This window comes from Silene latifolia, chromosome 7 (genome assembly GCF_048544455.1).
Source record: "Silene latifolia isolate original U9 population chromosome 7, ASM4854445v1, whole genome shotgun sequence".
NCBI classification, from domain to species: domain Eukaryota; kingdom Viridiplantae; phylum Streptophyta; class Magnoliopsida; order Caryophyllales; family Caryophyllaceae; genus Silene; species Silene latifolia.
In genome coordinates, this window is record NC_133532.1 from 98,628,123 (window position 1) to 98,696,026 (window position 67,904).

The window sequence follows — 67,904 nt, forward strand, 5'->3', positions numbered from 1 at the left end:
TCATATTAACTTAGGCATCGGTAAAGCCGAATACAACCCTTATCAATATAACTCGGTGGATTATCACTTTAATCGATTCTACTTTTAGAACTCTTGGTCGATAAAATTACATTAATATTTATCTTTAGCCCGAAACACATCCGACAACCGTCGAGAATACTTTCGTTGAGTTCAACCCAAATTTCGAATAAATGTATCCATGATCCAAATTTACATCAACTTGGGCATCGGTAAAGCCGAAAACAACCCTCATCTTTATAAATTCGGTGGGTAGAAATTTATCACCCACTTCCCCTACGTAACAAGGTTTGTACCCCGGTAAAGCCGAGTGCACTCCCTCACGAAATAGGTTTTCATGGTTTCTAATTTTTGGTAAGGCTAAGTCTCAATTGTTTATTTTTAGCGAGAGGTCGTGTCAATTTATTATCTATCACGTTTTAAGTGAACTAAAGAGGTGATTTACGATAATTATAATTGACACGATCGATAAACTCGATGAAAATGATAATGCATGTTTTAGTTATGGCGATTTAGCGATGCATGCAACATATAAATAAAATGCAAAGCATAATAAAAATCCTAGTATGGCCTTCCTAAAATAGTAAATCTAATTTAACTATTACAAATTTGGAAACCAACTCCTTTGGTCCCTAGAACTTCGGTCTTGGCACGTATATCAAGGCAACACCGTCTTTAATGGATCGCCTTCTCGAGTGACACCGTCTTCAAGGAACTACGGAATAAATAAATTACATAACAAATTACATAATTTCCTATTATACATTTGTAATTAAAATAAAAATAAATATATTAAATTACAAAACAGTGATACGAGATCACAATAAATTACAACCGAATCAATATTCCCATACATTTCGGGTAATATCAATTAAAACTAAGGCCATACTAAGTAAAATTACATAATTCAAAAATTACATAAAATTAAAATATGACAATCATAAATAAAATGCAGCATTATAATATGTATGAACATGCCCAATTTTATGCTAAATCGCCTTTAAGGAGCCAATATCGTATATTAATCGGTTTTTACGGATTTGCGTGATTTAACCCTTTAAAATCACAATAATTACATAAAATCATATTTATGTACAAGTTAATTACCCTAACCATCTTAGGACTCAAAATTATTCTCCACTAACACTTGACAATAATTAACTTATATTTCTTAATATTGTTCATAAATGGACTCAAAATTACAATATTATGACATAAACTTCAAATAAATCATAAAAATTTCAAATAAGTTTGAAATATGAAATTTAAACTCTTGAAATTTGAAATTTAAACTCATGAAAATTTCATAATGTTCAAAACTTAGGTTTAAAATATCGAAATTTATCGAGAAAAACAATGTTGCGGTTTATCCGATTTATCAATTATTACCATAAAAATATGAGAAAAATTATTTTTATCAACTTTTCAATTTTAGATCTGAAATAAATGATAAAATGCAACATGTGACGTTTTTCCTTAGTCATGAAGTATGTTTTAGCAATTTATACTAATTAAAGTCACTATTTATGTGATTTTTCATCAAAAAATCATAAATCATGCATAAAGACTTCATTATAGCGAATTATTTTACACACATTTTGTAAAATTGCATGAGACAATATACTAAATTTCTATGACCAGATTCGAAATATAACTAATATTAACCTATTTTTCCATTTAAATTCGATTTTATCTTAAAAAATCCATATTTCGAGCATAAAAACGCATAAAATTATGAAACATTACAGGTAATCAAAATATAATATATGTGAAAACATATCCAAAAACCACTGGAAAAATCGAAGTTTAGCTAATTTTAGTCCAAAAATGACATTTTTATCATAAAATCACATTTTAATGCCATTATTACATTTTAGGACCAGAAACTTTAACATGCATAATTGATTTCGTGATATATCATAATAAACACAAATTTATAAGTTTTATTTGTTAATCGTATAACTCGGAAAAACTATAACCGATTTGCATGCAAACAACCTAAGGCTCATGATACCGCTTGTTAGAAATTATTAATCTCATTAATTTAACATATTCATATATGTTAAAATTTATTTAGTCATAAAATAAATTGTTGATCTTATGCATGCAAACAAAATAAGAAGAGATATGAAAATCGATTTCTCACCATCTAAATTTCGGTCATTTATGGGCACCAACAAGATCTCCTTCTTGTTAGTTCTTGAGCTTTCCAATAATGGATGAACATTCATGACTTCAAAATAGAAGCCCTCCAATAAGTAGCACCCAAGACTATCCCAAAATCCCACAAAATAATATGTACTAGATATTTGTAATGTGGTTTACCTTAAAATCGGTTACTAACACTCATATACTACTACTAGTATTATTAGTGATTGATTTGAACAAATTTGATTCATAAAACTTGATTTTATGAAGAACAAGAGAGAGAAGTTCATTGTTTATCATAAAACATGAGAAGAATGAAAAATTGAGAAAATCTCTCAATTTTCTATGCCAAAAACCGGTGGGTTAGAGGGCTATAGGACCCCATTTTCTTTTTCCTTTTTGTCTTTACAAGACAAATTGTTTAAGCCTTTGTCCATAGTCATGTCACTATCAAGTGTCATAGACAAATGAATAAGACAAATGAATAAGTCAAAACTTCTAAAATGCCCATCAATATTTCGGTTGATATGTTGTAAAATGGAGTCCATTTTATTTTTGTCAATTGCACAATTGTATGTCATGTGACATGTGACAAGTCTTATGTCATGTTTTAATTTAAAATGCAAAATTAACAAATTAAATATCATTTACAAATTAAATAAATCACATTTAACAAATTGACTAGTAATTCAAAATTACTTTCACATAAAATGGTCATTTAATTATTAGTTAGTATAATTCACAACATCTTGTAATTATAACTAACTTATCATTCTCATCTCGCGTGTTTCGCAAACACCGATTAATTTTAGTAATATAACTTCTTAAATTACTAAATAAAATCTCATTTAATCACATTATAATAAGATGTCATTTTCTCTCTTATGATGATAATTTGTTCAATTTTAAGGAATTAATTAATCTGTATCGACATACAATTAATTAACCCTTTTCAATTAAGGGAATCGTCCTTTAGGTGTGACCTCAAGGGATCAACTGATCACCACCGTCGCACGACAATAATGTCAAACTCTAGCCAGCCAATCATTACCGATATGTATGGACGAGTTGACTATATATGTAATGTATCCTCGCTTTCGTATTCTTGATATGAGATTTAAATATGTGATCAATATGATCGACAATTGTGATCGCATTATTGTCGGGGACACTTACTCCAACAAGTAAGGCCTAAGCCTCCATATTCTTTCCCCCTGCACAACACATTCCAAGCAATCAAAGGAGCCTTATTGTGGGTTTCTCCCCCCTCCCAAAAGATATTCCTACAAAGGGCTTTGATTCAGTTAAGAACTCGTACAGGAAGGACAAAAATTTAAGACCAATACTTGTGTAATGTAGCCAGGACTGCCTTCACCAAGACCAATCTTCCTGATTAAGAGATTTGCCTTTTGTTCCACCCTCTTATCCTGTGAACCATTCTGTCAACTAACACGTGACATTCAATCTTAGATAGTGTTTTATGAGATATCTTCACTCCCAAGTACTTGAAAGGTAAGGCACCTTTTTTAAAGCCAGTCTGTTCCAGAATAACTGTTTCAGTAGCAGTGTCAATGCCATTCAAGATGATATCTGATTTCTCACTACTAATTTGTAATCCAGAGGCACCAGAAAAGCAATGAAATACTTTCATCAAGGTAAACACTGACTTCAAGTCTCCTCTACAAAAGAGCAACAGGTCATCAACAAACATGAGATGTGTAAGCTTGATGCCTCTGCATATAGGGTGATTCTTAAAGCCAGGGAAATCAATAGCCTTAACCAACAACCTACTTAAGTACTCTATACACATAATGAATAGTAGAGGGGAGAGGATGTCTCGTTGTCTGAGCCCTCTTTTACCATGGAAAAAACCATGAGGTTGACCATTTAGCACAATTGAGAAGGAAATTGTAGTTACACATTACATAACCCAGTCGATGAATTTGTTTGGGAAGTTCAGACTTATCAGAATCTGCCTCACAAACCTCCATTCAATGAAGTCATAAGCTTTCCTCAGATTCACCTTCATCATACATCTAGGTGAAACATTTTACCTGGTGTAAAGTCTCACAAGATCCTAACTGATTAAAATATTCCCCATGATACTCCTACCTTTGATAAATGCAGATTGGGAAGGATTGATGAGGTAGGATAAAACCTCAGATAATCTCTTGCATAGAATCTTAGATATCAACTTGTACACGGTGTTGCAACAAGCCAATGGTATAATTCTTTGACTGATATAGGATTCTCAATCTTGGGAATCAAGACCAAGTTGGTGTAGTTGATTTGCTTCAGTAAACGTCTACATTGGAAGAAATCCTTTATTGCCCTACAAATATCCCCTTGAATGATGTCCCAGCTAGTCTTAAAGAAGCAACTATAGTACCCATCAGATCCAGGGCTCTTCTCATCAGGAATAAAAAACATAGCATGTTTTATTTCTTCATTAGTAGGCACCTGACACAGCCTCTCCCAATCTGCATTAAGTACCTTCATACCTTTGTCAGCTTGATGTGACTCATAATTTCACACATTTAGTCCCCGGACTAGCCTCGTTCCTATGCTTTCTTGCATTCATTAGGGTCGTTTCTTATCTTTAGCTCCCTACTTTGCATATTCTTTGAGGTTTTGTGTCCTTGGTAGGAGAGGAATGCTAGCCTTGCATATATGGAGCAAAACGAAGCTAAATGGATCGTATCTGACGACCAAGCAACAAAGAGGAAACTCATACTAAAGGCCTAACTCAATAAAACAAGTATTTGGGCAATGATGAAGGACCCCCAAGGCTTCTCAATGATCCCCACGGATCATGAGGCAGTCATTGAAGAAGAAGCCAAACTGACCCTTGAAACGGGCGTCCCGAGCTCGTCCCGAGCGTCCTGAAGAGTAAGACGGGCGTCCCAAGACTCAGCCCGAGTATCCCACAAGCAGGATGGGCATTTTCCCTTATAGAATGGGCTTCCAACATGGGCAGGTCGAGCGTCTCTATGGAGGACTTGCAAGTCGTTAATCTTCAGTTTAGGGATTGAATCGTCATTTAAGCCCTTAGTTACCCTAATACTTGTACTTAGTATAAATACTCCATTGTATTAGGAGATTATTATCAAGATTTTAACCAAGTTCATTACCAAGTTTTCATCAAGTTTTATTAATGTTAATCAAGTTCTATTACACAATTAAATCTTAATCACATCTTAATCTTTCCTTAATTATTCAAGTGTTCTTAGATTTAGTTGGGTAATTTGAAGACTATTTGGGTTTAATGGAGAATTGACAACTCTTCATCATTCATCAAATTTTCATCTATTATTCTTTTTTTTATATTGGATCATCCTAAGTTGGTATAATTCCTTTTACCCTTCGTTTAATACTTGTTTATTGTTTTACTCATCCACCGTGTTTAGACTTGTTAATGTGATTGACACCTTTATTAGCATGTTTTCCATGATCATGAGTGAGTAGTCTCCTATGTAGGGTTAATGGGGGATTAGGGGAGTTAATCATGGGGTAGATCTATACTTCATAATTTCATATGATTGCTTGCTTGTTGTAGTTTCAACTTATGCACATGTTATGCTTAATGAAATGCTTGATTGACAACCTAGCATGAAACTCTTATCCATTCAACAAGACTTGTAAGACATAAACCAACTGAAGGCTTGTTAGACCATGTATATAGTTGAATGGATAAGAGTTAATTCGACTTATAGGAGTTGTAAAGTCTTGTCCGACTCGGCTCCGAGACCCAAAACTTCCAGGAATTGTAAGATATAAACTAACTCGATTCCACTACAACAATAAATTGCTTGCATCTATGAAACTTGTTTATTTGATCTCACCACGATTCCCTTATGAACCCATGATATCCTAGTGCCTTAATCAATTGTTTACAACCTCATTTGTTTGCTTTGCTTTACTTTTATTTGTTTACATTTCCTTTGTTAAGTAGTTTAGATTGCAAACCTCAAACTCAACCCAAATTGTGACACCCAAGACATAGCTTTCTACAACCGATAAATCAATACAATACCCGTCCCTTGGGATCCGACCTTTACTTACCACTCTACTAAGAGTAGTTTTTTGAGATTATAAATAGTGTTTGATAGGGAGAATAGACGACGTTCCAACCCTCATCAAAATGGCGCCGCTGCCGGGGACGGTGTTCAATTGAATTGTTATCATTTGTTGTTTTTAGTTGTCTCTTTATTAACCTTAGGGAACTCAAACTCCTCAAGGTAATTTTAATTGTTTTCTAGTTGTTTGATTTTTGCATGTCTAGGAGATCACTAGGCGAACCTTTGCCTATTGATCCCGAGATTGAAAGAACTCTGACGAATATTAGAAGAATTGTTAAGGAACTTCAACAATTGTGGGTATTGGAGAACTTGTGGACATTGGTATTGTCCAATCGGATAGTGTTGAGTTTACCAACCCTTTTGCAAGACAAGGAGCAGAAAACCCAATTCCAAACCAACCACAAAATCAACCTACAATGCCTAAATTTTCATCTCATTCCGTATCAACCGAGGAGAACCTACCAAATGGTACTCCAACACCCCACCTTCTTACAATCAATCCAATGACCAAACTTTTGATATTCAAAAAGCGGTCCTTCAAATGCAAAAGAGCCAACAAGAATGTTTCACTCAAATGCAATGAGATAGGCAAGCTAAAGACACTACCATCAACAATATCTTAGCTCATACCAAGATGTTGGAGACACAAATGTCCCAATTGGCCTCTTCAAGTTCCCAAAGACAAAAAGGACAATTACCTCCTCAAGGTAATCCTCCTACAAGACATGAAACTATCAATGCCATCCACTTGAGGAGTTGTACACGATATGAGGTGTTAGGAAACTAGATCTATATGCATAACATATTCATATATGTTTTTGTTAATTTAGTCATAAAATTAAATGGTGATCTTATGCATGCAAACAATAAAAATAATAAGGAAGAAATTTTTATTCTTACATTGAGAATTTCGGTTTATATGGGCACAAGAGAGTTCTCCTACTCTCTTGTTCTTGAGCTCTCCTTGATGGATGAACAAGGATTCAAGAAGAGAATCCCTCCCAAAAGTATTATACCCAAGACAACAACTTAATAAAATTAATACTATTATTACTAGAACAATATTAATTTTGTATAAAAATTGACCCAAAAATATTTGATTTTGGTCTCTTAAAACCGGTTAAGAGAGAAGGAAGAGGAAGGTTTTTATCTTTCCAAAAGTTCTTATTTTTGATGGATGATAGAATGAATTTTTCACTAGTTAACATTATAGTGAATATAAGGTAAATAATAGAGCAAAACTCTTGTCTTTGCTCCATCAAAAACCGGGTAAAGGGGGGAAGAGAAGGGACCAATGCATGCACTAGTTGTTCTTCACAATAATCACTAGGTTGCATGGCTAGAAAATTAGGGAAATCATTATGCTTACCACTCACACAATAAACATAATATTTCCTTAATCCTCCCATTATTTTCGGCTAACATGGATAAAATGGACTCCATTTTATCTTTGTCAAATTGCCAATTTGTCATATGTCACATGTCACATGTCACATAAAATTGTTATGTATTTTTAACATATTAAAAATCAACGTATTAACAAAAATACGTCATATACAAAAATCGACTTAGTAATTCATAATTACTTGTACCAAAATATTTTACCAATTTATAAATCACAACATCTTGTATTTATAATAATTAATTCATTCAAAAGCAATTGTTTCCTTAAACAATAATTTCATATAAGTAATGAAACAATTCAATTACTTAGACCATATCTTATTTAATCAATTTCAATAAGACACGTAAGTATTACTTCCAAAATCGTCCGTCAATTTTAAGTAATTTAATTGACCGGTATCGTCATACGTTCAATTAAATGATCATTAAGTGTGTTATCCTTTAGGTATGACCTAAGGGGATCAACTGATCACCACCGTCTCACGACAGTAATGTCAAACTCTAGTCAGCCAATAATTACCGATATGTGTGGACCAGTTGATAGTAAAATATAACTTCCCAATTGTATTCTTTATAATGAGACTTAAACATGTGATCATCATGATCAACAGTTGTGATCGCATTATTGTCGGAGGACACATTTTCCAACAATCTCCCACTTGTCCTCGACAAGTGTGCGTCACCAATTCTCTTGTCTTATTACTATCTCCCACTCAATGCAAGGTGTCTTTCAGGTCGTACTTGCAAGTGATCATATCGAGAATGGTTTCTTCGATCTGGAGAACAATTGATTGACTGGATTTATCCACCATGGATACATTCCGAGCGTGGCCACGCATTTCCAGTTCATTACTCCTCGAGTGGCCCTGAGATATTGTTATAACCCTGACTAGGGGTGGACAATTCCTATCGCACTCATTCCCTTCGACTAGCCACAACCATCATAACCCAAAATGTGCCCATTTGACCCCATTTACGAAGGTCGTAGTAACACAAATCAAAGTTAATCTGAAACTGTGCCATCTTAGGCGAATAGTCTTTAGTCAAAAGAATCGGCTCATTTGAATACTATAGTAGCTCTCGCCACGACCAGGCTATATAAATTTGCCAGAACTCTATAAGCGGTCATAAGGCCCGACATAATGTTCCTAACAGTCTGCCTATGTGATCGACTAGTCATTCTCATATGACTCTATGGCACTTGGACTTGACATCAATCGCATCACATTCTAGTCACTTCAAGACGTCACCTCATGTAAGTGACTATGGGCGAATACAATGCTAATCCGTGTTCACTTTAACGGGGTTCAATTGTCTCTACAACCCGTTTGGATATAACAATGTATAAGGTGAGTTAATAATAACTCAAACGACAAATGTCGACATCACACTCGGGTAGTCAATACCATATTACAACCTTGTGATGTATATCGTAAGTGTGTAAACACTTGTTTGATTGCAATAGAAGTTTAACATATCATGTGTCCATGTGTTCAAACTTCTTATAATCGCATTTTCCTTTACGTTCATGTTATCTATCATAGCATGAACCTTACCAAGTACACATCTAGGTTCCCAACCTCGGTTTCGGCTCTTTATCTTGAAAGAACTTTCTTATCGATTATCACATAACAAAACGAGTTTGTGGTGAATGATATAACTTGTACTGATCAAGTACGCTACCCACACACAATGCACTAGGTATATGTTTTGTAGAATCTTGCAACAATTGTCAAGATGATTAGCCTAACACTTCTCACAAGTCCTAACATATTAGGAAAAATAGTTTTGAGTAACTTCTTATTCAACTGAGTATCTTTCCAAACTTCCTATTTCTCCTTTTAGCTTGAAAAGTTTAGGATTTTCATAAATCCTTACGCGTGTTTGGATTCCTTTAATATGTGCAACCTCTTGACACATAACAAAGTCTTTCGTCCAACACTAAAAACGCTCATCGGATTCTCCTCGAGAATTCATGACGTTTCTTCTATGGCTTACCAATGAGTCATCATGTTCTTATGCATATGATTCATTTTGAACATGTGCATGATTATTCTAATGGCGGAAACATTAGTAACTAATAATCATGAGATCAACCATCTTTAGGTTCAAGGAACGACCATGACTGCTAATGGCAATTCCGTTTTCATTTACATGAATAACCTACGTTTCTCGTTGATTCGATGTGCATGTCTCAATACTTATCCAACATCTCATGATGTGATTGGATTCATCATAGTCCATTTTCATCCAGAATTGAAAACTCAAATACTCCTTTGTGAAGGAAGGTATTAGCTCGTCATTCTTCAATGAGTGATGAGTTATAAACTTTTACAAGATGATTGCTTCCACTAAATCCCATGTCTTCACATGATAATTTCCAACTCCCACTCAATTCCACATGATCCGCAATTGACTACTCAATTGAGATATTTCAAGAATCGAAATTTATTGCTTTGCTAAGTTATTGAGATAAAACCATATATGTTCCCATCATATCCTTTCAAAATACTTATTTTGAAGTGGTGTCATCTTAACCTTATGGAAAGAGATTTTAATCTCTAACTCATTCATATCATAATGATGCGTAGCAATGTCATTGTTTAAATATAAATAATATCTAATACACGTCCTTCAAAATACCCTTTTCGGAAGGAGGTTTAACCATTTCATTTTCATAATGAGGTTAAGTAATGACATTTGTGTGGTTAATACTTAACTTAGCTATTGAGGATATCGGTATATCAATCCTTGCAACCTCTAGTCATAAATCTTGTTTATTTTCTAGGATGTTACTTTGATTCATTTAGGCTCTTAAGTAAATATCAAAGTTGAAACTATTGGTCAAAATTTATCATAAACTAGTCAAAACTCTCGTTAAGACTTTACATTAGTCATTTTTCTTCCAAAACTTTCTTTTAGTCTCCTCGTGTAGTTATCTTGAGAAAATATTCCTTTGATTACTTCACTTGGTCTCTTTTGTCATGTAGTTTTATTCGAGACCATAGATCTCATCTCTTGGACAAATCATTCTTCCTTGCGTAGATCTCGTATACACAAGTACACAAATTTATCTTGGTGTTGTGTCCTCATTTTCTCCCACTCTATCTTTAGAATAAATACACTAGAGATTCAAAGATAGCTTATGGGACACAAATAATGATTTGAAGTATAAGAAGGACTATCTCATAGGTTTGACTAATAGTTTTAGATTTTGTAAGTGTACTTGGTGATTGACATTCCTTTAAGAGAGTTCATAAACTCAATGACACTTTGTAAATGATCATACACAAGCCTTAAGCATGTGGACATATAATGAATCTCATCATTATAATTGTCTATTAGATCACTTTAAGTGAATAATCATATGTTTCTATGAGCAAGCATGTAAAGACGAATTTTAGAACAAGGATAAAACGATAAAACGGGTGACTTGGGTTGCAAACCAAGCCACCATTATCCAAAATACAACCAATTATCCAAAATACATTTCCATGTCGAACATGGAAATTAAAAGGTTCTAAAATCTAAAACATAATTAAAATAAGACAATAAAAAGAAAAGCTTCATGGAAGCTATTCCTAGCTTCTCGATGGTTTCTCAAGCTTGCTTTTCTTTTCCTTTGTCCTTGCTTGGTGGAGGCCCTATTTACAATAAAAAGGGGATACATTATCACAACTTTGTATCACAATACCATAGTTGAAATAGAAACATAAAAGAAAGGATAGTCATTTACCCTTTGGAGTAATCTTTCCCGGCCTTAATATCACCAAGGTATTTGGAATAATTTCTTTTCCAATGTCCAACACCATTAAAATAATGGCATTTATCAAGAGGACCCTTCTTGATTTTTGAAGTGCTAGCTTCATAAGTCTTAGCTTTGGTGAAAGTGGGAGCTTGTTTCTTGCCCTTCCTCCCATTCTTCTTGAACTTCCCCTTGCTTTTGGTGCTAATGTTAAGCACATCCTTGGGTGGGTTCACATTTAACCCCATGTCCCTTTCGGCTTGCACAAGTAACTTGTGCAATTCTTCAAGAGACACATCCTTGTCTTGCATGTTAAAATTCACCGGAATTGAACATATGCCTTGACTTTGGATAAGGAGTGTAGAATCCTATCTACAATGAGTTCTTTGGGGATTTCAACCTTTTGAATTTTCAAGGTCTCGACTAACTCCATTAATTTGAGCACATGAGGGCTAACCTTTTGGCCCTCTTTGAAGTCGAGATCAAAGAATGCCACGGCCGCCTCATATTGGACAATCCGCGGAGTTTGTGAAAACATTGTCACAAGCTTGGAGTAAATCTCATTAGTGGTGCCCATCTTAAAGGCTCTCCTTTGGAGATCCGCCTCCATCGCAAAGATCAACACGTTTTTCATTGCGGCGAACTCCTTATGGTAAGCCTCATATGCTTCCCTAGTTGCGGCGGTCGACCTAGTGGTAGGTTCGGGTGGAGAGGCCTCGGTAAGGTAACGGAGCTTGTCGTCACCTTGGGCAGCTAGTTTGAGTTGGGCATCCCAATCGGAGAAATTTGACCCATTCTTTTCAAGTTTACATCGATCCATAAAGGATCGGAGCCATGAAGTGTTAGTGAGAGGCGTGGCGTTGGTGTTTGGATTTGCCATTTGTTATGAGAAATAAGAGCGGTCTATAAAACAAAATATAGAAGGAATAAAACATATGTCGTTTTAATAATAATACTCGTAAAAATAATTTAAACAAGTTTTATAGCATTTATCTAGTGACCTCTACCCAACTTAGATAAATGATTCCAAGACCCAAATTCATATCAACTTAGGCACGGGATAGCCGATGAAACCCTTATCAATATAACTCGGTGGATTAACGCTTAATCGATTCTACTTTTAGAATTCTTGGTCGATAAAATTACTCTAATGTTTATCTATAGCCCGGAACACATGCGACTACGGTCATGAATACTTCCGTTGAGGTCAATCCAAATTTCGAATAAATGTGTCCATGATCCAAATTCACATTAACTTGGGCACGGGATGGCCGATGAAACCCTCATCAACACGAATTCGGTGGATAGACATTTATCACCCACGTTAATGTGAATTTGGTAAGGCTATGTCTCAATTGTTTATTTTAGCGAGAGGTCATTTCAATTTATTATCTATCACGTTTTAAGTTAACTAAAGCGGTGAACTACGATAATTGTAATTGACACGGTCGATAAACTCGATAAAAGATGATGCATGTTTTAGTTATGACGATTTAGCGATGCATGCGACATATAATAAAATGCAAAACATAAAATAAATCCTAGTATGGCCTTCCTAAAATAGAAAACTATTTAACTATTACATATTCGGAAACCAACTCCATTGGTCCCTTGAACTTCGGTTGAGGCACGCATCTCGAGGTAACACCGTCTTTATGTATCGCCTTCTTGAATGACACCGTTTTCAAGGAACTCCGGAATAAATAAATTACATAATTTCCTATTATACATTTGTAATTAAAATAAAATAAATCTATTAAATTACAAAACGGTGATACGAGATCACAATAAATTACAACCAAATCGATATTCCCATACATTTCGGGTAATATCAATTAAAAACAAAGGCCATACTAAGTAAAATTACATAAAATAAAATTACATAAAATAAAATTATGACAATCATAAATAAAATGCAGCATTATAATATGTATGAACATGCCCAATTTTATGCTAAATCGCCTTTAAGTAGCTAATATCGTATATTACACGGTTTTTACGGATTTGCGTGATTCAACGTTTTAAAATCACAATAAAATACATGAATTCATATTTATGCATAAGTTAATTACCCTAACCTCTTAGGACTCAAAATTAGTCTCCACTAACTATTTGACCATAATTAACTCATATTTCTAAAATTGTTCATTAATGGACCTAAAATTACAATAATAAGCTATAATCTTCAAATAAATCACAAAATTCCAAATAAATTTGAAATTTGAAATTTAAAACTTGTGAACATTCTGGAAAAATACCATGACACTCATAATGTTCAAAAACTTAGGTTAAAATTTCGTAAAATTATCGGAAAAACTATGTTGCGGTTTAACGGATTTATCAATAAAATCCTAAAAACATGAGAAAAATTATATTCATCAATTTTTCAATTTTAGATCTGAAAAAGATAATAAAATGGAACATGTGACGTTTTTCCTTAGTCATTGAGTATGTTTTAGGAATTATTCACTAATTAAGTCACTATTTATGCTATTTTTCTTCAAAAATCATAAATCATGCAAAAAACCTTCAATATAGCCTATTATTTTACACACATCTTGTAAAATTTCATGTGACAACATACCAAATTTCTATGATCAGTTTCGAAATTTATCTCATATTAACCTATTTTTCATCTAAATCCGATTTTAAACATGAAAAATCCATTTTTCGAGCATAAGAACTCCAAAAATTATGAAAATTTACAGGTCATCTCAAAATAATACATGTGATAACATATCCAAAAATCACTGCAAAATTCGAAGTTTAGCTAATTTTAGTCCGAAAATGACATTTTAATCATAAAATCACATTTTAATGTCATTATTGTATAATATGAACAATAAAAATCCATAAAATAACCAAAATATCCTAAAAACATTTTAGGACCAGAAACTTTAACATGCATAAATTATTTTCGTGATATATCATAATAACACAAATTTACAAGTTTTATATGTTATTCGTATAACTCGGAAAAACTATAACCGATTTGCATGCAAACAACCAAGGCTCTTGATACCACTTGTTAGGAAACTAGATCTATATGCATAACATATTCATATATGTTTTTGTTAATTTAGTCATAAAATTAAATGGTGATCTTATGCATGCAAACAATAAAAATAATAAGGAAGAAATTTTTATTCTTACATTGAGAATTTCGGTTTATATGGGCACAAGAGAGTTCTCCTACTCTCTTGTTCTTGAGCTCTCCTTGATGGATGAACAAGGATTCAAGAAGAGAATCCCTCCCAAAAGTATTATACCCAAGACAACAACTTAATAAAATTAATACTATTATTACTAGAACAATATTAATTTTGTATAAAAATTGACCCAAAAATATTTGATTTTGGTCTCTTAAAACCGGTTAAGAGATAAGGAAGAGGAAGGTTTTTATCTTTCTAAAAGTTCTTATTTTAGATGGATGATAGAATGAATTTTTCACTAGTTAACATTATAGTGAATATAAGGTAAATAATAGAGCAAAACTCTTTGCTTTGCTCCATCAAAAACCGGGTAAAGGGGGGAAGAGAAGGGACCAATACATGCACTAGTTGTTCTTCACAATAATCACTAGGTTGCATGACTAGAAAATTAGGGAAATCATTATGCTTACCACTCACACAATAAACATAATATTTCCTTAATCCTCCCATTATTTTCGGCTAACATGGATAAAATGGACTCCATTTTATCTTTGTCAATTTGTCAATTTGTCATATGTCACATGTCACATGTCACATGACACATAAAATTGTTATGTATTTCTAACATATTAAAAATCAACGTATTAACAAAAATACGTCATATACAAAAATCGACTTAGTAATTCATAATTACTTGTACCAAAATATTTTACCAATTTATAAATCACAACATCTTGTATTTATAATAATTAATTCATTCAAAAGGAATTGTTTCCTTAAAATAATTTCATCTAAGTAATGAAACAATTCAATTACTTAGACCGTATCTTATTTAATCAATTTCAATAAGACACGTAAATATTACTTCCAAAATCGTCCGTCAATTTTAAGTAATTTAATTGACCCGTAGCGTCATACGATCAATTAAATGATAAATTAAGTGTGTTATCCTTTAGGTATAACCTAAGGGGATCAACTGATCACCACCGTCTCACGACAGTAATGTCAAACTCTAGTCAGCCAATCATTACCGATATGTGTGGACAAGTTGACAGTAAAATATTACTTCCCAATTGTATTCTTTATAATGAGACTTAAACATGTGATCATCATGATCAACAGTTGTGATCGCATTATTGTCGAAGGACACATTTTCCAACATGAGGGACCTAAGGAGGAAAATGAAGAGGAGGATGTTGAATAAAGTGCCAAGACAAGAGATGTGATGGAACCATTTAGGAGAATTCCTAAGGTAGTGGAACCAACTACCAATGAATCATCAAAGAAGAGAAGGCCAAAGAAGCTGAGAAAGAGCCAATTGTGATTAGAGTCCTATTTCCAAGTCGCCAAGCCAAGCCCAAGCTTGATGAGAAACTTGGAAAGTTCATGGAGATTGTGAAGAACCTTGAGGTTTCCATCTCATTCACAGAATTGATCAACCATGTGTCAGCCTATGCAAAATACACGAAAGATATCCTTACCAAGAAGAAGTCCATAAGGAAATTGGAGACCATCGCATTCACAAAGATAAGTAGTGCCATACTTCTAGGGAATTCCCCACCTAAGGTCAAAGATCCGGGAAGCTTCTCCATTCCATGTACCATTGGTGACATCACTATCAACAAAGCACTATGTGATATAGGTGCAAGTGTGAGTGTCATGCCATATTCAGTGTATGAAAGGCTAGGAGTGGGAGAACTCAAGTGCACTAATATGTGCCCGTAAGAATTGGAAAGTTTTTCGTACCGGTGGACTTTGTTATTGTTGATATGGAGGAAGATTCCAATATTCCAATCATTCTAGGAAGACCATTCCTACACACCGCCGGAGCGGTGATTGATGTAAAGCACGGGATGCTTACACTTGAAGTGGATGATGAAACAATCACCTTTAATCTTAATAAGACACTGAGAGCTCCCAGCTTGTTTGAACCATGCTTTATGGTTAATCACTATAGCCGAGAAAATGATAAGAAGAAAATGGAATCCCCATTCAAGGGTCAAGTGAAAGATGGAAATTCTAGCAAGGAGGGCAAAGAAACACCGCCCAATTGGAAGAAAAAAGTTGATGATATTGAAGTGGCTCTATTTGGAGAGCATGAAATTTTTTACAACAAGAACGAGAGCTTGCAAAGCTCACCCCTCATGACAAGTATGAATGAAGGCCTCCTTGGCCATGAAAAGAAGAGTTTCTCTTGCCAACTCATGATCCTTCCAACATGGGGAAAGAAGCAAATGAAGTATATGGTCTATGGGATGACGAGTTTAAAGGACTTGTTAATCCTTACATTGGAAATGCTATGACCCTAGACCAAGGCTTTGTAAATCTTTTTCACCTTAACATTCACTCGGACTACTACATTTATAAAGACAACAATGCGCCAAGGTTTATGCAAGACCTTTATCATGACAATGAACAAGCCTTTGATTACTTATACAAGGCGTTGAGCAACATCAACAACGCCCTTGCTTTACCCCCTTGAGACCTCTCAAAAGAAGGAGAGTTTGGTGGAGTCCTCCCTAAACCACCATTTGTAAATATTCTAACCTCTTAACTTACGTTTCATTTTAACTTGTACAATACTTAATTTTTGCATTGCATTTTGTATGCTTTGTTGTGGAATTTGTGTGACATGAGAGAAAGTGAGGGAGGGATTCTAATGTGTTTTGAAATGTGTAGTGTTTGATGATCAAGTGTGGGGAAGCAATTGCCTAGGCTATCCAAGCCTTTGTAGTGCACCCCATGATGGAAGAATAGGAGATGAAGAAGCAAATATTGCAGGAAAGGGATCCCCACGGGCAGACCGGAGCTCGTGGGGTCTGGAGCAGGAGCAAAAAAAAATGAGCTGCAGCAGAATTCGCTTGAGCTAGCTTCAGGACGGGCATCCCAGCACTCAGCATGCTCGAGCCGAGCATCTGGTCGAGCGTTCTCAAAGCCTAAACAAAAATCCTGAAACAAAAACCACCCGTCCCCAAAGGAGGTCGAGCGTCCCCTACCTTCTATATGACTAAAACACGGGATTCTTCAACCTTCATCCCTCATTTGTATTCTTCCCTAAACACAAACACAACACATTCCTTCACTACAACAATCAAACCCATCATCCAAAAATACAAATTACTCAACCAAATTCATCCAAATTAATTTAAACTTGCTCCAAAACAAAACAAATTACTCCTTTGTCAACAAAAAGACCTTCAAACATCAAAATCTTCACAAAATCAACCAAAATTTCTAGGGTTAGAGTGAAATCCGAAAACTCCAAATTGATTGAAAATTTGATTGAAGTTGGAAGATAAGAAGAGCATTCAAGCATAATCAAGGTTTGTTGACACAAATTTGACGGAGAAAACAACAATTGCAAGGACAAAGGGCAACACCAAAGCACCGATTTCCCAAACTCTCTCCAAAAGACAAAAGGTTCAAGCATCTGAAGTTTTAGTGATGGTTGAGCAACCAAGGGTACAAGCAAGGGAAGTCGTTGAGGTCGTTGAAGAAGTTACTACCACTATACCGGAGATTGAGAAACTTAAGTATTATCCGGAGGTAACTATTATTTCTAATGAGCATAGAACCGCTTTTGAATCCCTTGCTAAGAAGAAAATTATCGCCACTACGTTTGTATGCCAAGACACTTTGGGAAAATTAGGGGTACTTGACAAAACAAGAGCATTTTTCGAGTCCATGGGATTGTTTACCTTGTTTGAAATGGATGAACTGACTTACCCTTCCCTCACCTTAGAGTTCATTAGCTCTTTGAAGGAGTATAATGTTGGAGTAGTGTCCTCCACAATAGTGCATCTACATAATAAATCTCGTAAAAGGAATATCAGGGATATAATATATTATTTGTCAACTGATTAACGTAAATCGGTAACGCTCGGCTGACTAGAGTTTGACGTTACTGTCGTATGACGGCGGTGATCAGTTGATGCCTCTCGGTCACACCTATAGGATGATGCTCAAAATGGAATAATTAATTATTTGTATATGGATACAATTTAATTAATTTATTGTATAATATTGACTTATAATTAGTCAAGTGATTTTGTTATTTGATGACGAGTTATGAACTCGGGCCAAAAGTATTTATTATTTAATCATACAATAATTAATTAGTAAATGTTATATAATAATTAAGTAATTAATAGTTAATTAGCTAAAGTATTACGATATGTGTGTATAGTTTGAGGCGGAGGTAATTAGCTAATTAAACTTACAAGAGGTTGTAAAATTAGTTAATAGAGTTTTATGAGACACATTTTATATTGATAAAATGGTCTAATAATACTTGAAAGTTGGGTTAAATTATTTGTTAATTTATATTATTTAAGTGTTAAATAATTAAATTAATATTTAATTATATAAGATAAATAAAATATACAACTTATAAACATTTGTGGGACAAATGTCGGAAATCAAAATGGACCTGGAAGTCCATTGAGTGCCGCCTAAAATGCATGATGATTGTCATCATGTGGGTTGGCAAATCCCACAAACATTTGTATGTCATTTCTTTACATTTTACACCCTATATATACCTCATCTTACACACTTTTGCATGGTTGATATTTAAGGAAAACAAAAGGCCATCAAGGCACTTCTTGGCCGGGTCAAATGAGAAGAAAAAAGACCAAAATTTTTCATCTTCTTTATCAAGTCATATGATCAAAAGTTGATCAAACATCATCAAATAAAATCATAAATAATAATATACATCAACTAATATTATTATTGTAATAATATTCTACATATTATACAAGAATATCCTAATATTACCTAGTTAGTAAATTAGGATATCTTTGAGCTAATTTTGGGTGCATCTTAGAGGAGATCACCTACTTTGGTGATTTGGGGTTTGGAGGATCATCCATCACAATTTTTAGCTCTAAGAACAACAAAGGTAGGAGACCTCTTGTGCCCAATTTCCTATTAACAATGTAAGGAAAATTTGTCTTTTTCATTTTTAAGCCATCTTTTAAGTTTGCATGTAACTAGATCATTAAGACTAAAGTAACAAGTAATTTAGTAACTAATTAGAGGTGTCTAATTAGGGGTCTAGTACCTTCATATAAGGTGGAGACTCGGAAATATGTTGAATCTCGGCTTGAGAACAAGAGTAGGAGGATGATTAAGGGTGATTTCGGAAAGGTTTTTCAAATTGGTGACCTTTGGAGTTCCACAAGAAGCCCCACAAGTTTGATGCCAAGCCTCTTTGGAAGGCAATTTCCAGGAGGGAGTTGACTACATTTAGAGAATAAAACTTGTATATCCATCAGCCGGGTATACGTTATTGGCATAGGTCCATTTCCAACACCTTGATTGCTAGGAAAGAAGCTACCCACATGACCGAACTCGACCTCACCTACTTGGATTCCAAGATGAATGCCCATGGGAAATCAAAGAATGAATATAATATCCTTCAATTGTTCATTGAGAGATGGTTGGACTTCAAGGAAGCAAAAGAAAAAGCGGCTTTCATTGTGAATGGAGACTTGATAACGAGATTGCCTAAGCACTTTAACCCGGCATTCAATGAAAACAACACATACAAACCGGTTAATGTTGGCAACCTCCTTTACATGAACACTTTGATCCACAAGTTCTGTAATACCCGGCCTTTGTGGGACCCTACTCAGACCTTGGGACGCGTGAGAGGAGGTTTAGACCGATAAGAGAGCACTCGGAAATAAAGGATAGCCTTACACTAGACCTGAGCCTAGATCGTGTGGTGTTGTAGCGGATCAAGTGGGTTTACTCGGTCGAGTGAAAGGTACAATCGACCGAGTGCGTCCACTCGACCGAGTGCGTCCACTCGACCGAGTGCGTCCACTCGACCGAGTGGAGTGTTACTCGGCCGAGTGAGTTCACTTGACCGAGTGGACTCGGTACACGGTCGAGTGCCACTGTTTTCAGAACACGGGATTTAATCCCTTTCTCCCCTAACCCTAAAATCATTTTCACCTTCCTTCTTATCTCTCCAAACTCCCTCACCTCTCTCAAAAACCCTCACAAACACCTTCCACTTGGGATTCAATCTTGGATTAGAAGATCTACCACCTTCCTCTTCATCTCCTTCACCTAGTAAGTAAAGATCTCTCCTTTTCTAGTCTTTAAACCCTAACCTTTGGGAAAATTCGTCATGGGTAATTAATTAGTGATTAGTATGTGTATTTGGGGTAATTAAGGGGTAGTAGTAAGGGGTTTTGTAGTGTATATTAGTATAGGATGTATTGTGATAGTTATTATGTGATTTTTATAGGATGAGACGATTCCTTGAGACAATTTCGGTCCGGATTCGAGTAGCTTGAGGAGATTGCTAAAAGGTAGGTTAAACCTACTCGGTTTTAATAATGTTGATGTTGTAGTTAGCTTTGCATAATTAGGACATTTGTATTATAACATATTTAGTGGTAATTGCATCATTAAGAGGATGATTATGATATGTTGGTTGTGGTTCATATATTGGTCATTATCATAAGTTGGAGGATTTGTTGTTGTTATCGTTGTTTTGTGGTCGTTGTTGATTTGGAGATGTAAGACGGTTGGGAGACTGTCTTACGCTTAAGTCGCCTCTTGGAGCTTCCCACTTCAAAAGGGATGTGCACATTAATGGCTTGAGTTACGGAAGGACTCGTCTGGTTGAGACACAGCATCTGGCAGGGAATCCGGTTGGCTTCCGGATCCGGTACGTCTGGGCGTGTCCCGGTACCTGTTTGTGGTTGTTGGTATGTCTGGGCGTGTCCCGGTACGCGTGTGGTTGTCGGTATTCCTGGGCTTGTCCCGGTACTGTAGTGGTGGTGGTTTGATAGTATCTCATTCACATTAGTAGTCGTGTTGCATGTTCACACTTGAGTCGTGTCATCTTTTGTTTGTCTACTGAAAGTGACGTTTGTTGTGTCTGTGCTTTGTCACTTATCTATCTTTGGGTATCCAACGTTGATCCATATGATGTCCTTTAGTCATATGTGGAGCAGGTTAGACACATGTTGTTTGGATAGTACGCGGGAAACGGGACGAGCTTGATGAGTCACGAGATGTATATAGTTAGTTAGATGAGTATAGTGTTAGGTTCATATACCTATTATTAGACTCCTCTAATAGTGAACTAATTATCTTGTTAATTATATATTCTTTAGATCTAGTACATGCATAACAAAATAAAAGATTTATAAGAAAACAATGTCCCTTACATTGCTAATTTCGGTTTTATGGGCACAAGTAAGGTCTCCTACCTTCACTTGTTCTTGAGCTATGATGAGTATTAGGATGATCCTCCAAAGACCTCAAGTATAGAAGTCACTCCTCTTGATTGCACCCAAGATTATCCCTTATCCCCACTAAATAATATTTGTTAGATATTTGTTTAGTAGTTTACCTTAAAATTGATTACTAATACTCATATATTACACTAATAATATTAGTAATCTAAAAATGAACAATTTGTGAAGATTCTAAGATATTTTAGAGAGTTGTGAGAGTTGTAGAGATTTTTCATGCATAAATCAAATGATAGTAGTGTTGTTTTTTTTTTGGTGGAATGTTAGTCATATTATATCATAGTCCAAAAAAAGGACACCAATACACCATTGAGAGCACTGTTTACATCAACAACTTACAATAAAATTAAAACATAGTAAACAGCACTCAACAAATTCCTACACCATGACACCAATTCCTATCAGCTAGAGCCATTGGCCCCTGAAACACCCCCAATACACGACTCTTACAATCAGCTTGAATCTGTTGGATAAGCCTGCCAGGCTGCGTGACATATCCATCCAGTCTACAAACATTTCTACAATGCCAAATACCATATATCAAACCTGCCACAGCTGCTATGATCACCTGTCTAGCAAGAAGAGAAATTTTCTTCAGATGTAGCAACTTTTCACAACTGCAGAGCTCTGTAACATTAACCCCTAACCAGTTTGCCAATATTTGATAACAGCTCTGAGCATAAACACAGCCACTAAATAAATGCTCATGAGTCTCAGGTGCCATACCACAGATAAAGCACTCAGTAGGTACTGCCACCCCCATTTTAGTCAATCTATCAAGCGTGAGTAGCCTCTGTTGCTGCTGCAACCAGTTAGTGAAGCACCATTTTGGAATATTGAATCTGTTCTAGACAAATTTGTACCAACCTACTTTCACTGCAGTACACTGCATTAGCCATTTATACCCATCAGAAATTGTATATGCTTCATTGGTACCTCTCCGCTTTCCATTCACATAGCCATTCTTCATAGTATGTTTAACCTCACATATCTTCCTCCACGCCCAGGAACTATAAGAGGAAGGTTCATAATCTAACCAATTAGCACCTTTCAAGTAAATGGCATCAATCCATCTAATCCATAAATGGTCTTGCTTAGAGGTAATCCACTAGACCAGTTTACCAATGGCCGCAACATTCCAAATTTTGCTATCAATAAGACCCAAGCCACCAGTTTCCTTGCTCTGACAGAGTACATTCCAAGCCACCAATGGTGCCTTAGAGTATTTGTCACTGCCTTCCCACAAAAAGTTCCTGCACAGAGCCTTAATTCTATCCATAACACCAACAGGAAGAACAAAAATTTGGGACCAATAGTTATGAATGGTGGATAGAGCAGATTTCACAAGGACAAGTCTACCAGCATATGAAATCTTTCTACTATTCCATCCCCTTATCCTGCTAATCATCCTATCTACCAGGACATTACAATCCATTTTAGTCAATCTCTTATGAGAAATTTTGACCCCCAAGTACTTGAAAGGTAGATCTCCCTTCTTAAAACCAGTCCCCTGAAGAATCTTGTCAACTGTAGCAATGCTCATACCATTACTATAGAAATCAGACTTTTCTGAGTTAATGTGCAATCCAGAAGCAGAAGAGAATCTCTTAAATAGCTCCATAATAATGCAGATAGATTTAACCTCCCCTTTACAAAACAAAAGAAGATCATCTACAAACATCAGATGAGTCAACCTAAGCTTTTTACAGAGGGGATGAAAGTGAAAACCAGGAATCCAGCTGCCCATCTCCAACAACCTGCTCAAATACTCCATACAAAGGGTAAAGAGCAAAGGTGACATTGGATCACCTTGCCTCAAACCCCTACAACCTGGAAAATATCCATGTATTTGGCCATTCAGACTGATGGAATAGGAGGTCGTACTAACACATTGCATAATGAGTTTGATGAGATGAGGAGGGAAATGCATAGCATCTAACATTTGTTCCACAAAAATCCACTCAATTGAGTCATAGGCCTTCCTTAGATTTACCTTCATCAAGCACCTAGGAGAGACACTCTTCCTGGTATAAAGCCTAAAAAGGTCCTGGCTTATAAGAATATTGCCCAAAATACTTCTCCCTTTAATAAAAGCACATTGGGCAGGATTGATTATCTGAGGTAGGCACCCACTAATTCTAGTACATATGATCTTAGAGATGACCTTATATAAAGTGTTGCAGCATGCAATGGGTCTAAACTCCTTGACAGATCTAGGGTTATCCACTTTAGGAATTAAGGTATGCACAATACTATTTAGTTGCTTTAGCATCATACCAGTTGTGAAGAAGTCCTTAACAGCAAGGCACATATCATCTTTAACAGTAGACCAACTAGCCTTGAAAAAACAGCTAGTATAACCATCAGGCCCCGGAGTTTTGTCATCTGGGATATCAAATAAAGCAAGTCTGATCTCCTCCTCAGTAGGTATCTTGCATAACCCATCCCAATCTCCTTCACTAATAACCTTTCCTTGAGTGACAACATTTTTATAGAAGCAAGAAGTCTGAGCTTTGGCCCCCAACAAGGACTTGTAATAGTCTACAAAAGCCTGTAGAATATCATTAGGATCCCTACATTCCACTCCATCCATATTCTCTATTTGCAAGACCTTATTATGAATCTGCCTCTGTTTAATAGCTTGATGAAACATGTGGGTATTTGCATCCCCATCATGGACCCAAGCAAACTTAGCCTTCTGCCTAAGATAAGCAGTCCTAGCATCATCAAGCAAGTGATAGGACTCCCTGATCTGTTTCTCCTTATCCATCAACTGAGTATTAGTGATATCACCCTGCAACTGTTGTTGACAGTCCAGCAAGAGATTATATGCCACATCTGCATTTCTTTCAATGTCAGAAAATAAGTCTCTGTTAAGCTTTTTGAGAGAGGGTTTAAGAAGCTTCAGTTTCCTGACCATTCTGAACATAGGGGTACCCTGGATCTGCATCTGCCAATGCTGAGTCACAAGGGTCCCAAAATCCTCCACCTTGGTCCACATATTAAAGAATTTAAAAGGTTTCTTAGTCCCAGAGCTTCTATCACCACAAGACACAATGCAAGGACAGTGATCAAACTCTCCTTCAGGCTGGTAATGAGCAAACCAGTCAGACCAATCCTTCAACCAATCACCATTCACCAAAACCCTATCAATTCTACTGAACACCCTAGTAGCACTAGCTTGTTTGTTATTCCATGTGAAAAAAGCACCTGTGGTTTTCATATCCTGAAGACCACAATTATTCACAGCAGAAAGAAAGGGAGCCATCTCATTATCTTTAACCAGCTTCCCCAACCTCTCATTAGAAAAAAAGCACATTGTTAAAATCCCCTAAGACTAACCAGGGACCTGTCACACACAGCCTTATTAAGTCATTCCAAAGAAGTAACCTATCTTCAAGCTTATTAAAGGCATAAACAAAAGTAGAAGTAAAGGTGACACCAGATTGCAACACCTTCACCTTAGCATGGATATACTGAGATGCCATCTCTAACACCTCAAGATCAACTTTCCTACCCTTCCAAAGAATCCAAATTCGACCCCCAGGATGCATACTTGTATTTGTAACATACTTCCACCCATAGCAAACATTATTAGTAACTTTATTTAGAGATCCAGGTTTCACTCTGGTCTCAAGGAGTCCAAATAGATCTACATCATTATGATGCAGAAACCATTTGATATTTTTCTGTTTAGGAACACTATTCAGACCCCTCACATTCCATACTCCTAGTCTAATCATTAGGGGATATAATCTCCCCTTCACCCCCTCCTTTATCAACCATTTCATTAGTTTTCTCAGCTTCAGCCAGCTCAGTATTAAAGGTAGTATTGAACTCAGTATCCTGTCCTGAAACCACCCTAGTCTCATGCCTAGTCAGTTTAGTTATCACTCTGGCAGGAGTGTAGATAGGACCATGACTAGGAGCCGGGGTGACTACAAGAGTAGCTACCACCACAGGATTAGGCTTCTCCTTCACCAAAAGAGGATACTCTTTAAGATCCACAGGAGCTGCAGTACCCACTGTCTTTGGTTTCCAGACTTGCTTCATAGGCTGAGCCACAGCAGGTCTCCTAGTATCTAGGGCCTTCCTTCTGCAATTCTGAGTGTTATGTCCAATACCTTTACATTTCTGACATGTAATAGGCAACCAATCATATTCAACAGCTACATGCACTTCAGAGCCTACTTCATCCTCAAAAATGATCTGGTTAGGGAAATTCTGATCTATTTCAACTTCCACCATCAATCTAGCAAAACCCAGCAGAGATTTCTCCAATGTAAGATCATCAATTCTGATAAACCTACCCACTAATGTAATACCCCGTATTTTATATAATATAATTAATTAAACGGATATTATTATATATAAATATTATATATATTATTTTACTAATTATGTCGGGATAATAGTTGAGTCGAGTTAATTGTTTAGTCGTGTTGATATCGTAAAAGCGAGTTGTTGCTTAAGTTATTTGAGACGGGTTTATATGGTATTCGAGACGTGAGCTAAACCTTTTACCCTCGACCCATTTGGGTTTACCCAATATCATGTTTAACCCAATTAACCCAACACCCAACATCTTTCTCTAACCTAAGTTTTAACCTAATTTTACCCTAGCAACACCTCAACCCGCCTCCCTCCTTCACCAACACCAAAACATCTGATTTCGAGCATAGAGAGGGAGAGAGAGTGGCCGTGGGTGTTGTCAGCGAAGCAAGGAAGAGATAGGGACTGTTGTCGACGGCCGTGGGTGGCCCTGGTGGCGGTTGTGGTGGCGGAAACAGGTAAGAGTCAACCCCTTTCCTCTGTTTTCGGTTTTTACGTCGAGTTGTTTGTGGTTGTTTCGTGTCTTATAGGGGTGTTGATGGTGGTTGTTACCAGGGTAAGGGAGTAGGGTGGTTGGTGACGAGTGTTGTGGTGGTGGTTAGGGTGGTTATGGGTGGTGGTTGTGGCTGTGCAAGGCGGCATCGACATGGGGGTAGCAATCGGGTTTAAGCAGCGGTTTTAAGGTGTTTTAGATGGTTAGCCTTGGGGTGGTGCCACCGTCGACTAGGGGGAGGTCGACAAGGTGGTGCTAGGTGGTCGGTGTTCGTGGGCTGACGGCGAACAGAGGCATGGTGGTTTGGCAGGGGTTAAGTAACAGTTGCGGTGGTGGGAGTCGTGGAAGCGGTGGCATTTGTTTGGGGGAGGCTCGGTGATGAACCACGATCGTTGCCGCCCTGGTTCGACTCGGCGGCAATGACCAGTGGTGGTGGTCGTTGGTGGTGGGGTTGAAGTGGGTGTTGGGGCTGGTGGTCGACAAGGCCTTGTGGTGGCCGGTGGTGGTGCGTGGGTGAGAGTGAAGGGGTACTATTTGTTTTGGTTGTTGAATCGGGTTTTTATTAATTTGAATCGTTATAATTCGTAATGGGTCGCATTCATAATTTATTTAATTAATTCCCGAGTGTATTAAAATAATTAAAGACGGGTTTAAGTTGGGTTGTGAGTTGTTTTATGTTTGAGTCGGGTTTTCTTAAAACGTTTAATTCGTTCAATATTTTATTTATCATGTTAGTTATTTAATTTAATTCCCGAGTCTCCTAAATAATTAATTAATGTAATTCCCGAATTATTTAATATAATTAGAAATGGATTTTGAGTCGGGTTTGTTAGAAGAGAAAAGTTTCTATATCGGGAAAGTTTCTATTTTTGGTAAATTTCTATTTTGGGAACGAGAATAGTTAAGTAATCAATTATCATTTATTTACCTTTCAGAGGGCGAATTGTTGTGGAAATATTACTGAGCACCCGACTATTTGACTGCAGATCTGAGGTAGGGAAATACACTTGACTTACCGGTATTGGTAAATTGTGTTGAGTTGTTGTGTTACATGTGACCGAGCTGTGATCAATGACTTGTGCGTGGTTGTAATTTATGTTATGATTCATACACTGGAGTGTGGTTGACTGAACTGTTCGTGTTGATTATGTTATTTCATTATTTTGATAACTGGCATGATTTCATTCATTGGTATACATATCATGTTGCATTGATTACTGTTGAGCATTTCATCTGCATTGGAGTTGGAGGATGGTGTGGTGGTGACGATGATGAGATATGAGGTGATGTTGTGATAAGGCCCAGTGGTTCTGCGGGACTTGCCCTGGTGTCCTCCTGCTGGCGGGCGGATCGACTACGGTCGATATATATAGTTGGGGATCGGTATGGTTTGGCGTCGTGCGGGGTTGTGTGTGATGAGTTGAGATGGAGATGGAGGTGACGGAGTATCATGCATATCATATTTACTGTTTTATTGTTTTCCCTACTCAACCTCGTGGTTGACCCTGTGTATTCGTGAACACCTGTGATGAACCGTTTTATGGGGAGCAGACTTGACAGGTTTATATGAGATAGGACGGGAGCTGGATGGGCGTGAGACACTGGATCAGAGGACATAGTAGTTAGGTCATTATTTAGAAGACTTCCACTTCCATTTATGTAGTTCTTTATAGTTGTTGTAAAAGAAGTTGTAATAATTAAGTTAAAGTATTTGTATAAGTTGCCTTGGAGTTTAATTTGTTATTCACTACCTCGGGGAAACCGAGATGGTAAACGATTCGGTTTATTAGGGAATGTCTTGCCAAAGGCTCCTTCATAAATCGGGGTGTTACAAAGTGGTATCAGAGCGAACGATCCTCGGGCCTAAACCAATGAACCTAATGAACGTAGGATTTGTCTAAATAAAATGAACCCCGGGAATAAAGCGCTAGGAGCTCACAGTGCGGTTAAGAAGGCGCCCTTAATGCGTGCTCTTTTGCCCTCTCAGTTTTGAACCAGGCAACCCAAGAGAAAACGAGTGAATGGGGTAGTTAGGAGGAAAACCTTGGATATAAGCGAGTTGATGTATACCTTGAGACCTAGTGCTGAAATTATGATATTTATCTGGATGGATGTGAATGACGTGTTGATAGTGCTATTATGTCTGGTAATATGTGGTTATGTGATCCCAAAGCCATGCTAGTATAGTATCGTGATAGTAATGAGAGACACCATTGAATTGCTTGTTTCTAGTCGTAGCAATTGTGATTGGATGTAAGGGGTAGGTCGGGAGGCGAAGGGACTTCTATGGGATAGATGTTTACGTAAATACAAAAGGGTGAGATTTAAGTTAGGATGAGTTAGTATCGATAGTATGGTTGTAAGAGCTTGGAACATGGAAAATGAATGATTTAGTGTTGGAATCCGTTTTGTTTGACTTTACTCTGTAATTGATCTTGCTGTCATTTCCTTCCTGTTAATTTCCTACGGATGAAAATTTTATGAGAAATAGCCTCGTGAGTTAGTGTTCTTTTGGCGTTGGTTTCATGCTTATAGGGTATACGGATTAAGAGTAATAAATGTTTTAGTGGGCTGTGGTCGGGAAGTTCCTGTGCAGTGATGTTTTGACCAACGTTTTTGTAAAAATCCTTATCTAATTTGTGTAAATGATTTTTGCATAATTCCAACTCCATTGGCTAGAGGTTTCGCACACGTTTTCAAATTGATAAGCCACGAAAATTCTTGATGTCTCTATATTAAATGGTACGTTTTGCAAACTGACCCAAGTTTCGAACCAATTGCCGTCACATACTTATTTAGAACAACTGAGTTGTGAAATGCTTTAAAAATGAAATCCTTGTGCTTTAGACATAATTCTTTTTCCCCTGTGTTTTTAACTCTCGGTAGGTTATAAAAAGTAATCTAACTCAAGTATTCGTTGGACGGTTATTTATTTGGGATTTTTGAAAGTTACAACGTGAGTCATGACCTGTAAAATGTGCGTTCTATGCTAAGTTTTCACACAGTTGTTCGATTAATTCATGAGCCTTAGTAAGGTGAAATTATAATGTTTTATATGATGATAGTAGCACGCATGTTCAGTAGTTATATATCTTAACAAGTGAAAAAAAAAAAAAAAACTAAAACTTAGTTGGTAACATTGTTGGCATGATAGCATGAGTAAAATTGGATAGCTTAATTTGATTCTTAATCGAGGGTGAAATGTTTGTACGAGTCCAGTTGTTTGCATATTTTGTGGCATGTTGTAATACCTCTGTGGTTCATCATATTCGTATAGTGGTCGGGTATACATAAACATAAAACCATATTATCATATCTTGGTAAGTTTGGTGGCGTTAAATGTCCTAATGTACTCGCATGAATATTTACAATAATGATGTTAAATATTTTACACAGGAACGGTAGTAATGGTTATGTCTAAATGTTTACATTTGTATGATAGTAATGAGTATGTCTAAATGTTCACACATGTAGGATGCATCTAAGTCCTAATGTCTTTCATATGAGTTGTGTTCCAATAGTTATATTTATTACCTTCATCACATTAAATTATTTCAGTTGGACCAAAAACTATAACATGATAATAAACAATGTTGTAATTCCTTATTGAATATGTTCGTTAATACAATGTCGTAAAGCACTAAAGTGATTCTTGCAAATGCATGGGTATGATATAAAGGAAACTGTTTGATATAACACGACAATTGGCATATTTATATCCTCGAGTCGTTACTATCAATTATATTAAAATAAAGATTGTTATGATAACTATGTTGACAATTATAATAGGATAATCCTTTGATGATTCACATGATATGCTTTGGTTTAGATGATAGTCGATATAGTTACATCTAATTGAGTCTACAAGTTGCCCAAGTATTTAAGTCGTGCAAATCAGTGAAGTTTCCAAGTTGCTAATCTTTTACTATAGCTAGAATTCTACAAAGTATACGATGGTGAATGTATGTTTAAACTAATTATGCGATATCGGTTGTTTTGCTGAAAATGAGTGGTACTAAGTTGCTGGACACAATTGAACGATATGGTTGCTATGATGTCAAGCACATGTGTGATATGGAAGTAGTGTTGTGTTGGCATGGATCATATGCGGTTACTTTTATTAGCGAATAGGTTTCAGAAGTTATATCAAGCAAATTGGCCAATTCGTGTTGTATGTCTGATGAGTAAAAAGGTTTTGATTACGTGTTATGTTTTCTATGGTTTCGAGGTGTTTAAGTAATGCTCATGTACCGCATATTTTAATACTCCTGGTGATTTATTAGTAGCAGATTGTTCAATTATTCGGAATTGGTAACAGTTTTGACTTGGGAGTGGAATTTGGTGGAATCAATGTAGATTGTATGCTGGTTACATGTATTCTTGCAGTTGATATTTCTAAAATGATTGTTCTCTGGTAGATAATGCGAATTGTGATGATCTTGAATTGACCAAAACCCTGGTATTACAACAGTTACCCTGAAAACTTGTCATATATCTTCCGCACACTTAAACCTCGAGGATGAATCCCTCGTCTTAACACCCTTGTGTCTAAATTTGTTAACCTTCCATTTTGTAGGATGGATCCCTACAATGTACACCCGCAAGACTGTTACATGTCACTTGATGCTGACTTTAATGAGCATTGTGAGAGACTTTGCACTGCCATGGACATGTATGGCCATAATGGACACCCTGAGTATTTAACTAATACTCAGTTAAGAGCGTATACCCTTATCGATTCTATTCCTGACTCTGGCATACTAAAGGACAGCAAACGATTTTATATGAGAGAGTTGACCACCCATTGCATGAGGCTTTTCCGTGACCCCAATTACTGCGGCGGGGCCAAATACCCGCCCGAGCATACCTTTGACTTCATAGCAGGCGACCTGAGACACGAATTTTACGCTAATGTACCTGATGCCGAAAGTACGACGGAACCACCCATGCCGACTTCGGGAAGATGTGAACAGAAAGGGAATGACATAGAAGTCACCGTAACAGAGGAAGTGCGACCTAAGGACCGTTAGGTTAGGGCTAGTAACACCATGGTCGGTCTGTTGTGAAACCGTGTAAACCTTTGGTTCCTTCTTGTTGTTCTTTTAGTTCGATGTTGTGTTTTAAGTCAAGCATGAACTAAGTAATAAGTGATACTTGTTGACAATCAGTTAATCCCATAATAAAACCTTGTTTTCGACGTTAATGTTTCTGCGCAATCTTTTATCACGTGTTCTTTTCTATTACATCTTTGTTGATGTGTTTTGTTACATTGGAATATGAAAGTTGAGAAGAGGTTACGAGACGTAACCATGTTTTTAGTTGGGTAGGATTGTAAAATCTTAAGGTTTATGTTCCACTTGTGTATAGATTGTGGTTTTGATCAAGTTGTAGATCGTAGTTGTCCAGCCGATGTTTTTTGATGTTTCGTTGCGTGGTACCCATACAAATGAGTCCTCTATGTTGTGTAATTAAAGCGCTCTTTGTTATGGTGCTCGATAGTTTGCATGAGTTCATGAGTGGTGAAGGGTTTGCATGAAGTAAGTTCCGGGACGTAACTTTCTTTTTAGGAGGGTAGAATGTAACATTCCGTAATTGTTATGTTAATTGGTGTGTCAAAAGTGTGTGTTAACCGAGTTAGAATTTCGTGACGTCCGTAAGTACGATATACAATACCCTTCTGTTGTTTGAGTATGAGAGCGAACTTCGGGACGAAGTTCATTTTAAGGGGGGAAGACTGTAATACCCCGTATTTTATATAATATAATTAATTAAACGGATATTATTATATATAAATATTATATATATTATTTTACTAATTATGTCGGGATAATAGTTGAGTCGAGTTAATTGTTTAGTCGTGTTGATATCGTAAAAGCGAGTTGTTGCTTAAGTTATTTGAGACGGGTTTATATGGTATTCGAGACGTGAGCTAAACCTTTTACCCTCGACCCATTTGGGTTTACCCAATATCATGTTTAACCCAATTAACCCAACACCCAACATCTTTCTCTAACCTAAGTTTTAACCTAATTTTACCCTAGCAACACCTCAACCCGCCTCCCTCCTTCACCAACACCAAAACATCTGTTTTCGAGCATAGAGAGGGAGAGAGAGTGGCCGTGGGTGTTGTCAGCGAAGCAAGGAAGAGATAGGGACTGTTGTCGACGGCCGTGGGTGGCCCTGGTGGCGGTTGTGGTGGCGGAAACAGGTAAGAGTCAACCCCTTTCCTCTGTTTTCAGTTTTCTGTCGAGTTGTTTGTGGTTGTTTCGTGTCTTATAGGGGTGTTGATGGTGGTTGTTACCAGGGTAAGGGAGTAGGGTGGTTGGTGACGAGTGTTGTGGTGGTGGTTAGGGTGGTTATGGGTGGTGGTTGTGGCTGTGCAAGGCGGCATCGACATGGGGGTAGCAATCGGGTTTAAGCAGCGGTTTTAAGGTGTTTTAGATGGTTAGCCTTGGGGTGGTGCCACCGTCGACTAGGGGGAGGTCGACAAGGTGGTGCTAGGTGGTCGGTGTTCGTGGGGCTGAAAACAGGAGGCATGGTGGTTTGGCGGGGGTTAAAATGATTGCGGTGGTGGGAGTCGTGGAAGCGTGGCATTTGGGGAGGCTCGGTGATGAACCACGAAAATCCAGCTCGGGTTCGACTCGCAGGGCAAATGATCAGGCTGGTGGTGGTCGTTGGTGGTGGGGTTGAAGTGGGTGTTGGGGCTGGTGGTCGACAAGGCCTTGTGGTGGCCGGTGGTGGTGCGTGGGTGAGAGTGAAGGGGTACGGGCTGTTTTGGTTGTTGAAACGGGTTTTTATTAATTTGAATCGTTATAATTCGTAATGGGTCGCATTCATAATTTATTTAATTAATTCCCGAGTGTATTAAAATAATTAAAGACGGGTTTAAGTTGGGTTGTGAGTTGTTTTATGTTTGAGTCGGGTTTTCTTAAAACGTTTAATTCGTTCAATATTTTATTTATCATGTTAGTTATTTAATTTAATTCCCGAGTCTCCTAAATAATTAATTAATGTAATTCCCGAATTATTTAATATAATTAGAAATGGATTTTGAGTCGGGTTTGTTAGAAGAGAAAAGTTTCTATATCGGGAAAGTTTCTATTTTTGGTAAATTTCTATTTTGGGAACGAGAATAGTTAAGTAATCAATTATCATTTATTTACCTTTAGGAGGGCGAATTGTTGTGGAAATATTACCGAGCACCCGACTATTTGATCTAGATTCCGAGGTAGGGAAATACACTTGACTTACGGTATTGGTAAATTGTGTTGAGTTGTTGTGTTACATGTGACCGATCTGTGATCAATGACTTGTGCGTGGTTGTAATTTATGTTATGATTCATACACTGGAGTGTGGTTGACTGAACTGTTCGTGTTGATTATGTTATTTCATTATTTTGATAACTGGCATGATTTCATTCATTGGTATACATATCATGTTGCATTGATTACTGTTGAGCATTTCATCTGCATTGGAGTTGGAGGATGGTGTGGTGGTGACGATGATGAGATATGATGTGATGTTGTGATAAGGCCCAGGCGGGTTCTGCAGGACTTGCCCTCGGTGTCCTCCGGCTGCGAGCGGGCGATCGACTACGGTCGATATATATAGTCTACCGGGATCGGTATGGTACGGGCGTCTTGGGTTGTGTGTGATGAGTTGAGATGGAGATGGAGGTGACGGAGTATCATGCATATCATATTTCATTGTTTTATTGTTTTCCCTACTCAACCTCGTGGTTGACCCTGTGTATTCGTGAACACCGGTGATGAACCGTTTTATGGGAGCAGACTTGACTGGGTTTATATGAGATAGGACGGAGCTGGATGGGCGTGAGACACTGGATCGAGAGGACATAGTAGTTAGGTCATTATTTAGAAGACTTCCACTTCCATTTATGTAGTTCTTTATAGTTGTTGTAAAAGAAGTTGTAATAATTAAGTTAAAGTATTTGTATAAGTTGCCTTGGAGTTTAATTTGTTATTCACTACCTCGGGGAACCGAGATGGTAACAGTTCGGTTTATTAGGGAATGTCTTGCCAAAGGCTCCTTCATAAACCGGGGTGTTACAACTAATCCTGCCAATTTCTCTAGACATTTAGCACCCCAAAATTTAAGATCCAAACCAACCAGTTTAACCCAAATAGGCACCTTCTTAACAGAGACTTTGGAAATTCTAACTGTAGGATCCCAGGGTTTGACAATTAAGGGTTTTCCATCAAATAAAAACATACCATTAGCCAATACAAGTTTGTGATGCTCAGATTTGGCAAATCTTACCACAAATAATCCATTTGGCAAGAAAGAGATCTGGGTAATGTCATAAGCAGACCAAATTCGTCTTAGAAAATTATCAAGCACTTCTCGAGGCGGGTTCGCACCCATGACATAACCATAAATCGCCAAATTCCAGTACGCAATCTCGTCCTTGACATCATCCACAGAGAGCTTCAAACGAGGACTAGAAGGACCCCCCAAATCACCTTCTTCAGCAATAGGTTCCAGACGAGCCACAGCAGAGCAGGTCTTTGAGGACGCCGAAACCTCACGCCAATCCTTAGGATCATCAGAAAGTACCAGTCTCTCAGCAAGTACAGTATCTCCTTTCTCCGTTACCGCATCATCAACAGCCGTTTTTGCAGATGCTATGTCTACATCAATTGTTTCAACATGAACATTCTCACCAGTAGGTTTATTATTACTAGACGTATTTTTTGTATGATTATTAGATTTAGTACTACTATTATTGGTGTTAATAGTTGATGAATTATTATTTTTAGTTGTAGTTTTTGTAGAATTTGCAGTAGAATGATGAAGATTGCTAACTTTCCGTGCCATTGCTCAGAAATCGTGACCTAGAATTCAGAGAATATTCTCTCTCTAAATTCCTCTCTCATCATTCTCTAAATGATAGTAGTGTTGTATATGTGATAAGAGAACAAAACTCTCTTAAAAGAGAGTGTAGAAAACCGGTGGAGGCCAAGGGGCTTAATGCCAAAATGGAATCTACTTTATCCTTTTTCTCTTATCAAAATATGTAGGTGTGTAAGGCTACATTATGTAGGTGTTATTATTTAAACATTATCACATAAAATAATATCATCCGCTAACACCTTCCACCACCCAATATTTCGGTCCATTTATGTAAAATGGACTACCATTTTATTTTTGTCAATTTGTTATCTGTCACACAATATGTCACATGTAGTATGTTACATGTTATTAATTAATTTAATACATATTTATCACATAAATATCATTTTACGAATTAATTAAATTACATACAACAAATTGACTAGTGATACTTGATCATACAAATAAAATGGGTCATAAAAATATAATTCACAACATCTTGTAATTATAATTAACCATTCATTCTTATCTCTATTGTTTCTCAAACAATAATCAAATTTAGTAATAAAGCCTTTTTATTACTAAAATGAATCTTATTTAATCCCATTATAATAAGATATAAATATTCTCTCTCACAAATTGAATTGTTCAATTTTAAGAAATTGATTAACTTGTATCGTCATACAATTAATCAACTTAACAGATAAGGGCATCATCCTTTAGGTGTGACCTTAAGGTATCAACTGACCACCACCGTCCCACGACAGTAACGTCAAATTCTAGCAAGCCAATCGTTACCGATTAATGTTGATCAGTTGACTATATAATTGAATCATCCCTTACGTATTCTTTATATGAGATTTAATAATGATATTTAAATCTTGTGATCACACTATTGTTGAGGACACATTTCCCAATAATCTCCCACTTGTCCTCGACAAGTGTGCGTCACCAATTCTCTTTTCCTATTACAATCTCCCACTCAATGCAAGGTGTCTTGCAGGTCGTACTTACATTTGATCATATCTTAAGTGGTTTTCTTGATTTGGAGATTAACTGTCTGACCGGAATTATCTATCATAGATGCCTTTCGAGTGTGACCACGCATTTCCAGTTAACTACTCCTCGAGTGGCCTTGAGATTTCAAACAACCTTGACAAGGGGTGGACAATTCCTATCGCCCTATTCCCTTCGTTCAGCCACAGTCCATCATAACCCAAAATATACCCAGTTTGACCTCATTTACGAAATCGTAGAGTATAAATCAAAGCTAATCAAAAGTTGTGCCAACTTGGGCGAATAATCTCTAGTCAAAAGAATTGACTCATAAGAATACTATAGTAGCTCTTCCCACGACCAGGCTATATGAATTACCAGAACTCTATAAGCGGTCACTGACCGACAGAGTGTCCCATACAGTCTGCCTATGTGATCGACTAGTCATCCCATATGACTCTATGGCACTTGAACTTGCCATCAATCGCATCACACTCTAGTCACTTCGAGACGTCACCTCATATAAGTAACTAGGGGCGAATACCATGTTAATCCAGTTCACTTTAATGGGGTTCAATTTGTCTCTACAACCCATTCGGATACGACAAGGTAGTGGGTGAGTTTAATGAAACTTAAACGATAAATGCGATTATCACATATGAATAGTCAATACACTATTACTACTTCATATTCTATAATCTTTAGTGTATTATTAACACTAGTTAAAATGCAATACAAGCTTGGCAAGTGGATACACCCGATATCCATATATTCCAACTTTATTAATTACTATTTCCTTCCATTCAATGTCATCTCTAATGACATGAATTCATTTATCATTTGTTGAGGGATTCACCCTTAATCCATACATTGACGATTTTATCACAATTTTACTTAGATTCCTTTTGTAGAATTTGCAATGCGCGAAACTAAAACACTTTTCTTAGTTTCTTACTCCTTCGTCAATAACATTAGCTTAGGATTTCATCAAAACCTTTTAAGCTTGGAAACTAAAGTTTGTGCAACCCTTCAACACCTAACTTAGTTTATCATCCAAACATGTGAATGAATCCTTAACTCTTCTCAAGAATCTCAAGGATGTTCTTTAAGGCTCTCACAAGCCATATGATGGGAATTATCTTGTTATTAACTTATAATGCCCTAGGCATATGTTTCATCACAGCACGTGCGTCTGTTGGCATACATAATCGTTCTAATGGCGGAAACATTAGCAATCAATTTCATGTAATCAACAACTTAATGGGTTCAGTGAACGACTATGATTCCATCATAGTAATTCCACTTTCATCATCATGAATAAGCCATTCAACCTTGTTGATGTTACAACAGATACGAAAGATCTTATCCTCATAAGACTCTCAACTCTATCCCAATATACTCTCACATAAATTCGGTATTCTAAAGTATATTACACCTTTTCCTAGTCTCCCAATCACTCTTGGCAGAAGAGAGAATTGGTACATTATTCTCAATAAGTAATATTTCTTCAATATATAAGACATGGAAAAATGATTCTGGCTCCCACTTAACTTCATGTATAATCTTGATTCTTCAATCATGTGAATGAAACAATTCACTATTATCACATGAACGAAAAGTATAATCCTTTAATGCTTGCTTAAGACCATTCTAGGTTCATTTAAGAAAGCTACGCATAAGATGTTAGGATTCTTAGATCTTCATCTAAGTTTTTGTGTTTCAAACACTTCCTTCTCTAAATTCCCATTTTAGAAAAGCGAATATAAATTTTATTTGCCATTCTTCATTAAAATGAAATGCGGCAATTCCTAACATAATTAATCTTGATCAACATCTTCATGTCAATCTTATGCATTTGAGTACTCTGAAGCTTTATTTACCTTTAAAGAGACCCACGCCTTAAAGTAAATCTACTCTTGAGTAACAATTTTCGGATTGTAATGCTTTGGCTCGTATGTAAGAAGGTCATGATACTATTACTTTCACAAAGTAATATTTTTAAACAATAAGACATGTGCGATAAACTCCCACTGAACTATACTTCCATTCTATCTTCATAGACTATAGTTCAATACCAACTCCCACTCTATAATTCTATTACTTTCACAAAGTAATATTTCAACTATAAGAGATGTTTGTGACTATTCGTACTACTCCCACTCTATCTCTCAGAAATACATCTATCTTTTTGAGAGATAGCTTTGTGAGTTACAAACATATATATTTAACGGAGTATTAGGAGTTTATCTAAACTATGTATTAGCTTTCAAAAGGCCATCCCAAACATGGCAGCTTGATACATGTAATATGGCAGTCTGATCCATGTGATTTGGTTTAATAGACTCTCTATTTCAGGTATCTCATGGTTGACCATCCGTTTAGAATTACTTGTCCGTTTTGGATTGCAAATTCCCAAAATTGAGTTTAACAACTCAAACCGACTCATATTAGTTTGATCTTATGGGTAGTGACACTAGGTCATAATCCATCTTTAATAAATCAAATTTATTACTTAGATCTTTGCTACTACGATCGGATCGTAATGCTTTCGTCTTTTCTTCAATTGGTTCTTTACACCATTTAGAAATTTCTTAAATTTCTCAAATGCTTCGCTTTATATTTGATTAAGTAAATATATACCCATATCTACTTAAATCATCGATAAAAGTGACGAAGTAGTCATAAATCGCCTTGCGGTGATGCATATTTAGAACACATACATCGACATGTATTAGTCCCAACAAATCACTTGCTCGTGTTCCTTTACCACTAAAGGAAGTGCAAATCATTTTGCGAAGTAGACAAGATTCACATATTCCATATGATTAAAAATCAAATGGTTCAATAAACCTAGTCGACACTAGCCTTTAATGCGTTTCTCTTTTACGTAACCAAATTGAAAAATCAAATGTACAAATCATTTGGATTACTAGTTATGAGTCTTTTTGATCGTATTATGTAGATATAATTGCTTGAGTTGGAGGTGTCTAAAACTTGTATATCATAAAGATAAGTGACATGGCTCACATCCATGTCTATTTTCAATAAAATACAACAATTGTCTTTGATGACAAAATATAAATCCTTTCATGTCTCACATAGAAATGGAAATAATGTTTTAGACTAAGTGGGTACATAATAACAATTATGTAAATTATAACTCAAAGCTATTAGCAAAAACAAGTACATAAGTCCCTCTTGAAGTGGCGGCTACCCTAGCTCCATTTCCTTGTCGGAGATTCATATCACTCTTTTTTAGCTTTTCCACATTTCCAAGTCCCACTTGGAGTAACAAGCCCAACTTTGATATCTTCCAAATACTTGGGGCAATTTCTCCTCCAATGGCCCATGACATTACAATAATGACATTCCTCATAGGATTTGGCACCCTTCTTGGTCTTGGTCTTGGTAGTCCCACTATCCATTTCCAATTTATAATCAGGTTTGAGTTTTTCGCCTATTTTTGCCTTCCCATTATTAATACCAACACTCCTTTCATTTGCAAGGACACTCTTGCTAGAACTCCCACTCAATTTGATATTTCTCTTTATTTCTTCAAACAAGGATGCCTTGGGTTTTGTAAGTTTTTCTTCACAAGATTTTCTTTCCAAGGTAGTGGGCAATAATATTGGAGTGGGTGGAGTTGAGGTGGTAAAGAAGAAAAATTTCCATCATGACCAATACCAACGCGTAATTCTCTAATTGTATCATTGTCATACTCGGAGCATTTTTCATCAAATGATTGGAGCCATGTTTCAACGGTGATTGGTGTAGGAGTATTAGATGAATTCATTGCGAATAATTAACTACAAAAACGGAAATGAAGGAAATAATTAACATCTATCGTTTTATAGAACTCGTATGTTTTAATACAAGTATTGCATTTATATAGTGACCTCCACCCAACTACATAAATGATTCCGAGATCCAAATTCATATAAACTCGGGCACGGTGAGCCAATTCATCCCTTATTAATATAACTCGGTGGATTATCTCTTTAATCGATTCTACTTTTAGAACTCTCGGTCGATAAAAATTACTCTAGTTTTCATCTTTAGCCCGGAACACATGCGACTACGGTCACGAATACTTCCGTTGAGCTCAATCCAAATTTCAATGTAATAACATTTTACTACCCCACTTCGCCAACGTAACAAGGTTTGTATTACGGTGAAGCCGGATTAACTCCCTTATGAAATTGGTACTTCATGGGTTTCTACTTTTTGGCAACGCTATATCTCAATTATTATATGTGAGAGGTCTTGTCAATTTATTATCTATCACGTTTTAAGTGAACTAAAGCGGTGAATTACGATAATTATAATTGACACGGTCGATGACTCGATTTGATATGCATGTGTTGTTATGGCGATTTGGCAATGCATGCAACATATTAAAAGAAATGCAAAGCAATAAATAAAATTCCTAGTATGGCCTTCCTAAAATAGAAAATCAAATAATCTATTACATATTCGGAAACCAACTCCTCCCTTGAATCTTCAAGTGGCACGCCTCCCAAGACACCGTCTTCGTCGGATAACCTTCCCGAATGGCATCGTCTTTGAAGATGCTCCATAATTACAAATAATAATAAAAATACAAAGCTATTCCTATTATACATTTGTAAAATGGAAAAACTAATAAAATAAAATAAAAGTGATACGAGATCACATTAAATTACAACCGAATCAATATTCCCTTTCATTACGGGTAATATCGATTAAAACTAAGGCCATACTAAGATAAAATTACATAATTCAAAATTATATAAATAAAAGACATTCAACAATTGAAATATGCAGCATTATAATATGTACCTATCATGCCAAATGATGTGCCAAATCACCCTATTTAACTTATGTCGTATATATAACCCGGTTTTATGGAAATGCGTGATAATAACCTTTTAAAATCACTAATTAACACTTAAATCACATCTAAGCTCAAGTTCATTATCCTAATACTTTTAGGCCTTAAAAATTAGTCATCACTCAATTTTTGACAATAATTCAACTTGATTTAATTTTATGCTCATTTTTGACCTTAAAATCATAATATTTATGAAATAAATCCAAATTAATTTATAAAAATTTCAAAATTTGAATTTTAGATTTTTTAACATTATGGAATAATTCCATGACACTCATAATGTCAAAAAACATGGTTAAAATTTTCGAATTAATTTTGAGAAAATATAGTTGCATTTTATCGGTTTTATCTCATAAAATATTTAAAGTATCCATCCAAAAATTACTCCAATAATTTTTACAACCTTATATATGATTAGTGGGATATAATGCAACTTAAAATAAGTTTCTCAAGCCATGCAATACGTTTTAGCTAATTTTGCTAAAATAGTCACTATTTATGCCATTTTTACTCTAAAAATCCATAAATCATGCTAAAAGATATATTTTAATCTCGAAATTTACATACGTTCTGTAAATTATGCATGTGACATCATATTAAAAAATCATGGCTTAATTCGAAATTTAACTATTTTTAACCATTCTACCTCTTTTAATCCATTTTTATCTCATAAAAATCATAAATCATGCAATATTAATCAAATTAATACGAGTATTTACACACAACTTATAAAATATGCATGTGAGGTCATATAAAATTTCCAAGATCAGAAACTTAGTTTAACTATTTTTAGCATTTTAATTCCCATTTTAGTCATAAAAATGTAATAAAATCACTAAAAATCATTAAAATGAGCAATAAATTTCCATAAATCATAAAAATGACCTAAAAATATTTTAGGACCAGAATATATAACATGCATGGTGATTTCATGGCTTATACTTATAAATCACAAATTTTTAGTTTTATATGTTAACCTTTTAACTCGGAAAAACAATAACCGATTATGCATGCAACATCCTTATGCTCTGATACCACTTGTTAGGTTCATATATCTATTATTAGACTCCTCTAATAGTGAACTAATTAACTTTTTAATTATATGTTCTTTAGATCTAGTGCATGCATAACAAAATAAAAGATTTATAAGAAAACAATGTCCCTTACATTGCTAATTTCGGTTTTATGGGCACAAGTAAGGTCTCCTACCTTCACTTGTTCTTGAGCTATGACGAGTATTAGGATGATCCTCCAAAGACCTCAAGTATAAAAGTCACTCCTCTTGATTGCACCCAAGATTATCCCTTATCCCCACTAAATAATATTTGCTAGATATTTGTTTAGTAGTTTACCTCAAAATTGATTACTAATACTCATATATTACACTAATAATATTAGTAATCTAAAAATGAACAATTTGTGAAGATTCTAAGACATTTTAGAGAGTTGTGAGAGTTGTAGAGATTTTTCATGCATAAATCAAATGATAGTAGTGTTGTATATGTGATAAGAGAACAAAACTCTCTTAAAAGAGAGTGTAGAAAACCGGTGGAGGCCAAGGGGCTTAATGCCAAAATGGAATCTACTTTATCCTTTTTATCTTATCAAAATATGTAGGTGTGTAAGGCTACATTATGTAGGTGTTATTATTTAAACATTATCACATAAAATAATATCACCCACTAACACCTTCCACCACCCAATATTTCGGTCCATTTATGTAAAATGGACTACCATTTTATTTTGTCAATTTATCATTTGTCACACAATATGTCACATGTAGTATGTTACATGTTATTATTAATTTAATGCATATTTATCACATAAATATCATTTTACGAATTAATTAAATTACATACAACAAATTGACTAGTGATACTTGATCATACAAACAAAATGGGTCATAAAATTTTAATTCACAACATCTTGTAATTATAATTAACCATTCATTCTTATATCTATTGTTTCTCAAACAATAATCAAATTTAGTAATAAAGCTTTTTTATTACTAAAATGAATCTTATTTAATCCCATTATAATAAGATATAAATATTCTCTCTCACAAATTGAATTGTTCAATTTTAAGGAATTGATTAACTTGTATCGTCATACAATTAATCAACTTAACAGATAAGGGCATCATCCTTTAGGTGTGACCTTAAGGGATCAACTGATCACCACCGTCCCACGACAGTAACGTCAAACTCTAGCAAGCCAATCGTTACCGATTAATGTTGATCAGTTGACTATATAATTGAATCATCCCTTACGTATTCTTTATATGAGATTTAATAATGATATTTAAATCTTGTGATAGCACTATTGTTGAGGACACATTTGCCAACATATAGTAGCTACGAGTTGTATTTTATTCATTAGTTAATGGTTTGTAATCGCTAAACTAGTTGTCTATAATAAATGTTTTCTTTATCGTATCTTCGATTTACCGCCTCAAGAAACCGAGATAGTAACATCTCCCAATTACCCCAGCCGGGTAAGAAGGGGTGTTAAAAATTGGTATCAGAGCGACGATTTTGAAACCTAAACCAATAAACCAAAATGAACATAGGTGTATCTAATAAATTGAACCCGACTTGAGTACGATAGGAGATCGGTTTTGGATGAGTGGGCGCCCTCATATCAAAACTAGTGCCTATTGTCTCGGTTGGTCACTACGTGGGTGGCTAAAAGTATGGGTGAACGCTAGGTGGGAAGTTGTACGGTGGCATGATTGCATGAATGTGTGATTTACATTAAGTTCTTATATGATATAATACTTGCCTTTATGCATGAAAGTGTGTGGAAGTTGAATGCTAGGTTATTAGGAGTACTATGCTTATAAATAGTAGTATATGTTTATACGAATGATGACGTTGCTTTTGAATTTTTACAACGTGTGCTAAATGAATGCATGTTAGTGTAGTTGTTGTATATGACTGGTGAATTATGTTGGTAGAGTAGTTATTAGTACTACAATATTATACAAAGACGGTAAAATGGGATGACGTATGAGCTAACTCGGGTGAGTCACCGAAACCCGGTGGACTCCCGAACCTTCTCTTTGTATTGCAGGGATTTCAGCGTTCTCATTCGACTCGAAATTTCCAACCATAAGCAACCACTCTACCGAGTACAAGTTCGCACTCGACCGAGTGGGCCCTGACACTCGACCGAGTGGACTATTTCCCAGAAGATGGAAACATCCTGGAAAATAGGGCGCTCGACCGAGTGAACTAGGCCACTCGACCGAGTGGAGCGGGATGGGATTTACACGGGTTTGATTCTCTTTTCTTTATTCCTTATCTTCTTCATACCTCCTTTTCACCTCATTCCACCAACACCAAAATTGCTCTAAAATAATTCTAAAACTCCATTTTAGTGATTTGCTACTTGGGCTAAGTTTTTCACTCAAAATTTCCGTCTCAAATCTCTCCTAACTTGTAACGTAAGTAGACCACCCCTCTTCTTATTTCATTCATCTTAAACTTGTTAGATCTACACTAATATGTTGGAGGTTTGTCAATTAATTTCGTGCTCGTACTTAATTCATATTACCAAATAAATTTCTACATTATAGTTGTTGCTAAAAATCAAATGTTTGTGTCAAAATTTTTGTTCATCACCAAGAAAAACGAAATTTTGATGATAAAATTATATGTGGATTTTTGTGGTTGTTGATGTGTATAATTGGACAACAAAGGCTTAACCTTTGTTGTTATGGATGGATTTTGTTTGAATATGTGAAAAATTTCACCTTAAAACTTCGTCTTAAATTTTCTAATTTTGAACAAGTAATGCCCAAATTTTGAATTTTCTTGAGTAAATGTTGGTTTATTTGCCTTATAAGACTGCCATTCTAATTGGTAATACGGTATGTTGTCTCAAAATGAAATTTTTTCCATCTTAAAATTTGGGTGAAACTCTTAAAATCTTCCTAAGTATCCATGAACAACTTTGATTTTGCTTGAAAATAGTTGGAGAAGTGTCGGTAAATTAGGAATTTGATGGTTATTACTACTACACTATGAGGTCAATCCGGAAAGTTTCATCTTAAAAATGTGCCCTCACCAAGAGACGTATGAACGCCACTAGGTGTGTATCGGACAATGCCTTAGAAGCCTTGGGGATAGAGGCGCAAGTGCATGATATTTTTAGCGTGCTTGGAATGGAGGGATTGTATAACTTAGCGGAAATAAGCTACCGTACCCTTACCTTAGAATTTTTGAGCTCCTTCCTCTACAATCCAAAAGGCCACACCATGAGCTTCCGACTCAAGAACACCTCCTTTCACCTAACTAGTGATGTCTTTGCGGAGCGGCTAGGTGTAGGAAAAAGGACCTCCCATACCCTTGAGAAGGTGAGGAAGGAAATAAAAACCACGAAATACATCAACCTTTACACGGGAAACCGTAATACCGTCGTTATTGTCATGAAACTAAATGATGTGGAACACCCCCGTTTTGAAAGTTTTCCTTCGCCTTTTGACCAACCTCCTTTACGGGAGAAAGGACCCTAGTAAACTCAATTCCTCGGAAGTACTACTTCTAATCTCTTACCTCAATCTATACTATGAGAGGCGTTTTTACTTTAGCCCAGTGTCTATGGTATACTTAGCATTTGAAAGGATAACCACTTCGACAAGTGCTCCTTTGATTGTGGCGTCCTAGTGACTAGGCTAGCCAAGAACCTCTTGGGTTACGAACAGGGGGCAATTGATAGACCAATGAGTACGGAGGTGCCATACTTCGACATTTCCTACATGAAGGGCATGTTTTGGATCGTGGATAGGAAAGACAAAAAAGGGTACTCATGGAGGATAAACACAGACTTATACATTAAGCGTCCCACAAACGGGAGATTGCCTGAAACATCCCACCTACCCGAGCTAACACCACCTCGTCCTCCGGACAGATCCTACCTCATTCCCGAAAGTCTTACTTACCCTCTTGATGGTGAAGCGGCACGAGGGGAACCAACCACGCAACTCCTTTCCGATCCCCCTAAGACTTCCCCATATGCCCCATCGTCCTCCTATGTGCTCATACCCTAACCGCCCTTTGATCACCCTAGACACTCCACTTACGTCCCGTCCTCTTCTTTCATGCACACGCCTTCACTGCACCATGACCCTCACCAACACTCTACGCACATGTCTTCTTTCACTGGAGGATACAACCAACCACCGCCGGCATATGGTTACCAATACCCCATGGCAGACCTGAGTGAACAACTCCTTGGTCCTAAGAGATATGCATGAATTCACCTATAACCAAGGGGTAAGGCCGACCGAACGCCCTAGTTTCTGGTCCGGGGATGGGGACAATTCCGGAGTATTCAAAGCATATGGTATTCAACCCTCGGATTGGGGTCACAGGATTCCTCACGGTGACGGACACTTGCTTGGTCCTTGGGCGGGACCCCACTATACCACCGAGAGTTTTTTTAATGATACGCACCAAAGTGGAGGCTACCAAGAGAATGTGGGTGGTGATTACCAAGGTAATGTGGGTAGTTCGTACCAAGAGGAGGTGGGAGGTGTCTCTCACGAGGGTGGGGGCAATGTTTTCTATGGAAGCGGGAGTGGAGGTGGAGTATCTAGTTGGGCACTGGGACTTATGGAGTATCACGGCCGCTATGTCAATGTAATTGTAGAAGATGCATTGATGGACACCTCGGGCGATACAAGGAGTGAAGAGCTTAGCACGTGGAAGGAGGAGTCATCGGTAAACAACCAAGGAGCCCTGGTTCGGTGGGTGAAGAAGCTTGGCAAGAGAAGGAAGTCATGTTCTTAATTTTATCCACTCATGTGGAAACTTGTGTGACCTTGTGTTGGTTGAGTCTCGAACAATTCGCTTTTCTCGCGTTGTAAACTCGACCATAAGGCCAAAACCTAGTAGATGTTGTGTGGTGGGATGATGTTATGATCACCATTGAAACCCTTTTTGCAAGTATGATCGACCATAGGTAAGTTTAGAGACCATGAAAGACCGGATTTTGGACTATCAGGTAACACTAGGCCGAGTTCCGTTTTCACTCGACCGAGTGGCGGTTCACCCGACCGAGTGTCCCCTCTCACTCGATCGAGTGAGCCGAAATCAGACCCTGGGAACTATTTGTAAGAGCCTGCACTCGACTGAGTGACCCTCTCACTCGACCGAGTGCCACCCCCACTTGACCGAGTAAGTATCCACTCGACCGAGTAGACTGTTTTAACCCTGTTTGGATGTTTTTGAACCAACGTGGATTGAGTACTCTCGTTTTATAACCCTACCGACCCCTAGTAGTTTTGCAAACGTAGAAATCGTTAATGAAAGAATTGAAATGCGTTGTTTACAATAACTTGTGTCGTTTTGTATACGGTGGTACAGACACGTTAGTTGTTGGATGAGGTCTAACTTGTTTAGTAAGATTTATAATGATGCGGTAACCGGTAAGCATAAGTGAGAGTTCTATGAGTCTTATACATGATCAAGTCTTGTGGCATCTAGAGTGAGATGATATTATACAAAGGATAGATAAGAGTATATGCGTGATCATGTGAATAAGAGAATCCTTCTTGCAAGTGATCGAGTGGCGAACTTCGGGACGAAGTTCTCTTTTAAGGGGGAGTGAATGTAACATTTAGGAATAAGAAAGAGCATGAGAACATAAAAGAGCACGTACGGTAAAGAACTAGGTGTGAGCACTAGTGAGAGAGACGAGTGAATGCTTGAGGAAGAGATAGGGAGTAAGGCATGACTCGAATGAGACATAAGGAAGGGTGAAGGATAAGTGAGGGTGAGCCGAACTTCGAGGACGAAGTTCATTTTAAGGAGGGATTATTGTAATACCCGACCTTTGTGAAACCCGTACTTAGACTTTGGGACGCGTGAGAGGAGGTTTAGAACGATAAGAGAGCACTCGGAAGGATAAGATAGCTCTACACTAGACCTGAGCCTAGACCGTGTTGTGTTGCAGCGGATCGGGTGGGTTTACTCGGTCGAGTGAAAGGTACACTCAACCAAGTGCGTCCACTCAACCAAGTGGAGTGCTACTCGGTCGAGTATGTTTACTCGACCGAGTGCCGCTGTTTTCAGAACACGGGATTTAATCCCTTTCTCCCCTAACCCTAAAATCATTTCCACCTTCCTCCTTATCTCTCCAAACCCCCTCCCTTCTCTCTAAAACACTCACAAACACCTTCTACTTGGGATTCAAGTTTGGATTAGAAGATCTACCACCTTCCTCTTCATCTTCTTCACCTAGTAAGTAAAGATCTCTCCTTTTCTAGTATTTAAACCCTAACTTTTGGGGGAATTCGTCATGGGAAATTAATTAATGATTAGTATGTGTATTTGGGGTAACTAAGGGGTAGTAGTAAGGGTTTTTGTAGTGTATATTAGTATAGGATGTATTGTGATAATTATTATGTGAGTTTTATAGGATGAGTTGATTCCTTGAGACGGTTTCGGTCCGGATTTGAGTAGCTTGAGGAGATTGCTAAAAGGTAGGTTAATCCTACTCGGTTTCAATAATGTTGATGTTGTAGTTAGCTTTGTATAATTAGGGCATTTGCATTATAACATGTTTAGTGGTAATTGCATCATTAAGAGGATGGTTATGATATGTTGGTTGTGATTCATGTATTGGTCATTATCATATGTTGGAGGATTTTTTGTTATCGTTGTTTTGACGTCGTTGTTGATTTGGAGACGTAAGACGGTTGAGAGATCGTCTTACGCTTAAGTGGCCTCTTGGAGCTTCCCACTTCAAGAGGGATGTGCACATTAATGGCTTTAGTTACGGAGGAACTCGTGTGGTTGAGACACGATGTCTGGCAGGGGATCTGGTTGGCTTCAGGACCCGGTACGTCTAGGCGTGTCCCGGTACCTGTTTGTGGTTGTTGTAGGTCTGGGCGTGTCCCAGTACCCGTGTTATTGTCGGTATGCCTGGGCGTGTCTCGGTACCGTTGTGGTGGTGGTTTGATAGTATCTCATTCACATTAGTAGTCATGTTGCATGTTCACACTTGAGTCGTGTCATATTTTGTTTGTCTATTGAAAATGACGTTTGTTGTGTATGTGCTTTGTCACCTGTCTTTCTTGGGGTGGCCTGCGTTGATCCATATGATGTCCTTTGATCATATGGGGAGCAGGTTAGACACAGGTTGTTTGGATATTACGCGGGAGACGGGACGAGCTTGATGAGTCACGAGATGTGTATATTTAGTTAGATGAGTATAGTAGCTAAGAGTTGTATTTTATTCATTAGTTAATGGTTTGTAATCGCTAAACTAGTTTTCTCTAATAAATGTTTTCTTTATCGTATCTCTGATTTACCGCCTCGGGAAATTGAGATGGTAACATCTCCCAATTACCTCGGCCGGGTAAGAAGGGGGTGTTACAAGTTCCATTGGGTAAAGCATGAAAATTTCGCCCAAGGATATGAGTGGGTGATAAAGGATGCCAATTCGATTATCTTGCCCGGGAAAATATGCCGAATTTCAACTCGTCGTTACAACTACCTTCTCCCCGTCTCAAAGCATGCCAAGAACATCATCAACCAACAACAACAATGTACAAATGAAGAAACCTCCTCCTTAGTGGTACCTCCTTACCCCTTTGCCTACCAAGAGTTCACAACAAATGATCCTAGTATTGTGACGGGCAATGATTACTTGACGCAATTCATGAAACATATCCATAAAGAAGCTTACAAAGACCGGGTGAATGCTTACTACGCGCAATATACACCCCTCTACCATCTTGCTAGGCAAGGACTCCTTGATCTCAAGAGTTCTTTGCCGGATTGGGTGGATAGAAAAGTATTCTTTCCTCAAGCTTCTCAAGATGAAGAAGGGGATAACCGGGTTACAAGGAGTGAGGAATTTGATGATGAGGATGGGCAAGGTAGTGGGTCTAGCCATGATGATGAAAAGCAAAGTTCAAGTGGAGAAGAAGAGGAAGAGGATGATGATGATGCCTCCGGGTCCATGGAGGGAGTTGATGATGATGAAATGAGTGAAAGTTGATTGTTAATAAAGCATGAAGGAGGACGACATAAATGCGGGGTTGATAGCTTATGCTAGCATTTCGGCCTATTCCATTGTGAGTCTCCTTCCCCTCCTTTTGCTTTGTTTTTGTCATGATTACATAAATATCTTAACTTGTATAACATTTAGTTTAGAGCATTTAGAGAGTCATTTTGGACTCTATGAAGGCTAAGAGTTTTTTTGGGTCCTAGTAACATCAAAGGACTCACACCTCGGTAACATTGAGATGACTATCTTTTTAGCTCCCACCATAAAAAAATCCAAAATGACAAAGTAACTTTTCATACATTACATTTGCATGCTTGTTGTAACACCCCCATACTCCAAGTGACTTACCAGGACCACTTAAGGCATGGGAATGCTACCATCTCGGTCACCCGAGGCAATGTATATCAAATAAACAATAAAGAAACATACTTTATTAAATAAGTTTAAAGCGATACAAGTCCAAATCCCAAAACTGATAAAGTAAATACAACTGTTTCTCAAAACTGTCAAACCAACTGAAATAATGTAAAATAAGTTCATGACACAGCGGAAGACTCTAGTGACTCATGTGATGACTCCATCCCAGCTATTCCTCGTGCTAGGCTACTCATACCTGCTCAATAACTCCTCACCATCCCCAAATGGATCACCATAGTTTTTAAAACAATTAAACGAGGTCAGTACTGATTACACAAAACATGAACAGATGAAAACAATATACAATCCAAACCAATCAACCATTCTCCATCACAACTCCACACACCTAACTACACACTAAAGTGTGTAGTCCTGCTAGAATACTCATCGCAACAAGTATTCCACACCGCCAGTGGGGGACCGCAACCGTTCCCACCTAAGCTCCGTTCATCTCATCCGAGCGGTAAACCCAAGTTCCTAAATGTGCACATCCCTTCTGTGGCGGGTTCCACAGAAGTCAAATCAAGGGCGTGAAGCCACTCCCGCAAGTGACTCCACTCAGCCGAGAACGCACCTCGCAAACCATAAACAATTATACAACAACCACATTATACAATCAACAATCACCAATTCCAAATCCGATATGATCTAAAACAACAACAAAGAGTCAATCATCACAATGACATGTAATCAATACTGAGTAGGGAAACCCTACCTGGAATAGCAATCACAAGACCGTCATAGCAGTTAATCAGTAATGTTCCTCAACGAATCCTCCTCCTATAACACATATTCATACAATCATCACCCAAACAACACAATACACCCAAAAACCCCCCAAATCTACCCAATTAGGGTTTTAACCAAACTCAATGAAACATAATAAAAATTATATAAGAAGCTTACCCTTGACACGACGATCTCAACGGCGTAAAGAACAAGACAATCCGTCGATCCTAGCCCTTGAGGTTTGCTAATAATGCGATGAGAGAGAACTACGTAACTTCTTTTTATTTAAAAAGGTTTAGGAAGGTGAAAACGTGATTAGGAATAATGACGGAAGCCTTTTATACTAATCACGCGTTATTAAGAAAACCCGGCTAAAATAAACCGTAAGACCAACTTACTCGATCTTACTCGATCGAGTGACCCTTACTCGATCTAGTGTCACACGTACTCGATCGAGTACCCAACAGGCAGACTACTATTTTGCGTAAAAACACACTTACTCGACAGATTAAGCCCCACTCGATAGAGTACCCATAGACATAGAAAATTTTAGTATTGCAGTCTTCCCTCCTTAAAAAGAACTTTGTCCCCGAAGTTCAACCCATACACAAAAACAAAACATACTATCTCAACTCCGACACAACAATGTAACCAAAACTCAATACAAAACTCAAAATAAAACTCTCAACCAACACTCAAACCGACTCAAAGCAACTACTAACTGTACTAAAACCAACATAAAGCATACAAAAACCTTATGCGACCATCTCCTCCCCCCCTAAAAGAAACATGGATACGTCCCCGTAACCACACATACCTGACCAAAAAGATACGGATACCGCTCCCTCATAGCCTCTTCCGCCTCCCAAGTAGCTGTTGGAGCTTGTGTCCTCCACAAATTAGTGTGATAACATTTGTAATTCTCTTAAAGGTTCACAAGGGTATACTTCGTATTTAATCAGTTGATTAACGATTACCTAATAACGGTTGGCTTGCTAGAAAGTTTGACGTTATTATCATACAAATGGCAGTGATCAACTGGTCCCTAAAGGTCACACCTATAGGATGTGTTTGAGAGATGTGGTTATGGAAATGTAATCACATTGGTGCCTTATATGACTAAACAGTTAGTCAATGTGTTGATGAGACAATTATTTAATGAAGATTAAATAATATTAGTTGAGACGAATTAACTGTCAATTCGTAAAATTGAATATAATAAGTTATATTTAATTAATGTATATAATGTTAGCTTGGACGAATTAATATGTTAATTCGTACTTAAATGTAATCGGTTATATATAATCAACAAGATGAATGTGTCATAGTGGTAATAGTGAGGGTACTCGAACCAAGAGGTTATGGGATCGATCCTCACTAGATGACAATTTATATTTAACACATTTTATACATTTTTAGAATAACCGAAAATAAGGAAATTATACTCCTTATCATTTCGGTATTATGGGCCGAGAATTAAGTACAAAAATCTACACTATTCACTATTTTTTACACGGTTAAAGGGTGAAGGAAGGGGAATTTTTTCTAACCTAATTAATTTTCCCATTCTTGCCTCTCATCTAAAAAACACAAAAACGAAAAACCCTAATCAAATTTACTGAAATTTGGGGATCGATTCTAGCAACAAGTTAAGGGCATTTGTCATATCGTCTTGGGTGCAACTAATAGGCGAATATCAACTTTGATATTGTTCTTAGGCCGTTTTTGCTAGGACCGAAGGTTATTTCTTAATCCTTTACGATTTTGTTTATGCAATTTATTTTTATGACTAGTTTCATCATTATAATTCGTTATAATTCTTCAAAATTAAAGGGATGCATACAGATAAATTCCACAAGTAGTATCAGAGCCAAGGCCACCAATTTTATTTTGATGATTTTCATAATATTGGATGTAAACACATATTGGGGTTTCGAAAAACAAAAAAAAAAAAAAATTTACACGGCTGAATTTTTTTTGCCGAATAAAAATTTTTTTTGGGCCGTGTTTTTGTTCTTGTTTTTGATGCGATATTTCCATTTTGATTTTTCATATTGTTGTTTTAATCAGTTAGAATGATTATATGAAGAATTGGTAGATGCTTTGATTTAATTCGGATTAAATTAAACTGTAAATGGAATCGTCATGTTGATGATATAAAAATTTGTTTTTGCTATATTGTTTTGGCATATACAGTTAATCATGTTTCATTAATTCATATGCTAATCTCGTTCTAATAGCATCTATAAACGATTTTTGTTCATCTTAATGTTTTTGTTTAGGGCATAATGCCGAATTAAAAAACTTGGGGCTGTTTTAATTTTTCAGCCGAGACACAAAAGGGAAAATTGGGTTTCTATTATTTTGTTGTTTCGTTTTTTCGGCCAAAATAAAAAAAAAAAAAAACAAAAAAATTGTTACTGTTCACGTCTGGACAGATAAAAAAAAAATTGTTTTTTTTTTTGGTTTTAGCTGTAAAACCGAGAAAAGGCCTTTTATTTGGTTGTTTCGGTTTTTACCGAGATATTTTTTAAAGAATTTTTTTTGTTTGATTTTGGCCAATTAATTATTGTGAAGCGGTTCATAATTAAAATATACCTAATTATTTTAAAGCAGTTTAAAATATTGATGGATTAAATTCATATTACAAGTTTAATATGAATTAAGATTTAAATTAATGTGATTAATTGAGGAATTGTCACTTAATTTGATAATTTAAATAGGTGGTTTGGATAAAATTAATCTACATAATTAAAGAATTATGTCTTGTATGTTTAATTTAATTTTAGTTGATGCATTTTATTTTTGTTGAATGAATCGTTGAATGAATTTATTTACGTTTTTTTTTTGCAATCGGTTGTAATTTGTAATACTTTGTGTGGCCTTAGTTAATTATGTTTTCGTAATGAAGGAAACATAATTTTTATGTAATTATGAGATCTCGAATCTCCTTTATTTTTCTTTAGTTTTTGGGTTTTGAAATTAGAATGTAATAAATAGGTTTATTATGTAAATTTATTTATTGTATTTTTCAAAGAAGACTAAAGATGGAGATTGGAGCTCACTCCCGCTACATGGATCAAGATGAAACATCGAGACAAGCTTCTCGGGTCCAAGGATGGATTCCAAATTTGTATTTAATGTTCATTTTGATAGGATAGGCGGCCTATCATAGGCCACACTAGGACCTTTTTATTGTTTTTACGTTTTTCATTCCTATTTCTTTTCATTCACAAGATAGTTTATGCATCATATTCCGCCTAAAACCAAACCACCTACTAAAATGCATGAAATTGACACATATAGGTTGTATGTTAGTTTTCATAGACATACAGATGTCACATGTTTATTAAGCCATCACCTTAGTTTATTCATTCACGCATGCTATATATTAGTTCACTTAAAAATGAATTAAAATAAAGTTGATGGGATCTTCCTCTAAAACGGAAATTGAGATTAGTCTTTATAAGGGCAAACAACTATGAATCCCTTCTTCGTCGGTAGGCATAATATGACCCCTTCTACGTTGGGTAAGTAGTTTGTGTTGACTTAGTTTATCTCAACATTATAGTCCGAAGAGTTTCTCGTGATTATGATGGACTAAAGATAGAATTTACAGAAATTTACCGACCAAGAATTCTAACAGTAGAATTAGTCAAAAGGTTGGCTTATCAATTTATAGATAATTGAGTCTTGGGATCATTTATATAATTCTTGAGGAAGGTCATTTGTATAAATGTTTTGAGTCTTCGCGTTATGACACTAGTTCATTAGACTTAAATTAAAATCGATGCACATGCTTATTATTTATTCTTCTTTTCGCAATGTAGAACACGTTTATATTACTGTTACAACAAATGGCTGGAAAAAACGAAATCCTAATGCCTAGTGCCACACTTGGACGCGAGTCCTGGCTGAAAGTTTTTATGGACAACATGAATCAGTACACGCGACTGAAGAATGATGGGTCCAACTTTGCGGACTGGGAGGCAGCACTACGGAATGCTGCCATTGCTGACGGTAAGCTCAAGTACTTAACTATGCCAATACCGGTAAACCCAGGCCCCAATGCGGGAGTTAATGAGTCACTTGCTTATAGTGATTTCGTTATGGAAGCGGGTGCGATAAAGAACGTGCTCATCTTTGCAATGGAAACCAATTTGCAGAGATGCTTCATTGCCCAAGGTGCGAACAAGATTTTCACCACGCTCACTAACGAGTTCTCAAAAGCACCGAGGATCGTTACTTATGAGCATACCTGTCGCTTCTTTGATGCGAAACTCCAAAAGGGCCAACCGGTTAGCCCACACATTCTTAACATGATTGAGAATGTCGAGAAGTTGGAGGCACTTGATTGCAAAATCAATGAGAGCATTGTCATTGACCGAATGCTTCATTCTCTTCACGATGGTTTTGCCCTTTTCAGGGCGAACTACTACATGAATGACTTGAAAAAGAGTCCTCATGTTCTCACGATTTCCAACAAGGGTAAAGGTAAGGGCAAAGCTCCAAGCGACCTAACTGGAGGTAAGCCAAAATTCAAGAAGCCAGGAAACGGTAAGAGTGGGCCCGGTGAGACTAGTGGCTCACATGGCAAGGCAAAGAGCAAGGGCGGTGACATTGAGTGCCACCATTGTCACAAGACTGGACATTGGAGGAGGAACTGTCCCGTCTACCGTGAGGACATCAAAGCAGGCCGCGTCGTTCCTGTTGGTATGTCATCTTATATTCATATGATTGAGATTAACCATGCAAGTTTCGGAACTTAGGTACTAGATACTGGTTATGGTTCTCATCTGTGTAATCATTTGCAGGGCCTAAGAAACATCACACCTCTCGGAAAGGGTGATGTGGACCTGCGAGTCGGGAATGGAGCCAGAGTTGCTGCTGTCTCGAAGGGAACATATGTAATCCAACTCCCTAGTGGTTTTGAGTTATTTTTAAATAACTGTTACTATGTACCCAGTTTGTCTAAGAACATTATTTCAGTTTCCGTACTTGATAAAGACAGATTTTCATTTTTAATAAAGGATAAAGCTGTATTTTCTCTTTCAATGAAATGATTTATGGCAAAGCGGTTCCATGAATGGAATTTACATCTTAGATCAAACCACGGAAGTTTTACACGTGAATAATAAGAAATTAAAGGTTGGTGATAATGATCAAACCTATCTATGGCTTTGTCGAATGGGACACATAAATGAGAAACGCGTAAAGAAACTCGTCGATAATGGGACTATTCCCGCATTCGAATTTTCTTCATATGGCACGTGTGAATCATGTCTCATTGGCAAAATGACTCGAATTTCCTTCAAAGGTGTTGGAATGCGCGCTAGTGACCTATTAGGACTCATACATACTGATGTTTGTGGACCTATGTCAACTACCGCTAGAGATGGCTATAGATATTTTATCACTTTCACGGACGATTTGAGTAGATACGGATATGTCTACATAATGAACCATAAAAGTGAGTCCTTTGAGAAATTCAAGGAATACCAGAATAGGGTTGAGAACCAACTGGGTAGAAAGGTTAAAGCACTCCGTTCGGATCGGGGTGGCGAATATCTTTCAAATGAGTTTGATCAACACCTTAAAGATCGTGGAATCGTTTTGCGAGCTTAACTCCACCTGGAACACCTCAATTGAATGGTGTGTCCGAACGGAGAAATCGAACCTTACTTGATATGGTTCGATCCATGATGAGTCACACGGTAGTGCCTGATTCATTATGGGGTTTTGCTCTTTTGTCAGCCGCTCTTATACTTAACCGAACTCCGACTAAAGCTGTTGACATGACTCCATAATAAATGTGGAAGGGAACGGTCCCTAACTTGTCCTTTATTCGGGTTTGGGGCTGCGAGGCTTATGTAAAGTGGAGACACGAGGATAAGCTCGGCCCGCGATCGGTCAAGACATACTTTATAGGTTATCCAAAAGGAACATTTGGTCATTACTTCTATTCGCCTACCGAACATCGATTTTTTGTTGCGGCTAGTGCGACGTTCTTAGAGAAAGAATTTCTCGAGAACAAGACGAGTAATAGAACCTTCGAGCTATCGGAGATTCCAGAACCAACAACCGAGGAACGGATGGAGGAAGTTGTTCCTCCAACTGATGATATGGTTAATATTCCTGAGGAACCCAGGAGGTCGGGTAGAGTCTCTAATCCTCCGGACAGATACATTGGTATGGTCGAGGAGAATGACGTTTTACTTCTAGAAAGTAATGAACCCGCTACCTATAAAGGTGCTATGGCCTGTTCCGACTCAAAGCCATGGCTCGAAGCCATGCAATCCGAGATGGACTCTATGTATGAGAATGACGTATGGGATCTAGTTGATTTACCTAATAAGGTAAAACCTCTACAGTGCAAATGGCTTTACAAAATAAAGTGTTCTGTAGACGCGCAACCAGATACCTATAAGGCACGACTAGTGGCAAAAGGTTTCACTCAAGTGCACGGATTGCATTATGATGAGATTTTTGCACCTGTAGTCATGTGACGTTCCATTCGGATAATCTTAGCGATTGCCGCTTTTCATGATTATGAAATTTGGCAAATGGATGTGAAAACCGCCTTCTTAAATGGTTATTTGGAGGAAGAGTTGTACATGGTGCAACCCGAAGGTTTCATAGATCCTGAACATCCTAAGAAAGTATGCAAGCTTAAGCGTTCCATTTATGGACTTAAGCAAGCTTCTCGGAGTTGGAATCATCATTTCGACCAGGTGATAAAAAAGTATGGTTTCACACGATCGGTCGAGGAACCATGCTTATATATCAAGTCGAGTGGGAGCAAAATTGTATTCTTGATATTGTATGTCGATGTCATACTCTTGATTGGGAATGACATTCCTCTCTTATCTTCGGTTAAAGAGTGGTTGAAGAACCATTTCCAGATGAAAGATCTGGGTGAGGCACAACGCATTTTGGGAATCCGTATCTACCGAGATAGATCACGACGGACGTTATCACTTAGTCAGGAGTCTTATTTGGATAAGATTCTTGAGAAGTTCAGCATGACCAACTCCAAGAAGAGGAACCGTTCAATGACGTCTGGGATGCAGTTGAGCAAGTCTCAGTCACCCACGACGCCTGAAGGGATTGAGCGCATGAGTCGTGTTCCTTATGCATCTGCAATAGGATTAATCATGTATGCCATGATATGCACACGTCCAGACGTGGCATATGCATTGAGTATGATGAGTCGGTACAAAAAAGAATCCAGGTGAAACACACTGGATAGCTGTTAAAAATATCCTCAAGTACCTACGGAGGACTAAGGATAGGGTATTGACTTATGGAGGCGATACTTAGCTATGCGCAATCGGTTACGCAGATGCTAGCTTCCAAACGGATCGAGATGATTCAAAATCTCAGTCCGGGTTCGTCTTCACTCTTAATGGTGCTGCGGTCAGCTGGAAGAGTTCCAAACAGAGTGTTGTAGCAGATTCTACCACTGAATCTGAGTACTATGCCGCTTTGGAAGCAGCTAAGGAAGCGATATGGATGTGTCAATTCTAACAAGGACTTACGATAGTTCCTAATTCGAATGACCCGATCACCATCTATTGTGACAATAGAGGTGCCATCTTCCAGGCTAAGGAGCCAAAGTCTAGCAACAAATCTAGACATGTACATCGGAAAGCTCACCTGATCTGTGATTACGTGAAGCAAGAAGAGATAGTGATTGACAAGATTACGACGGATGATAACATCGCAGACCCTCTCACTAAACCATTGAATTTTGATAAGCATGAAGGGCACGTTATTTCCATGGGAATTAAACGTGTTCCTGAGTTGTAGTAGTTGATTATGAATTTGATACATTATCTTTTTCATATACTATTTATAACTTCATCGTTTTATTATAATATTTTGTTTTTCATGTGGATTGTCTTCGACAACTTTGAACGCCACAAAGTGAATGAATTACATTATATTTTGTTTTGGTCCGTAATCGCCTACAAGAGCGATAACTCGGCTATTATATTGTGCGATCGATTGATGATGGGTTCAACGAGCCATAAGTCAAACTGTTGACTGATCGATCACAAATGCGAGATTATAACGATACCTCGTAGTACAAATTTTTGTGACAACGTAATGGAGTCCTAAATGTTTAAAAACATTTGGTGCCAGGTCGTGGATAGGACATCCATTGTGTTCCTAGAGTCGATTCTTTTGACTATCGACTGTCTCTTGAGATTAAGGCAGTTTTTGGGTGACTTTGGTTTCTTTCTCACGGTCTGCCGTGAATCGGAGGCTAAGTAGATTTTTTTCGGGTCATTTCATACCGTGCTTACGTTGGCGTGGATTCGAGTTGAGGAAAATATCCAACCTTTATCAGGTATAGTTATTTCTCAGGGCCACTCGAGGAGTAGTAACTGAAATGCATGACCATGCTCGAATGATGATTTGTTTATCAGTTAAGTTACTCTCTAGTCGGGGAAACCACTCTTGATAATGATCGCTTGTAAAATACGACCTTTGTGAATACGGATTTGCAAATTGTTTTACATTGAGTGGGAGAAATTTTACCTTCTCCCCGTCTCAAAGCATGCCAAGAACATCATCAACCAACAACAACAATGTCCAAATGAAGAAACCTCCTCCTTAGTGGTACCTCCTTACCCCTTTGCCTACCAAGAGTTCACAACAAATGATCCTAGTGTTGTGACGGGCAATTATTACTTGACGCAATTCATGAAGCATATCCATAAAGAAGCTTACAAAGAGCGGGTTAATGCTTACTACGCGCAATATACACCCCTATACCATCTTGCTAGGCAAGGACTCCTTGATCTCAAGAGTTCTTTGCCGGATTGAGTGGATAGAAAAGTATTCTTTCCTCAAGCTTCTCAAGATGAAGAAGGGGATAACCGGGTTACAAGGAGTGAGGAATTCGATGATGAGGATGGGCAAGGTAGTGGGTCTAGCCATGATGATGAAAAGCAAAGTTCAAGTGGAGAAGAATAGGAAGAGGATGATGATGCCTCCGGGTCCATGGAGGGAGTTGATGATGATGAAATGAGTGAAAGTTGATTGTTAATAAAGCATGAAGGAGGACGACATATATGCGGGGTTGATAGCTTATGCTAGCATTTTGGCCTATTCCAGTGTGAGTCTCCTTCCCCTCCTTTTGCTTTGTTTTTGTCATGATTACATAAATTTCTTAACTTGTATAACATTTAGTTTAGAGCTTTAAGAGAGTCATTTTGGACTCTTTGAAGGCTAAGAGTTTTTTTGGGTCCTAGTAACATCAAAGGACTCACACCTCGGTAACATTGAGATGACTATCTTTTTAGCTCCCACCATAAAAAAATCCAAAATGACAAAGTAACTTTTCATACATTACATTTGCATGCTTGTTGTAACAGCCCCATACTCCAAGTGCCTTACCAGGACCACTTAAGGCATGGGAATGCTACCATCTCGGTCACCCGAGGCAATGTATATCAAATAGACAATAAAGAAACATACTTTATTAAATAAGTTTAAAGTGATACAAGTCCAAATCCCAAAAGTGATAAAGTAAATACAACTGTTTCTCAAAACTGTCAAACCAACTAAAATAATGTAAAATAAGTTCATGACACAGCGGAAGATTCTAGTGACTCATGTGATGACTCCATCCCAGCTATTCCTCGTGCTAGGCTACTCATACCTGCTCAATAACTCCTCACCATACCCAAATGGATCACCACAGTTTTTAAAACAATTAAACGGGGTCAGTACTGATTACACAAAACATGACAGCTGAAAACAATATACAATCCAAACCAATCAACCATTCTCCATCATAACTCCACACACCTAACTACACACTAAAGTGTGTAGTCCTGCTAGAATACTCATCGCAACAAGTATTCCACACCGCCAGTGGGGGACCGCAACCGTTCCCACCTAAGCTCCGTTCATCTCATCCGAGCGGTAAACCCAAGTTCCTAAATGTGCACATCCCTTCTGTGGCGGGTTCCACAGAAGTCAAATCAAGGGCGTGAAGCCACTCCCGCAAGTGACTCCACTTAGCCGAGAACGCACCTCGCAAACCATAGATAATTATACAACAAACCACATTATACAATCAACAATCACCAATTCCAAATCCGATATGATCTAAAAAACAAAACAAAGAGTCAATCATCACAATGACATGTAATCAATACTGAGTAGGGAAACCCTACCTGGAATAGCAATCACAAGACCGTCATAGCAGTTAATCAGTAATGTTCCTCAACGAATCCTCCTCCTATAACACATATTCATACAATAATCACCCAAACAACGCAATACACCCAAAACCCCCCAAATCTACCCAATTAGGGTTTTAACCAAACTCAATGAAACATAATAAAAATTATATAAGAAGCTTACCCTTGACACGACGATCTCAACGGCGTAAAGAACAAGACAATCCGCCGATCCTAGACCTTGAGATTTGCTAATAACGCGATGAGAGAGAACTACGTAACTTCTTTTTATTTATAAAGGTTTAGGAAGGTGAAAAAGTGATTAGGAATAATGACGGAAGCCTTTTATACTAATCACGCGTTATTAAGAAAACCCGGCTAAAATAAACCGTAAGACCAACTTACTCGATCTTACTCGATCGAGTGACCCTTACTCGATCGAGTGTCACACGTACTCGATCGAGTACCCAACATGCAGACTACTATTTTGCGTAAAAACACACTTACTCGACAGAGTAAGCCCCATTCGATAGAGTACCCATAGACAAAGAAAATTTTAGTATTGCAGTCTTCCCTCCTTAAAAAGAACTTTGTCCCCGAAGTTCAACCCATACACAAAAACAAAACATACTATCTCAACTCCGACACAACAATGTAACCAAAACTCAATACAAAACTCAAAATAAAACTCTCAACCAACACTCAAACCGACTCAAAGCAACTACTAACTGTACTAAAACCAACATAAAGCATACAAAAACCTTATGCTACCATCTCCTCCCCCCTAAAAGAAACATGGATACGTCCCCGTAACCACACATACCTGACCAAAAAGATACGGATACCGCTCCCTCATAGCCTCTTCCGCCTCCCAAGTAGTTGTTGGAGATTGTGTCCTCCACAAATTAGTGTGATAACATTTTTAAATCTCTTAAAGGTTCACAAGGGTATACTTCGTATTTAATCAGTTGATTAACGATTACCTAATAACGGTTGGCTTGCTAGAAAGTTTGACTATATTATCATACAGATGGCAGTGATCCACTGGTCCCTAAAGGTCACACCTATAGGATGTGTTTGAGAGATGTGGTTATGGAAATGTAATCACATTGATGCCTTATATGACTAAACAGTTAGTCAATGTGTTGATGAGACAATTATTTTTTAAAGATTAAATAATATTAGTTGAGACGAATTAACTGTCAATTCGTAAAATTTAATATATTAAGTTATATTTAATTAATGTATATAATGTTAGCTTGGACGAATTAATATGTTAATTCGTACTTAAATGTAATCGGTTATATATAATCAACAAGATGAATGTGTCATAGTGGTAATAGTGAGGGTACTCAAACCAAGAGGTTATGGGATCGATCCTCACTAGATGACAATTTATATTTAACACATTTTATACATTTTTGGAATAACCGAAAATAAGGAAATTATACTCCTTATCATTTCGGTATTATGGGCCGAGAATTAAGAACAAAAATCTACCCTATTCACTATTTTTTACACGGTTAAAGGGTGAAGGAAGGGGAATTTTTTCTAACCTAATTCATTTTCCCATTCTTGCCTCTCATCTAAAAAACACAAAAACGAAAAACCTTAATCAAATTTACTGAAATTTGGGGATCGATTCTAGCAACAAGTTAAGGGCATTTCTCATATCGTCTTGGGTGCAACTAATAGGCGAATATCAACTTTGATATTGTTCTTAGGCCGTTTTTGTTAGGACCGAAGGTTATTTCTTAATCCTTTACGATTTTGTTTATGCAATTTGATTTTAAGACTAGTTTCATCATTATAATTCGTTATAATCCTTAAAAATTAAAGGGATGCATACAGATAAATCCCACACTAGCCTCCTAAACCTCATGGTTAGACCAAAGAACCATAAGCAACATCGTTTCCTTATGTCTAGTTTTCCGAACCTTGTGATCAAGAATTTATTTTGGCACCTCAAGATAAGACAAGGACTCATCCAACTCTATGTTCTCTACCTCTAACACATGTGAAGGATCGCTCACATACTTCCGTAACTGAGACACATGAAACATATTGTGCACTCTATCTAAACCGGCTGGTAACGCTAACCGGTAAGCAACCTCACCCACACGATCTAAAATCTCATATGGTCCGATAAACGTCTGGCTCAGCTTCCCTTTCTTACCAAACCTCATAACCCCACGCATAGGAGACACTTTCCAAAGAACCTTGTCCTCAACCTGAAACTCTATGTCACGACGATGTAGATCTGCATAACTCTTTTGTCGATCCTGGGCCGCTTTCATCTTTTGCATGATCAGCTTAAGCTGCTCCATCATCTCCTGTACCATTTGTGGTCCTAAAACCGCTGCCTCAGCTCTATCATCCCTTCAAATTGGACTCCTACACCTCCTCCCATACAAACCCTCGAACGGTGTCATCCCAATACTCGTGTGATAGCTGTTGTTATAAGAAAACTCAATAAGATCCAATCTATCCTCCCAGCTACCACCAAACTCCATCACACAAGCTCGCAGCATATCCTCTAAAGTCTTGATGGTCCTCTCTATCTGTCCATCTGTCGCAGGATGAAAAGCTGTACTCATTTTCAAAGTAGTTCCCATCAGTTCCTGTAACTCTCTCCAAAATCGTGATATGAACCTCGCATCTCTATCTGACACTATATCCTTAGGCACCTCATGAAAACGAACCACATGCTTCCTATAAGCCAACGCTAACTGTATCTTGGTCCACGTATCTTTCATCGGAACAAAGTGAGTTGACTTAGTCAAACGGTCAACTATTACTCATATTATGTTATTACCCTGTTGACTCCTCGGCAAACCCACTATAGTACCTCAAGAGACTGAATCTTACCTTGTGGTCGTCACTGCTCTCCCTTAACCCTCTGACATGTCAAACATCGAGCCACAAACTCAGCTGTTTCCTTCTTCATCCCAGGCCACCAGAAAGTCTTCTTCAAATCTTTATATAACTTGTCACCGCCTGGATGTACTGAATATGGTGTGCAATGGGCCTCTGTCATGATCACCTTCCTCAATTCCTCATCATTTGGAACACACCACCTGCTATCAAATCTCACACTGCCATATGTATGAATAGAGAACCTAGACATTGTCCCTTTCTCTACTCCAACTCTCCACTCCTCAATCTTAGGATCCAAAGCTTGTTTCCTGCGAATATCATCATAAAGATCTGGCTCCACTGTCAAGTCCCCTCTAGCATCCCCTTTCTGTATCATATGTATCCCCATATTTCCCAGCTCATTTCTCAATCTCATCAAAGACATGTTGTACATAGAGAATTCACACTCTTCCAGCTTAGTGCATCAGCAACCACGTTTACCTTCCCTTCATGGTATATAATATCCATGTCATAATCCCCTATCAGCTCCATCCACCTCCTCTGTCTCATGTTCAGCTCCTTTTGAGTGAAGATGTACTTGAGACTCTTGTGATCTGAAAACATCTTAAAGGTCGCTCCATAAAGATAATGCCTCCAAATCTTGAGAGCAAACACAACTACACCCAACTCCAGATCATGTGCGGATAGTTCTCCTCATAAGGCTTCAATTGCCTAGAAGCATAGGCAATTACTTTCCCGTTCTGCATCAACACATATCCCAAACCATTCTTTGAAGCATCTGTATATACCTCAAAGTTCTCACAACCTTCAGGAAATGCTAAGACTAGAGTTGTGGTCAAACGCTCCTTTAAAGTTTGGAACGCCGTCTCACAACTTTCATCCCAACGAAACATGTTCTCTTTCCTCATCAACACTATCATAGGTCTGGATATCTTGGAAAAGTCTTTCACAAACCGACGGTAGTACCCTGCCAAACCCAAGAAACTCCTGATCTCTGCCACATTTTTTTGTGCTTCCCACCGAGTGACTGCCTCTATCTTTGCCGGATCAGCAGCTACACCCTTCTTTGAAATCACATGCCCCAGAAAAGCAACCTCCTCGAGCTAGAACTCACACTTTGACAACTTTGCATATAGCTGATTGTCACGCAAAGTCTGCAACACCAATCTTAAGTGCTCCTCATGCTCCTCCTTAGTCTTAGAATAGACTAAGATATCTTCGATGAAGACCACCACACACCGATCTAAAAACTGAGTGAAGACCCAGTTCATCAAATCCATAAACACTGTAGGTGCATTAGATAACCCAAACGGCATCACAACATACTCATAGTGACCATACCTCGATGTAAAAGCTGTCTTCGGTATGTCCTCATCCCGAATCTTCACCTGATGGCCTGTTCAACTAATCAAACAAATCATCTATCCTTGGCAAAGGATACCTGTTCTTTACTATAACCATGTTCAGCTCCCTGTAGTCGATGCATAGCCTCAAACTCCCATCTTTCTTTTTCACAAACAGAACTGGTGCTCCCCACGGTGATACACTAGGTCTAATGTATCCCCTATCAATTAAATCATCAAGCTCTTTCTTCAGCTCTGCCAACTCCTTAGGACCCATGCGGTATGGGGCCTTAGAGATTGGTCCCGTCCCTGGTTTCAACTCCACACTAAAATCTACCTCCCTCTTTGGTGGTAAACCTGGTATCTCTTCCGGAAAAACATCTGGAAACTCTCCCACCACTGGTATGATCAACTATCGAACTCACCATACTATGGTCTCTCACATGGCATAAGATCAAAGGGCACCCCTTCCTCAGATAAGACTTCAATGTCACCGTTGCAATCAACTTGACTTTGGGTTTAACAACAAACCCACGATAAGACATGCGAACTCCCTTAGGACCTCTCAAAGAGACTTTCTTTTGGTGACAGTCTATTCTAGCTTTATACTTACCCAACCAATCCATGCTAACTATCATCTTAAAACCATCCATAGGAAACTATAACAAGTTCACTAGTAGGTCAACCTGCCCAACTATCATAGACACACCCTTATACAACCTCCCACAAGATACAGACTCACCTAACGGTATAAAAACTTTCTCTTTTACAACTCAAACTCTCTCAAACCCAAAAGCTTAGCATGACTCGATGATACAAACGATTGTGACACCCCTGAATCAAACAAAACAAAGGTAAAGCCACCATTAACAAGAAAAGTACTTGTGACTACGTGAGCATCATTCTCAGCTGCTTTATTCTCCATCATGAAGAGCTTACCACTGGTCTTTTGTCCACCTCCCTGGACAGTACTGGCAGAAGTAGACGGCTTAGCAGCCGACCCCTGGTTATTGTTCATCGCTTGTCTCTGATAGGAATTACCGCCATTGCGGTTAGCCCCACTGTTGTTGTTGTTGTTATGACCACCTTGATTGTTCCATGACTCAGCCGGCCTATTTCTAGCATAACTCTGAGACGGGCCCTGAGAGAAACTCCCTTGTGACTGCCTCTGAAAACCCCTGCCCACAGCACTGGTGCACTCATGTCTCTTGTGGCCCATACCGCTACAGTTAAAGCAAGATAAACCCCAACTGCTACTACTACCACCGCGGCCACACCCAAAAGAAGCTTCACCACTGAACCCCGATCCCAAAGAGTAAGCCCTCACCTGGTTATGGTTGCCCCTCTAGTAACTAGACTGACCACAACCCTCGCTCTCAACCTTCCTCTTCTTAGAAGCTTTCTCCCTATTCTCTTTAGCCATCTCTACCAACCTCTCAGCTCGCCCAGCACGCTCATATACCTCCTTAACAGCAGTAAGGATTCCTACAGGCGGTTTCTCCATGATCTTGGGTGTCAAACCCTTCTCAAACCTCAATGCCAAGTTCTCCTGACTCAGCCCCATATCCTCTGCGTACCTAGATTTCTCATTAAACTTGTGATAGTACTCAGTTACGGCCATGTCCGGAGCCATCTTGAAGTCATCAAACTCCTCCCTCAACTTACTACGAACATGTTCTGGCACAAACTCCCGACGCATAGCCCTCTTGAACTCACTCCAAGGTATAGCAGACATCCTCTATTTCACATATAGGTCTAAAGCACTCTCTCTAACCTTATCCCACCATTCTCCAACCGCATCCCTCAAGTAGAATGCAGCTTGTTCCACTCTAAAGTCCTCAGGGCAATGAACCACATTAAGTATATTCTCTATCTCTCTATGCCAATTATTAAGCAAGATTGGCGCACATGTACCCATGTACTCTTTTGGGTTAAACCGAGCGATGTTGATAC

At 37.5% G+C, this 67,904-nt stretch overlaps 1 protein-coding gene across 1 annotated transcript; it reads right to left on the reverse strand.

Annotated features, from left to right (window-relative positions):
* Window positions 1-22,193: 22,193 nt before the first annotated feature.
* LOC141590406 (uncharacterized) lies at window positions 22,194-35,490 on the reverse strand. The gene is made up of 6 exons (XM_074411001.1): window positions 34,712-35,490; window positions 25,610-26,078; window positions 25,217-25,515; window positions 22,949-25,122; window positions 22,698-22,858; window positions 22,194-22,628 (listed from the first exon to the last, which is right to left on the reverse strand). Exons 1-6 carry the CDS (start codon window positions 35,488-35,490, stop codon window positions 22,194-22,196), a joined length of 4,317 nt encoding a protein of 1,438 aa, XP_074267102.1.
* Between the last annotated feature and the right edge of the window lie 32,414 nt (window positions 35,491-67,904).

What these genes read in the sequence shown, in the direction of transcription:
- LOC141590406 (XM_074411001.1), bottom strand. Translation starts at nt 35,490, where the DNA reads ATGGCACGGAAAGTTAGCAATCTTCATCATTCTACTGCAAATTCTACA. An exon ending in GGATTAGTTGTAACACCCCG is followed by an intron (nt 26,079 to 34,711) that starts GTTTATGAAGGA and finishes GGGTTTTGCTAG; the next exon opens with ATTGATGGTGGAAGTTGAAA. An exon ending in TGCAGTGTACTGCAGTGAAA is followed by an intron (nt 22,629 to 22,697) that starts GTAGGTTGGTAC and finishes AACTGGTTGCAG; the next exon opens with CAGCAACAGAGGCTACTCAC.